Source organism: Lactuca virosa, chromosome 2 (genome assembly GCF_052849685.1).
Source record: "Lactuca virosa cultivar CGN04683 chromosome 2, Lactuca_virosa_CGN04683_v6, whole genome shotgun sequence".
NCBI classification, from domain to species: domain Eukaryota; kingdom Viridiplantae; phylum Streptophyta; class Magnoliopsida; order Asterales; family Asteraceae; genus Lactuca; species Lactuca virosa.
The window spans coordinates 222,976,833-223,048,921 of NC_136427.1; the positions used below are offsets into that span (position 1 = coordinate 222,976,833).

The 72,089-nt window shown below is 36.9% G+C and overlaps 1 pseudogene; it reads right to left on the reverse strand.

The window, feature by feature from the left end:
- Positions 1 to 25,117: 25,117 nt before the first annotated feature.
- LOC145158242 (1-aminocyclopropane-1-carboxylate synthase 3-like) lies at positions 25,118 to 26,159 on the reverse strand (annotated as a pseudogene).
- Between the last annotated feature and the right edge of the window lie 45,930 nt (positions 26,160 to 72,089).

Genomic DNA, 72,089 nt, shown 5'->3' on the forward strand with positions numbered 1-72,089 from the left:
TTTCAACAATTCATGACTCCTCTTCTTAGTCATAAGAATGCACTAAGATGACCTTTAGAGGACTAATTGTGATATGATTTCTAAATCATTAAGATGATCACAAACATGATACTAAAGTACTCTCCCATCTTTTCAGATTTGAGAAACTTTTATCTTTCTGCCTAATTTGATTCTTCCCATTCGTTCTGCCATACATTGAGACTTTTCCAATGTTTCAGAATTATACTTAAACTTGTAAGTATAACCATATTTGCTAAACTTTAGTAAATCAAATAGTCTTAACGAGCTTTGTGGTGGACATGACCAGTGCACAAGAATGTGTACTCGATCCCTTTAGTCCTTCACTTGACTCACACATCCATGTGAACAAGTAATTAGTCTTGATTTTCCAATGCTTGAAAGTTCTCATTCATCATACTATTCAACTTGCATGATTCCAAGTTTCGGTCCAATTGAAACTTGGGTGATGAGGAACTTTCATGATTTGGTAAATTTAGACACTACCACAAATGAAAGAATCAAATCTATTTTCCAATATTGCTGTCAGTGGAATCATATAAGCAACAATTTTCCACAAATGTCATTGTAAGGATACTTCAAATAAATAAAATTAAACAATTTTCTTTTATTTTAAAACTTTGCGGAAAAACTTATCCTTACAATCCACATGGAAAATTGTTGTTATCTATTCCTTAGCAATATATCATAACTTCTTAAGCAACTGCTCAAAATTCTGATGCGATCGAAATCCACCTTCGCGATCAGAATCAGCATATACTTCCTTTAAGATTTCTCTCTATTCTTTGATTCTTAAAACATCAACATGTGACCCAGTCACATCATGTAATGAGGATCTCAGAATAGAACTTAACAGAGTTAGATAATGGGCTATACCTGATGTAGAGTCAAACTTATTGACTTTAACATCCTTAGGTAAATTTGGCAGCTTTGCAATCAACGCCCCTTCCTTTGGCAAAATAAACATATGGACCCTTTGGTAATGGGACTATCTCAGACTTAGCCTTTCTCTTTACCATTTGGTCAACCGGGTTGACTATGGCCAATCCATTTCCATTGGGAAGAGAATGCTTTTTCTGGATTTTCAGTGTCACCATTGGCACTATCCATAAAGTTTTTGGGAAGTTGATCTTCTAATCAAATTTGCTTTACTATCGTTCCAAATCATTGCTGATTCAGCAGCACCAAGCAAATAGATATGATCATTAAGGTTCATGTCATAGTCTGTTTCATAGTAGTCCCAAAGGAACTCACTATGCGACTTAGAAAGTGATTGAACATCCAACTTTCTCAAGACTTTGACACCCAACTCTCCCGGCTTGTCAATATGTGACTTCATCTCTAAGATGTGATCACACATAGACCTTGCTTGCCATTAGGGCTTGAGTGACCTTGAACTTGTGGGTTAGGGAGAATAATTGGAAGAGGTGGAGGAAGAGAAGTATGACTTCCATGAGCCAAACTCGGGAAGTCATATTCATTAGGAAAGCTTGGTTTGGGAAGATCATTGTTGTCTAAACCAGACATCAACAATGGGAGAAATTCACATAAAGTTGATTTAAGTCCTTAATATAACACCAAATATGATATATTAAGGCTAGGACCTAACAAACTATTTTATAACTTGGAAGAGGGATGCCGTAATCCAAGCTATAAAATATTTGAAGGTAGGTGAATGACGATTCTCCAATTTCCACCAAGATAAACGAAATGTATTATTAGGTTTTAATTGGTTTTGAAACTCCTAGATTCTTTTGAGATTCATTGAACTTTTCAATGGCATGTTTCAATCTCAAGTGTGCCCTTCAGGTTTTGTGACTGGGATGTCGAGGATCACAAAACAAGGTGTGAAGTAACCATGCAAATATACTTGGTACCCTTAATATTTACCCCTCAATCGATGTGCCGGTTAACCACACACGCTCCAACGATACTATGATAAACATTAAGTTACCCTTTGCCTACCTTGTTAAGTCCAGGTTAGTGTGCCGGTTAACCACACACGCTCCACTAAGAGCTTAAACAAAGTGCAAAGTGTAATTTCATGGATTAGCACCTTATTCACATTTTCCTAAGTAACTAAGATTGGGATTTTATAAGTGTTTAGTTACTTAGTATTTATCATTATACTTATAATGAAGGGAGAATTATAGTCCTTGTCCTACCTGTTCGGCTAACGACCCTCCACCAGTCAAGGAAGCGGTGGGTGAGAGTGGACACCCATTAAACTGCCATTTTATAGGCAGTAACCTTATACCCCCTTTATAGACCGGTTTCGTGAATGAGGCCTACTAATGGTAAGACGACTTGCTCTTATACATATAATATATTAAACTTTTAATCTTATAATAGTATAAGGGTGTATTTTAGACATTTAAAATACTTGGTGGTTTAATCTATTAATTAAACTATACTCTTAATTTAATTAAATTTAAACCATGTCATTATGGAATTATTAATTCTCTTTTAATTAAACACTTTAATTATCTATTAATAAAGTCCATAAGAGTTAATTGAATTATTCAATAAAAACATCATAATTCCAATTATTAAATTCAAAATTAAAACCATTTAATTAATTGTTTAAGTTATGAACCCAAGAGTTTTAGAATTCAATTCTTTTTTTTTATCATAAAAAACTTTTTCCAAATTCCAAAACTTGAGGGCAAGTTTTGTAACTCTTGAAAACTTTTGGATTCCATAACTTATGGAATTAAATACTTGTTTTATGATGAAACTTTTCATGTTCCATAACTTAAGAACAAGTTATGGAATTCTTTAAAACATTAAGACCAAGTTTTGTAACTCCATAAAAAACTTTGAATCAATTTTTTTTAAAAACCTTTTCATATCCATAACTTATGGAGGTTTTAAAAAACTCTTTAGATCAAACTTTTAAAACTAATAAAATAATCATATCATTTTATCTTTTACTAAATTTGACCTAATTCAACTCATATAGCAAATGATTCAAATTTTACAAATAATTAGTTTTTCACAAAAACAAGTAGTAATCTTAAAATTTGACAAACGTCATGTTTTTTTTCCTTTTTTTTCAACTTGAAAATAAAACATTTGCATCAATATAACAGAAAACAACCCATGGCTCTGATACCACTGTTGGGTTTTGAGCATTCTAACACTCCTATGGTGTACATGCAACCCTATAAACCTTGGATCTATGTTTTCTCTATTATACATGCAAATATTAACTATTCCAAGGTTTCATCCTAACTAGCATATTATGAAGCACCTATACTACAAAGTTCTAGTTAGATGACATACCTTTTGATGTAGCTTGATGTCTTCAAGCTTTAAGAGCTTAGCCCCAATAGTGTGGAAGCCTCAAATGGAATCACAAATCACCAAAACACCTTGGAAGAACTTGAGAGAATATGTATGCACACTAAAATCGGCCCACTCTTATTTTCACACACTTGTTCCAATTTTGTGAGCCAAGGACCCCTTTATATATTATGGAGGATTAGGGTTACATCCATGTAAACCCTAATACCCATGACCTTTCATTTACATAGGATCCATGGGTTAAAAGCTCCATGGACCATCCATGAAAGCTTAGCCCAACCTAAATGAACTTGGCCCATTCCATATATATAAGAGTCCATATTTAATTAGTTCTTTTTGATCACTTAATTAATTCTAAATTAATTCTTGATCAATACTAATTAAATAATATGATTCCATATTAATATATTAGAACTTATAATATATTAATATAAATCATAAATATACTATTCTCAAAAGACTATCCATATAAATTGTGTCGGTGAAGTGCAACCCAAATGGACCATGCCGGGTCGGGTCAAGTACATACCAAATATAGTTATGGACTTAGACATTAATCCAACAAATGATGCAAGAGAATAGGGACGAACCTACCATACATGTTGAGCCGACCGAGCCAATTCCCGAACAATCTGAGGAAGGGAACTACAGCCGCCAAGTGAGTCAAGTGGGGACTCAAGGTGAGCAAAGGGATGGCCCGGAGAGGAGAAACAACAAGGATGGGCGGATGTACAAGAATTTATTGGGTGCGAAACCACCAAGTCTCTCAGGAAGCCCAAAGCCTGTTGAGATTATGGATTGGATCTCCGAGATGGAGATGGTGTTTGAGAGCTGCGACTGCAGCGAGAAGCAGAAGACCGTCTTCGCTGTGAGACAATTGAAAACTGGAGTCTTGAGCTGGTGGAAGCTATTGGCGGATACAATGCCGCGAGGAGAAGCTCTGAAAATGTCATGGGATGAGTTCTTGGAACAAATGAAGGTGCAGTATTGTTCAGAGATAGATCTAATTGATCTGAACAATGAGTTCCAAAACTTGAAGAAGGGAAGAATGAGCATCGACGACTATGCTGCTGCATTCACAGAATAGATGAAGTTGTTTCCATACCTAGTGCCAACCGAACTCTCTGAAATTGAGAAGTTCGCAAATGGACTGCCAGCCGACTTTGGCCCGACAGTCAAGATGGCAACCACTCTGAAATCAGCTGTTCGAGCAGCTAAGAATGTGGAGACCCAACAAAAGGAAAGGGGTCTGGAGAGGGCCGAGGTTGGTGAGAAAAGGAAAGTCGATGGATCTTCAAGGTCCAACAAGAAAAGTGAATTCTCGAAGTCCGGTTTGAAGGGAGGAGGAGCCGAAGCAAAGTGGTGTGACAAGTGCAAGAAGAAGCACTCCGGAAAATGCGACGAAGAAGTCACCTGCTTTAAGTGTGGAAAGACCGGGCACTATGCCAATGAATGCACCCTCACCAAGAAAGTCTGTTATGGGTGTGGCGAGGAAGGGCACATTTCGAGGGACTGTCCGAAGAAGAAGGAGGCAGGAAGACCCAACATTCCACCGAAGCCGAAGGCAAGAGCCTTCCAGATGACGCTCGAGGCTGCAAAGGAGGCAGCAGACGTCGCTGCAGGTACCTTTCTTGTAAATGGATTGCCTGCCAATATACTGTTTGATTCCGGAGCAAACTATTCCTTTGTATCGCATAGATTTGGAGGAAAATTAGCATTGCTTGTAGAAACACTTGATAATTCCCTAATTGTGGAAGTTGCCAGTGGCAAATTCGTACCTGTTAGTAATCGTATTAAGAACATCGTCATCGACCTAAACGAAAACGAATTCCACGAGGAGTTGTTACCCATAGAATTGAACGGTTTCGACATCGTTCTGGGAATGGATTGGCTTAGCGCCAACGATGCTGAGATTCAATGCCAAAAGAAGATAGTAAGGGTAAACCCATCCGGAAAGGAGTCATTTATGGTGTACGGGGACAAACGCCGAGTAAATTCTGGAATCATCTCCTTGATGAAGGCCAGAAAATGTTTGTCCAAGGGATGTGCATCATACCTGGCATTCGTGATCGATGCAAAGAAGGAGAAAAAGGAGGTGCAGAATATACCGATCGTGTGTCATTATCCGGAGGTCTTTCCTGAAGATCTTCCCGGATTACCGCCTGATAGACAAGTGGAGTTCAGAATAGACTTGATACCAGGCACAACACCGATAGCGAAAGCACCATACCGATTAGCACCGACAGAGATGAAGGAGCTCATGACGCAACTTCAGGAGTTGTTGGACAACGGTTTTATCAGACCTAGTTCATCACCTTGGGGAGCTCCGGTGCTATTCGTGAAGAAGAAAGACGGAAGCATGAGAATGTGTACAGACTACCGAGAGCTGAACAAGGCAACAGTAAAGAACAAGTATCCATTGCCAAGGATTGATGACCTATTCGATCAGCTGCAAGGCTCGAGCTATTTCTCAAAGATCAATCTTAGGTCAGGATATCATCAGCTGAAGGTGAGAGAGCAGGATATTGAGAAGACTGCGTTCAGAACAAGATATGGACACTACGAGTTCTTGGTTATGTCGTTTGGACTAACCAATGCTCCAACATCATTCATGGATTTGATGAACAAGGTTTGTAAACCATTCCTCGATAAATCCGTGATAGTGCTCATCGACAACATTCTCATCTACTCGAAAAGCCAGGAGGAGCATGGCCAGCATCTACGAGAAGTGTTGGAAGTCTTGAAGAAGGAGAAGCTCTATGCAAAGTTCTCCAAGTGTGATTTTTGGATCCGAGAAGTCCAATTCTTGGGTCATGTGGTTAACCAAGAAGGGATAATGGTCGACCCAACAAAAATCGAAGCTATAATGAAATGGGAACGTCCAAAGAGTCCCACAGAGATTCGAAGCTTTCTTGGATTAGCTGGATATTACCGACGATTTATCCAAGGCTTTTCTTCGATAGCTGCTCCATTGACAGCTTTGACCCACAAAGGAGCTACTTATACATGGAGTGAAAAGCACGAAGAAGCGTTCGAGAAGCTAAATAAGAAGTTATGTGAAACACCGATTCTTTCTCTACCCGATGGAGTTGAAGACTTCGCGGTCTATAGTGACGCATATGGAGTTGGGTTGGGTTGCGTTCTGACCCAAAGAGAAAAGGTGATAGCATACGCATCTCGACAATTGAAGGAGCACGAAAAGAACTACCCAACTCATGATTTGGAGTTGGCAGCAGTAGTATTTGCCTTGAAAATATGGCGGCATTACCTCTATGGCACGAAGTGCAAGCTTTTCACTGATCATAAGAGTCTCCAGTATCTCTTTAATCAGAAGGAATTGAACATGAGGCAACGACGCTGGCTGGAATTACTCAAGGACTACGACTATGAGATACTTTACCACCCCGGTAAAGCAAATGTTGTTGTTGATGCTCTCAGTCGGAAAGTCAATCTTGAAAGAAAAAGGCCAAGAGCGTTGAGAATTGAAGTTGTCTCGACAATTGTGGAAAGTATCAAGAAAGCTCAAGAATAAGCTTCAGAAAAGAATGACCGAAAGGAAGAACGTTTGGGAAAGACGTTGGTATTCGGTACAAACCGTCAAGGACTGAAGGTATTCCAAGATCGGATTTGGGTACCTAAGATAGGAGGAATACGAGATCTTCTGATGGAAGAAGCTCACAAGACCATGTACTCGATTCATCCTGGTAGCACTAAAATGTATAGGGACCTAAAACCCTACTACTGGTGGCCGACGATGAAGCTCGATGTTGCGAAGTATGTGGCCGAGTGTGTAACATGTGTGAGAGTTAAGGCACAACATCAGAAACCATACGGGAATTTAGAACCTTTACCTGTACCCATGGGTAAATGGGAAGATATCACCATGGATTTTGTGACTAAACTTCCCAGGACGAAGAACGGACACGACATGATTTGGGTGGTCGTGGATCGTTTCACAAAGAGTGCACACTTCATGGCTGCCAACGAAAGGTGGTCTATGGATAAGCTCGCAAATGCTTACGTGAAGGAAATTGTAAGACTTCACGGTGTTCCTCTTACGATTGTATCGGATCGTGATAGTCGTTTCACGTCAAGGTTCTGGAGAAGTCTACAAGAGGAATTGGGTACGAAGTTGTGTTTGAGTACAGCTTACCATCCACAGACTGATGGTCAGAGCGAAAGAACGATTCAGACACTGGAAGATATGCTGAGAGCATGTACCCTCGAGTTCCAAGGGAACTGGGACGAGCACTTACCTCTGGTAGAATTTTCCTACAACAATAGTTTCCACTCGAGCATCAAGATGGCGCCCTACCAAGCTTTGTACGGACAGAAGTGTTGTACGCCGTCTTGTTGGCTTGAGGCCGGAGAGCAGCAGTTTATGGGCCCCGAGATAGTCCATGAGATTGCTGAGAAGTTGAAAGTGATTAGGGAAAGGATGTTAGCAGCTCAGGATCGTCAGAAGAGCTATGCTGACAAGAAAAGACGACCGATGACCTTCGAAGTTGGGGATTCGGTTTTGCTTAAAGTCTCACCGTGGAAGGGACTTATAAGATTCGGGAAACGGGGAAAGCTGAGTCCAAGGTTTATTGGACCGTTCAAAGTTCTTCAGAAGATTGGGAACCAAGCTTACAAACTGGAATTGCCCGAAGAAATCGAAGGTATTCATAACACTTTCCATGTGTGTTATTTGAGGAAATTCACAGGAGAAGTTCTCGACATAATTCCAATCTCAGAGTTAAGAATGGATGAGAACAAGAAGCTGATCGAAGAGCCTGAGGCAATTGTTGATCGTAAGACTAAGAAGTTACGATGCAAGATGGTCGACTTAGTGCTAGTCCGATGGAAACATTCGAATGGGCCGAATCTCACTTGGGAAACAGAAAGTGACATGATGAGTCGCTACCCACATCTGTTTGTTGATGCATGATTCCGGGACGGAATCATCCTAAGGGGGAAAGAATTGCAACGCCCGGGTTTCGGGGCTAAGCATTTTTAGACGATGTAATAGTCTAGGTCAACTATTGTAACTCTTTTTGATGTAATAAAGATGAAATATTTGAGTATTATGTGAATTATGTGAATTTATATGCTTATTATTTATTTATAAATGTATAATAAATAAGGAATAAAAATAAGCGTCAAAATTAAAGTGTGAGATAAACCCGATATCTTTATATAAAGTTATAGTGGTCGAAACAAGGATTTCGGAGATATAGAGAACGCCGAAATCCGAGTTATAACGAAGAAGTTATGACATGTCGAAGTTTCACGACAAAACCGGCACGACGCTGTGTGACGTAAATAGTGAATTTACGATATATGACTTTTTGGCCTTAGTAATCTAAACCAAAGTTGTAGTATACGTTAAACCGATAGCGTGCATAAAAAGAACGCCCAAATCTGACTTCGTATGAGGAAGTTATGAATTTTCTAAGATTTGGCTTAGCAGTGCACAGCCCGAAACTCGAATTTTAGATCGAGCTGTTTTTGGCCTACGCGACCTAAATGAGAATTGAAGATCTCATTAATAGGAACTCAACGGTAAAAAGACAGACGAAAACGGAGTCCGTATGTAGAAGTTATGAATTTTACGCGGACATTTAACAGTATAATCTCCTCGTACTGTTAAATTTAAGACCGGTCGAGAATTAGCCGACGGAGTCAAAATGAAAGTTGTAGATCTTATTTTTACCTACGCGTGGATATAAAAAAAGGTCAAAAACGGAGCTCGTATATGAAAGTTACGGATTTTAGAAGTCGGAAGTGTGTTGTGCGAAAATGGGTGACGTGGCACAATCTTGGCCATTGCTTTCTCCCCAAGTCTTGCCACAAGATGGTGACATGTGGCACCAAGTTTCAGCCATATTTCACCCTATAAATAGAGCCTCTCCCACCCTCATTTTCTTCACACCTTTCCCATTCTTTCTTTCTCTCACTAGTTTCTCTCTCTAACCCCCAAACCCCCCGAAAAGCCTAGGGAACCTCCCTAGCACGAGGTGAAAGCCCCGGAGTGCTCGACGGCTCCGACAATAAGAGGTTTTCGGCTCAGGAACGCTGCTCCAAGCAAAGCCCGGTTTTTTTTTTATAAAACCCGCTGTAAGTGAGCTACGCCTACACTATTTTTAATATATCGTTTATTTAAAGTAACGTTATTAGGAACTTATAATAAGTACATGAGCTATTATTATGGGTTATATAAGTATTTTTTTACGCTTATATAATAGTAATAATAGTTAGACTATTAATTAGCCGCGGTAAATATTAGACTAAAATCTAGTGGTAATAATACTAGGTTTCGTCGAAGGAAAATAGAATCGTTAAAAGCGAAGCGCTGCCCGAGTTTGGAGTCATCACTTTAACAGGTGAGTGCATAGTTACTTTCATCTTACACATAGATATGAAGCATTTTATATAAATTACGTGCTATGTGTGCATATTATCTGAATACTTGATGTCTATGTTGGATGAATGATTTTATACATGTTTTTCATGAGTTAAACTGTATATTTATTTTATATCTACACAAATGTTGGGGTAAAACATGGGTAGATGTAATAAGACGATGTGTGATAAAATGATGAGAGACCTCAATGTTGTTGGTGATCCAGTCATCTAGCGGAGTATAGATGACGACCACAGACTCTTCTAGACAGTCCAGTGGAACGCTAGCAGGCTCGCAACCTGTAGGTGTTTGTGAACGATGTGTTCACCGGTGTACTCCATCCCCCTCATGGTTGCCTTTAGGACATTTATTGCTGAGGAACCCCCTTAGCAGTAATGTCCATCCCGATGATGATCCTTAGGCTAGGTCCCTTAAGATAGGTGTTTAGGTACGTAAAGTGAGGATAACGGGAACGGGTAATCGGGTTATTATTGATTGATGAAATTAATAAACTTATTTATTGTGGGTTGAAAACCCTATGTGCTCACCGGGCTCCCAAGCCTGACCCACTCACATGTATTACAGGTAGTGGCGCTCGAGCATAGATGTGATGTTTTGGATGAGGGATTACGGATATAGGCCTGTAGATATGAAATAATGTAGTAAGGCTTATATTGTACTGTTTATGCTTTTGATCTGTATCGAACATGACATCCCGAGTCTTTTAATGAAATACATTTCCTTGGAAATGCTTTTGATAAATCTTTATCATATTTTGTTTTGGGACAAATTCCGCAACACTTTTATTTAAAAATGTTACTCTGATTTTCAAATAAGCATAAACAAAAAATCGGTCTTTTCTGGCCGTGAAAATGGGGATGTCACAGGCAGTCACCTGAAATGTGTGGCTCTTCACCGCAGGAGCTTCCACCTTGATCGGGCGGCCATCAGTAATCCTCATCGGGGCGGGCGCAGGCGCCACCACTGCCCCTCCTCCTCTAACCAACCTCGGACAATCGACCTTTTTATGACCGGCCTGGTTGCATTGGAAACAAATCAAGCCCTTCTTGGGGTAATCCCGGCTCATTTGATCCGGCTGGCCACATGCATACCATGTTGAGCCTGCTGCTCGGCAGGCTCCACTATGCGGCTTACCGCACTTGACACAATGGACACGGTCCTGCTGGCCCCTGTTGGGAGGATCGGAGGTCTTAGGCTTCTTGGCCTGACCCACTACTGCCTGAACCTGCTCCGGCTTCCGCTTCGTGCGAAGCTCTATCTCAATTTCCTGTTCCCGAGCCTTCTCCAACATCTTATTCAGGGTCTTACACCCCGAAAAGCTCACAAACTCCCGGATATCATCCCTCAGCATGGAATTATACCTAGTCTTCTTCATCTCCTCATCCGCAACGTACTGCGGGACCAAAAGTGCCCTCTACCGAAACTTGGCGGTGATCTCCGCCACAGTCTTGGTAGTCTGCTGTAAGTCCTGAAACTCTCTAACCAAACGTTGCACCTCGATGGGTGGTGCAAACTCCTGATCAAACCTCCTCACAAACTCCTCCCATGTCATCTCAGCCACACCTGCTGATCCCACCTCGCGGGTAACCTCCTCCCACCAGTATCGTGCTCGATCCCTCAACATACAAGATGCGAACCCCACCTTTGCCGCCTCGAGGCAAAAGCTCGTGTACTGGGCATTCTCCATGTCTGTCACCCAACTTCAACTAGTGATGGGATCCCTGATCCCAAAGAACTCAGGCGCTCCACACCTTAAACTCCCTGAACGAGGGAGCTCGGGCCCTAATATGGTCTGCAACAATCTTGGCTCGGAAGGACCTGAGCCGCTCCTCCATGATCTCCATGATGCCCTCCTTGACGGTACCAAAAATCACCGGGGTAGCGTCAAGGATGTCACGGGTAACCTCGATTGCGATAAGGTCGCGCAACCGCTCATCAATGGGCTCTACACCAGAGCATGAACCCGATCCTGATCCTGAACCTGAACCTCGTGTGATCATCACCATCCTCAAATGAAAATATCACAATTAACAGAGATAAGGAATTCGAGAGGGATTCCTCCTCATCGGAATCCTAAGAACTATCAGATCTGATATTGATTCGGGTACATGTCTTGTGCTTTCAGTAGTACGGGCCCAATACTACCTTCCACACCTACGTGTACCTTCCCCACGGCCATACCTGATATCCCTAAACCATCCAATCACAAATCATGACTCATAGACACATCACTAACTCATATCCTATTATTGTTCTAGATTCTCAACCCTCAACAAACCAGAAACTCAGATTAATCATAGCAGGTCGCTCTATGCATGCAAGTTATACACAAAGAGAATCACATAAACTGCCAAATAAAGCTTTTACCCTAAACCACAACCAAACAAGGAACATGAATAAGGTAGATTCCCTCATTCTAGGGTTGTGCAATCCTAAGCATGAACAACTTTGAAAGCATACACTTAGAAAATAATCCATGAAACATAAATTTCCATATATACTATAGCATGGTTAAAACATTAGGAACACTTACTTGAGCTCGGCCGATTACGCGCATTGAATTCTCCCATTTTTCTTACAAAATCGTTTTCAGGAAATTTAACTTTTGGTTTCTTTTTGAAAAACAATTTTTACCATTTCCTCGGTTTGAGTTATGACATACTCAAGAGTGTGACCGAATCCCTCAAACCAAGGCTCTAATACCAACTTGTTGTTGGATTAGGTGTCTAAGCCCATAACTATTTTGGTATGTACTTGACCCGATTATGAGCATGATCCTTTTGGGTTGCCTTCACCATAACAACTGACAGGATGAATTAAGGAGAAAGAGGATTAATTATGATTTATTAATATATTATATGAATAATATATTAAAAGAGAAATCATATTGTTTAATTAATATTAGTCAATAATTAATTAAGAATTAATTTTGTGGCTAAAAGAGATTAATTAAATAAAGGGGACTGATATTGCAATTATATGATAGTTGCAAATTGGGCTATGGATTCCTAATGAAAAGGGCATTGGACGAAATCTATGGGAAACCCATATGGGTTTCGTCCAAGGGCTTTCTAGAGGGACTCCATGGGTTGCTTAAGGCCTAAGCAGAGAATTAGGGTTTCACCTAAAACCCTAGCAGCCCACACAAGTATATAAAGACCCCTAAGGCTCCTAAAAATGTGGCTAAGCTTTCTCTAGAAGATCTTGGACGTTTTTGGTGCTCCTCCTTCCTCTCCTAAGTCATATTGTTGCTAGTGGTGTTTGTGACTCCATTAGAGGTGCAACATTTGAGGCACTAAGCTTTCAGAAGTCAAGATCAAGAAGGATTGTGATTGTTATTGCTACATAACAATCAAGGTAAAGTTTCTAACCCTAATCTGATGTCAATTTCGATAATAGCATGTTAGATCTAGGGTTTATGCTTTGGTATTTAATGTTGTTGTGTTCATAGTAGAAAACCTAGATCAAAGCAATTAGGGTTGCGTGTACACCATAGGAATGATGTAATGCTCATAACTCATTAGTGGTATCAGAGCCTAGGTGGTTTTTCTAGTGAATAGATACCAAAGTGAACCACCAAAGATCTTGAAAATCGAAATTTTTTGCTTCTATCTGGCTGACTCGCCGAGTCCATGAATGGACTCGACGAGTAGATCCTACTCGACGAGTTCCATTGTGGACTTGACGAGTCCAAGGCTCTGGTGCCGAGATTTACGATTTTTCTGCCAGATTTTGTTGAGGATAATTGCCAAAACTCGTTTTTCTTGCCAAAATCCTATTTTTTAAGTTTGGAATGGTTATCCTCATCAAAACTGATAGATTTGGTTAAATATGGATAATATAAGATTATTATTAGTCAAATATTTGACCTGGTAAGTTTGAAAAGTTTCAATTTACATCCCTTTGGTTTTATAGTTAAAATTTGAACTTAAAAGTTATAGTTTTGAAATTTAAATAGTTAAACCCTAATATTTTGAAATGTTTCAAAATTGTCCTCAAGTTTTGGAATTTAAAATTTAATTAAAAAAGTTTAATTTTGAAATATTAAATTCTAAGACCCTAGTATTTTGAAAAGTTCAAATTACACCCTTATGGTTTTATTAATTTAATTAAGAGTTTAATTAAAAGAGATAATTAATAAATCCATAATTATATGGTTTAAGTTAATCAAATTAAAAGTCTAATTTATTAATATATTAAACCACTTAGTATTTTTAAAAGTGTAAAATACACCCTTATACTATATAGAATTAAAAGTTTAATATTATATATATGTATGAGTAAAAGGTCAGTCTTACCGTTAGTAGACCTCATTCACGAAGCTGGTCTATAAGGGGTGTTTAAGGAAGCGGCCTGTAAAATGACCGTCATTGGGTATCCACTCGTACCCACCGCACTCTTGACTAGTGGAGGGTCGTTAGCCGAATGGGTAGGATAGGACACAACCTTCCATTATAAGTATAATGAAGTACGAAGTAACTAAACACTTTTATAAATTCCCAAAATCTTAGTTACTTTAGAAAAAAAATGTGGAGTTGGTGCTAACCCATGAAATTACACTTTGCACCTTGCCGAGATGTTAGTGGAGCGTGTGTGGTTAACCGGCACACTAATTTTGGACTGGCAAGGATGGAAAAGGGTGACTCGATGTTTGTCATAGATCAATGGAGCGTGTGTGGTTAACCGGCACATTGATTAGGTGATAGTGACATTGAGGGTACCAAGTATACTTGCATGGTTATCCACACCTTGTTTGTGATCCTCGGCATCCCAGTCGCAAACATGAAGAGCACAATCGAGATTTAAACATGCCATTGAAAAGTTCAATGAATCTCAAAAGATCTAGGAGTTTCAATTCATTTAAAACCTAATTTTCAATTTTCGTTTTTCATGGTGGAAATTCGTAAATCGTCATTTACCTACCTTCAAATGTTCTGCAATTTGGATTACGGCATCCCTCTTCCAAATTGTAGAATATTGTGTTGGATCCTAGCCTCAATATTTCATTTGGGGTGCTATATTGAGGATTTTATCAACTAACTTGAATTTCTCCCGTTTTGTAGATGTCAAAATCTAACAACTATGGTCTTCCTGAATCCTTTGGAAAAGGTTTTCCACATGAAGATGATGTTCCACGATTGGATTGTGGAAATGGAAATCATGCTTCACTTCCTCCGCCTCCTCCAATAATTCTCCCTGACCCACGTGTTCGAAGACTTGAAAAGTTCAAGGTCACTCAAGCCCTATTGACAAACAAACACGAAGATGGAAAGTCTGTATGTGCTCATGTCTTGGATATGAAGTTGCATATTGACAGATTGGGAATTTTGGGTATCGAAGTCTCTAGGAAGATGGCTGTTGACTTGGTTCTTCAATCACTTTCCGAATCATATAGTGAGTTCGTTAGAGAGTACTATATGATGGACCACGACGTGACCCTCATTGATTTGACTTATTTGCTTATTGCTGCTGAATCAGAAATGATTTGGCGCACTGGTCAAGCAAATTTGTCTGGTAAATCAATATCCCAACTTTTTATGGACAATGGCAACATTGGAAGTCCAGAAAAGTTTTTTATACGCATGAGAAAGGCCAAGTCTGAGATAGTCCCTTGTGCCATTCCCGAAGAGCCTGTGTGTTTCTACTGCCAAGAGAAGAGGCATTGGTTACGAAGATGCCCTGACTACCTACGAGATCTAAGAGATGGGAGAGTCAAGATGTATGACTCTGCTTCAGGTAAAAATCCACTATCTAACTCTATTAAGTTTTCTATTTTAGATTCTTAATACATGATGTGATAAGATTACATTTTGATGTTTTGTAAGATCGAAGAAAAGAAAGGAAGCTTAAAGGAAGAAGTAAGTTGAGTCTGATCGCGAAGAAATGGATTCTGATTGCATGATTCGATGATCGGATTTTTGAGTTGCTGCTTAGAGTTATGATAGATTGCTTAGGAATATGTAATAACATAGTTTTCATTTGAATTTGCGTTGTAAGGACAAGTTTTCCGCACCGTTATAAATAAATGAAATTTTGAGTTTTGTCTTATTTATATCTCCTTGCAATGTCATTTGTGAAAATTGATGCTTGTGTGTTTCTATTGTAAGCAATATTAAGTGGATATGATTCTTAGTTATGTTATTTGTGGTAGTGTCGAAAATTTACCAAATAAAAAATGATTCTCATCACCCAAGTTTCAATTGGACAAAAACTTGGAATCATGCAACTGGTATTGTATGATGAATGAGAACCTTCACATTTGGGAAATTGAGACTAATTCCTTGTTCACATATAGATGTGAGTCAGGTGAAGGACTAGGGGATCTAGTACACATAGTTGTGCACTAGTCAAGTCCACCACAAAGAACAATAAGATTATTCGTCATGATTTACTAAAAGTCTAGTAAATGTGGTTATGCTTACAAGATTAAGTGTAATTCTGAATCATTGAAAAGCTTCAATGTATGGCAGAACGAATAAGAAGAATCAATCAGGCAGAAAGATAAAAGTTTCTCCAATCTGAAAAGATGGGAGAGTACTTTAGTATCATGTTTTATGATCGTTTCATTGTTTATGAAACCATATCACAATTGATCCTCTAAGGAAACCTTAGTGCACTAGTATGGCTAAGAAGAGGAATCAGAAGTTGTTGAAATGGTTAAATCAAAAGGTGAATCATACTTCGTTCCAAAAATCAAGTCTTAGAGTCATACTCCAAGATTGTGACTTGAGTGACACATCTTAAGAAGTTTTTAACACACTCATCAAATGTGGAGTAGAAAAATGTTTTTCTTACTCTTGCACGTTTGAAATTGGTAAATTGTGATGTCTTGGATAAGACAAAGACCAACTAAGACCAATTGTGTGTAGTGTTTGTCTTGATAAGAATCCGTACTAACTCTTGAATATTTTTTTGTCAAGAAATGTTTCTAGACAAAAGAGTCTTATATGTCAAGAGGTCAGTGGGAGTCTAAATGATCTTGAAAAGTTTCAAGAACTAATCAAGAGTAAACCTATTGTTATACACTAGCACACGACTTGAGGTTTGTAACCTATCGTGTTGACACATTCTTGTTTTTGTGCCATTCCAGTAAAGTTACTTATGCATATGAGTTCTACGAGTTCTCAATAGACTGCATAAGGCAAAGCACCTTGATCAATGGAAAGTACATTGATATGTAGGGGTGAGTTATTCAATAACTTGGAAGCAATGGTGGGACCCTTGAGGGCAAGAAATTAAGAATGAACAAGTTCTGTCCATAAGAGTTTGGATTTGTCACAAACATTATCTTATGAATATGGTTACGACAAATTCACATGGATAAGAGCACATACACCATAAAATCTAAGTGGCATAAGGTTTCTCTCCGTTTCATGAAAATGATTGTGAGGAAACGCTTTCACTAAGAAGAGATTTTAAGGAGATAGCAATTTTGATAGTTGCATTCTCAAATTCGATTATGATTACGACATCCCTCTTCATAGTTCGAATTGTGAGATTTGTCAATTAGTTTGAACAATTAAGACTTATTGTTGTAAGTTCTGAAATTGTTTAGACACATATATGAGATATCTAAGGAAAGGTGTATGAGTTTGAGAAGCTTAGATAAAGGCTTATCATAGCATCTCGTATAAGAAATATGAACTTTCGTTAAGGAAATCAATAAGTATTGATTTCTAGAAGTCCAACTGTTTTCTGAGTACATGTCAAAGCTAGTGGGAGCATAAGTGTTATGCTAGTAAAGTAATAATTATCATGTTAGTGGGAGCATGATTATTATGTTGCAAGTTAGCAATATTAATTATAGAAAACAAAGGTTTCACTTTGCAAAGTTGCAGGGGTTGAAAGGTTGTTTTGCTATAATTAAGGGAGAGAATATTATACTTCATTTCAAATCTAAAAGTTTAGATCGAGAAATGTTAATCAAATTTAGTCAAAAGATATATATGGATGTTATGTTGAAAATATTTAACATATGGGAATCCTATATATGGCAATATTATAGCAAGAAACTGGTAAAGTATCACGTTTTTCATGAATCGTATCCCATACGCTTCTGGTATAGGATCGATTGCATATGCTGTAATATTCGACCGTTCTGATTTTCCAAATGCCTAGGGCATTAAGAGGGAAAAAGGACCAGAACCAAATATGACTGAAATTAATTAAACAACTGTCAAGAACAATCTGAGGTTCGCCGAGGATTGGTCACTTGTGGGCAGTTGGAAGTAGAGTATTGGATGGAACATATCGACATTATTATGAATAGATATGATTCTATTTAGAATGAGTTGTCATGTGGAAAATATGGAAATGTTTCCATAAATGGGAGTTGGATATCAAGAATCTATGTTTAGATTATAAACTTTTATGCAAGAAGGATGTTCAAAGGAATGTACTTTGAATGTGAGACTTCATATCTATGGAATTGACTTGTAACAATCTCCAATAGAGTACTTTGTAATATCATTAACAAAGTCTTGGTGGCTTTGGTGATGTGACATTACGAAAGGATCGTTGCATAAAATGTTAGAATCTAACATATTCTAATAGTGGCAAGAATTTGGTATTCTTACACTTATGACAAGGATTAGGAGTTGTAAAATGAGCATCATTGGAAGTGTGATTCAATTGATCTATTTCACAAAGTAAGGACCATAGGTAAACATAGTGTGCATGCTTAGAGCATGGGACAACTATTGTTATAATTCAAGTAGTAAGTTGATTATCTGAAACATTATACAATGAATAATGAGTAATCAATATGGTGACTAAATAAATGTGTTTTATTTATACTCAAAATTTTGGGGCCATATAGGATTAGTATTATTCTTGTGTTTCACTTTGCATGTTTTGACTTACCAAATAATGAGATTATTCAAACTATCCACAGTCGATAAATACTTTGGAAGTAGGTATTGAAGCTAGACTGTCGTGAATTGGTTTGTAGACTGTCTGAAGTGTATTAGACATAGCAAAAGTTTGCTACAACGTTCATGAGTGCTTATGAATTAAGATTTGAGCATTGGATTAAACCCACGCTCACTTGAATCGCTTCATGGATTTTATCACGAGTGATTGGTGAGACGATAATATCTTATATTCTTGAAACGGAGACATGTGAGTTGTAATTTACAAGTCGGTTGCACATTGGTAATATGTAAACGCACCAGTAACTTGGTGTTATAAAACATATTGGTGTGTGTGATTTGATGAGTAGGTACAAGCGAACATTTGAGTCGGAGTTTATCCGTTCCTTTTACCCAATGTGGGATAAAAGCGATATATGTGGGCCCCCTCGATGATTTAGTGATGACACCTTAAGCGCTTGGCCAAGCCTGGACTAAGTTGATGTGTTCAATTGAAGTCTGTTGTCAGTCGTCATAAATCGGAAATCGGGAAACAACACATGAACAGAGAATATGATTAAAATCCATGTCTCAGTTCATACGATATCTAGAATGGAGGAATATATGATCCATTATCTAAAGGACGCGTTACTGATAAGATCAGAGTTGACAGCGGCTTTTGAAAGCTACGATTGCTGATTAGGTCGTACTTACAAAATAGTTATTAGACTTATCCAAGTGGGAGACTGTTGGATTAGGTGTCTAAGCCCATAACTATTTTGGTATGTACTTGGCCCGATTATAAGCATGGTCCTTTTGGGTTGCCTTCACCATAGCAACTGACAGGATGAATTAATGAGAAAGAAGATTAATTATGATTTATTAATATATTATATGAATAATATATTAAAAGAGAAATCATATTGTTTAATTAATATTAGTCAATAATTAATTAAGAATTAATTTTGTGGCTAAAAGAGATTAATTAAATAAAGGGGACTAATATTGCAATTATATGATAGTTGCAAATTGGGCTATGGATTCCTAATGGAAAGGGCATTGGACGAAATCTATGGGAAGCCCATATGTGTTTCGTCCAAGGGCTTTCTAGAGGGACTCCATGGGTTGCTTAAGGCCTAAGCAGAGAATTAGGGTTTCACCTAAAACCCTAGCAGCCCACACAAGTATATAAAGACCCCTAGGGCTCCCAAAAACGTGGCTAAACTTTCTCTAGAAGATCTTGGACGTTTTTGGTGCTCCTCCTTCGTCTCCTAAGTCATATTGTTGCTAGTGGTGTTTGTGACTCCATTAGAGGTGCAACATTTGAGGCACTAAGCTTTCAGAAGTCAAGATCAAGAAGGATTGTGATTGTTATTGCTACATAACAATCAAGGTAAAGTTTCTAACCCTAATCTGATGTCAATTTCGATAATAGCATGTTAGATCTAGGGTTTATGCTTTGGTATTTAATGTTGTTGTGTTCATAGTAGAAAACCTAGATCAAAGCAATTAGGGTTGCATGTACACCATAGGAATGATGTAATGCTCATAACCCATCACTTGTAACAGCCCAAATTTTTACAGATAATTTTAACTTTTAATTTCATAAATATCAACCACAATGTGTCCAAAAATCCCATTACATAGCCATAGTGTTTTAAAATTCAGAGTTGGAAACTAAATGTGAAAACACAGGAGAATGCACGTCGCGCCATAAAGTCGGGCCCTTGGCCTTATCGCTAGAAGTACCTGAAACATTCAATAGAGCTGTAAGCACAAGCTTAGTGAGATTCCCAAAACACATCAATCATATAATCACATAATACCATGCACATATATATACATATAAGTTTGCCATGGACTCCCTCCATGGTCTTCATTCGAATGTCATGGGCTACCCCCATGATCTTATATCCCCGAGCCATGGGCTCCTCCCATGGTCGTCACATAAATCCACATACATATCAAATAGCCACAATCACATACTCCATCACTAATCATCTCATACATATCAATTAATGGATCGGCCTTGGTGCCTTCGACCCATGAGTGTGGTGAGAAGACTCACTGCAATCTACTGAACACAAAAGCTACTCGCCTAACAATCTAAAACCACACGTTGAATAATAATACAATTAACCCTAATTTAGGATTATACACAACCTGATCAAAGAGTCTAAACACTTAAGCCTAAGTCCTTCCATAATGACCCAAAAGTCTCCCCTTTGCTAATGGGCCTAAGGCCCATGATAAAGACCATTAATGGGCCACATGGACCAATAAGGCCCAACCAAAACAACTATGGTCCAAAACAGAATATTAGCCCAACACTCTAAGTGGGACCAGACCCAAAACTGAATAAGACCCAAACCTAACTGAGTGCGTACGCCCTGCGTACCACTCTAGTACACTTAGCGTACTGAGCCCTTTGGCTGTACGTGCAACGTACATAAAATTACGCCCATCGTACAACCAGATTAAGCACCACGACCATTAAGTGCTTAATACTTGGAATTTCAACGTCCAGTTTCAGATCTGAACTTATTAAGACGTTCTAAGGCATAAAGTTGGAAACTTTATGCCCTTGAATTCCATAAGGGACTCCAAAACTTCATTCTTCACATTGGGAGATAAGTGGAATAGATTCAACGATGGTTAGTATGGGCGGTCTGTCAGGGAGTCAGACCAGCTCGAGTCTTCAGATTTCAGTTTGAGTAGATGTGGTTGCAAGGGATTATTTTTCAGGTTGAGAAAGGGTTCATTCATCTTCAGGTTGTAGAGCTCTGCGAGGGTTGGTTTCGAGTGCCTTGGGAAGGTTGGGGTATGCTCGGGGTTGTGGCCGGGTTGCTCAAGTTGTTGGGCGTGCCGAAAATAGTATAGAAAGATTTCGAGGACGAAATCTAATTTAAGAGGGGGAGAGTTGTAACGCCCTGTTTCGAATCGTTTCCCATTTTGGAGTAGTGATCAGGGATTGGGTATTAGCGGGTTTGGTACCCTTGAAGAATTGAGATTTAGACTCATTTGGGGGTGGATACTGTAATTTGGATGATTCGGGTATTCGATTTGTGTTTTGGAGTCAAAGGGTATATCGGTAAAATGTCAGATCGAGCTTTTATGGAAATTGGAGGTTTGTTCGGGAAATGGTAAGGAAGGTATGGGTTGATTAAAGTGAAGGGCTTCTCGTTACCTTTTCATGGATATAAGGATCGTCAGAATCGGATTTATAACGAAGAAGTTCTGGCCTTCGGAGTGCTTAAGGGTTTAAGAGGAAACCCTAGTACGCGGGGCGTACTGATGCGAAGGGTATTACGCAGGGCGTAATGTTGTGTACACTTAGCGTACTGCGAGGGTCAGATCAGGGTTGCATGACCTCGTACGCTGGGCATGCGAGGCGGACGCGGGGCGTACGAGGGGAAAGGAAAAACCATAATATTGGAAGTTGTACCCTATTTAAATGTATTAAGTGTTTTTGGCTTGCCTCTTTACCAGCCTCCAAGTCCCCAAAACCCTAGAAATCGTCTCTAAGCCTCCATGGTTGTGATTTTGAGGCCATAGTGTGCATTTTTGTGGTTTTGGGTCATTTCCAAGAAGATGGAGTCTGGTGCAAGGTTGTGGATCGAGGAAGAGCTTGTGGATCTTGATTATGTGCTTCATTTCCAGCTTGTTTAAGGTAAAAAGCTTTGATCTTGTTCATTGTTGGCTTAGATCTATGTTGTATGAGGTTCGGTCCCTTTTTGGCCCCAAGAATGAGATCTTGTGGTTTGGTACCACTTCAAGAGCTATGAGTTTCCACTATTGGTGTTTCTGAGGTTCTAGGTGCATAAAGTTGCCTCCTTTAGGGTTTGGAATCCCCCATGCATGAGATGGTGTCCATTTGGTAGAAGTTTAAAGATTTATCTTGAAGATTGGTTTTTTTGGGGTATGCAAAGTCACCAAGTCAGTGACTTTATGGTTTTAGACACTTATGTGGACTCAGATCTGTGGTTTGGACTTCTGGACATAAGCATTAAGAGCTTAATGTCGAAATTGGCTTAATGGATGAGTACGCTCAGTGTACAAGCCAAATTTCATGTACGCTTAGCGTACAGCTGAGTACACCTCGCGTACTTAGTCAGGAGGGTTTTGGCTTTTGGGCTTCGTGTTGGGCTTCCTTTTTGGGCTTGGGTGTTTAAGTTCTTAATGGGCCATCTGAGTACAAGTGTTTTGGACTAGGAAAATTGGTTGGGCTTTAGGGTAAGGCCAATGTAAGGGGTTTGGGCCCAATTTGGAAAATTGGGCCATAATTGGGCCTTGGTTGATTATTTGGCTTTTGGGCCTTAAGAGTGTGAGTTGGGCCTTAGTTTTGGACCAAGCTAGGTTAGGGTAAAATGGTTTTTTACCCTAAGTATGGATTTATGGTTATGGATTGGAACCCAATTGTTAATTGGGTGTTGTTTTGATGTTGACAGTTCGGGGATCTGCCAGCCAGCAGCCAGGGATCGTCTGTATGATTCGACAATACGAGGTGAGTCTCCTCACTGGGTTTAGCGGGTTGAAGGCATCAATGTCGGCCCATGGTTTGTATGTTAGAATGCTAGATGTCTTTGTAACTCTTGTGTGCGTTGTAGGATGGTATGCTTACCGGGCAAGGCCTGATGTCAGGCGGGGCCTAAGGAGGATAGTGTATGCTGGTTATGAGTATCTGTTTTATGCTTACCAGGCGAGGCCCGATGCCGAACGGGGCTCGATGAATGTATGGTATGATATAGTCTTTGTGATTATTACATGTGTTAGTAAGGTTATATGTTTATATGATTATAGGGTTATATGATCATGTGTGTATTGGGCGGGGCTCAATGTCAGGCGGGGCCTGGTAATTGACAGATCTGTAATCCGAGTAGGGCTCGATGCCGGGAGGGGGGGGGGGAGGTCGGGCGGGGCCTGAGGCCGAGTGGGACTCGATACCGGGCAAGGCCCAATGGAAGGCGGTTTTCAATGGAAGATCTCGAGATGATTGTAGAGCACACACCACATGTTTCTGTATTCTGTGATTTATTATGATTCGATGATGTTTTGCTAACTCTTGATTACCTTGGTTTTATGGAAATGTTATGTATTAACGATTTATTAATCTAAAAACGAAAATTATATGTCATTATTTTTGTGACGTTACATGTCAACTTCTTAATTCTCAACCTTAACAACTTTCCAATTTCCCCTATGATGCTTACTTGTCCACATCCTTATTTGGCCCAACCTGCATGCCAACATACGGATGTATTAAAATATTTTATAAAACGTACAATAAAGACTTATTCATTAGACATACAATTCGAGTAGACTTCGTGTCCTCCCCGATAAGTTTATTATCAACACGTTTAATACAATCTCCACAAAGCGGACTAATAAAATCCTCACTATCATCAAATATATGGTCATAAATTTCCACCGCCCAAAATATAGATGCATCTTAGACCTTCAACTGAATCAAACCTTTGAAGCATAATATATCACAATCAATGTAGATTGTATCAGTGGTGTATACACATATATGAGTCCAAAAGGTTTTTAGACCTTCAACCTTGTCAAAATGCTCAAGCTATATTATGTATTTCTTCCTTTAGGCATCGAGCTTAATGGATGAAGAGAGAGAGAGAGAGAGAGAGAGAGAAAAAAAGGGGATTTAGTGTTGGATGGATGTGATTATGGTTTTGATAATTGTTTCTTATTTTCTTAATGACCATAATCTCATCCTTAAATATATTTATTATTGTATAAGACTCCCTGAAGCCTTTATGGTTCATCTAATAATACAAATCCACCAACTAAATATGAAATTAAATTAAACTCTTTTACTTAATATTAAATAGACAAAATTGCAAAAATGGTCCTTGTGGTATGCATTTTCTTGGGGTTTTAGTCCAAACCTCGACTTTTTTGGATTCATGGTCCTTTTGGCCTAGTTGTACGTAAAATTGGTCCCCCGACTTAACTGCCGTTAAGTTGTTGCTGTTAACCCCATCATGTGCATCTCACATGAGGGTATATTTGTCTTTTCACATCTAAGGGACCATTTTTGCACCTAAATATATATATATATATATATATATATATATATATATATATATATATATATATATATATATTTAAAAAAAAGTAATACCTTTTTATTTATTTTAATAATGAAAAAATAAAAGAGGTCTCTCTCTCTCTCAATAGTAAACCCCATGTAGCACATTGTCATTGAGTCAACCCCCTCAATGTTTTACGATCTCCATATTGAAGCAACCATGTGTCTTTTGATAACATCCCCACTCATTTATTGCTTAATGTACTTCAATTTTTTTTCCTTAATTATGTTGACTTTTTTTGAGTTCATACAGCTGACCCATCTTTGATTTCATCCCCCCACCCACACAACACCTTCAAATTGGGGCAACTGTTCCTTCAAAGATCTTGCAAACCCCATTCCTCAAAAACTCAAATTCCGGTTTGAATCCAAATGGATTATCATCAGTCAATCAAGACTCAACAAAAGTCTGCCTACCAATCTGATCCATCAACCTCTGGTTTCTAATCTTAGCCAATGCATCACTCTGCATCGTAGCAGGTTCTGCTTTAGAACCTCCATGATCTTGCAAACCCCACTCCACACATCGGTTTTCATAAGGTCCCTGTTCTTTAGGACCTCCATGATGCTAACGAATCCAGGAGAGCAGAAAACAGTGCCGAAGTAAATTTCGTCGCTAATGAGATGGATGTTCTTGGAGGAGACAACGTCAACGAGAAGGTTGACTTCATGCAAGCTCAATGATGTCCCTAATGGGTTTGATGGGTTTGTGACTAAAACACCCTTCACTTTCAGGTTCTGCTTTTGTGCTTGTTCGTATGCCTCTATGAGGGCCGATTCGGTGATTCTGAAACCATTTGAGCTCGAGCAGTGGATAGGTACTATCTCAGCTCCAGTTCTCCACTTGAGATCTCTATCAAACCTATAATATAATAAGATAAATTTGATCAGTTTAACTTCCTTACGTCGAAATATGGCGGATTGATGAGGTAGTTTAGTGACCATGAACTCACCCTGGATAATATGGGGTGGGAAGGAGGAAAGCCCCGCCGAGATTAGCTAGGCAAAACATTAAAGTTTCATTGGGGGAGGTTGCTCCGGCGGTGAGTACAAGGTTGTTTGGATCAAATGTTACTTTATTTGCTCTGATCTCTGACATGAAGTCCGCTAATGACTGCAAAATAAGAAACACGTAACTGTTAATAATATAACAAAAAAGGAAAGAGGTAGTTATTCAATCATGAAAATAATGAGCTTACGTTTTTGAAAGCAGGAAGGCCATGATAATCTTGGAAGAGGGCAAGCTCCTTGAAGAGTGAATGATTATCGTTTTTGAATTCGGCTGAATCAGGATTGTTCTTCAGCCATGATTCCAGAAGGTCCAAGGAGAGTTGATTCTCGGTGAGACCCATCTGCATGATATCGTTGGGATTTTTAAGTTGGTGGTATGGATTTTTCTCGTACTCCTCGAATCCAAGGAAGTAGGATAAATCTTGGCCATGGGAGTTGACGTGGCTTTTGCAGACAACATCTTGATGAGAAATAGAGAGAGAGAGAGAGAGAGAGAGAGAGAGAGAGAAAAAGAGACCTCTTTTATTTTTTTATTATTAAAATAAATAAAAAGGTATTACTTTAAAAAAAAAGAATATATTTTTTTAGGTGCAAAAATGGTCCTTAGAAGTGAAATGACAAATATACCCTCATGTGAGATGCACATGAGGGGGTTAACAGCAACAACTTAATGGCAGTTAAGTCGGGGGACCAATTTTGCGTACAAACTAGGCCAAAAGGACCATGAATCCAAAAAAGTCGAGGTTTGGACTGAAACCCCAAAAAAATACATACCACAAGGACCATTTTTGCAATTTTGTCTATTAAATAAAGTCTTTACTCATGTATTATGAGTTACAATAGGTATCACTTTGTTCTAGTTTATCTCAATGTCAATGTTTTTTATGGATTGTTATTTCAAAAACAACATAGAAGTTTGGTTGAAGATCTACTAGTTATCTATAAGACAATGATCCATACACAACACTTTTTAGTCATATACAACAATTTATGTTTTATACAGTTATACAGTTATACAATACAATCTTATAAAACATAAATTGTTGTATATGTCTGAAAAATATCATGTACAAATGACTACCCTTATTTATAAGGCATGTCATGTCAACAAGAATGTCTAATCAATTGCATACAAATTATGAGGTAAAGTTGAAAATAAACATCTACAAGGTAAATAGTAAAAACTTTATAAACTTACGGTTTTTATTGCGAGTTAACTTTAAGAAAAAATGAAACAGCTAAACAAATTAAAATTATAATGTTAGAAAAAAAAATATGGATAAAAAAACCCTCAAAATTGAAAAAACTTAACAATTTTATTGACAATATCCATATACAAACATATTAGAGTACATCATACTATTATCTACTTTAAAAAAAATAACTAATTTATCTTATTTTTTTTTTATAAAATTTTAAAAAGTCCTCACATCTAATATATTATTACTTAAGTCCATGTAATATTTATAATTTTTTTACAATATCATTAAATAAAATCAATATATCACATTATATAAAATTAAAATAAATATTAATAAATCTATAGTCAAAAAATAATAAATGTTTGAAGGTTAAATATAATTTAAAAAGGGTAAAATTGAACTTTATCAAATAAAATGGGTAAATCGTAAATAATAATAATGAAAAAAACATGTACTAGAATAAAAATCGGTGATATAATTTACCCAAACAATTATTATCTTCAATGTTAAAATCTATTTATGGTTAATGTGTAATAATTAGGCTCTCCATAAAGCTCTTCAATATTGAAGATGATTATAGTTTTTTTTTTTTTTTTTTTTATAAATTTGAACAGCAAGATATTATAGTATTTAGGTTTTCCATATATTTGAAAAAGGGTTTAAATAAAGCAAAGCTGATTGAAAGGATATCACATGACTTTAAAAAAAATAAGTTGGTTTAAGAAGCATGAAAAGAAAGGGTGGGGAAATTATGGATTTCTCATGGGATTAAAAGACATGACAAAATAATGTTTTGTTACGAATATCCAACACACTTATATCCAAGGCCCTAGTGTTTGAGTTATTTAATATTTCACATTAAAGTTTTGTACTATAATAGGTAAAAGTTATAGAATATAAATAATTGCATTATCCCCTCCCCTTTTATATATATATATATATATATATATATATATATATATATATATATATATATATATATATATATATATATATATATATATATATATACATCAAATTATTAAGTAAGACAATGAATGAGGATGAACAATTTTCACTCCTTTAATAATTTCATTTATCTATTGAATTACTTGATGATGTATGAATTGGATGTTATGTAGTATAAATACACATCAAATATAAAGAGAAAATCACATCATATTGAATATAATTTTCCAAGTGTTCAAGAATCCTCTCAAATCTTCTTCTTTTATTTTATAACTAGGCGATATTCCGCGCGTTGCATAGTTATAATTATAATATTGATAAATATATGTTATTAAAATAAATATATACTTGTTAGTAAGTTTAAATTAATAATTCTTAAACTAATTTATTATAAAATATTCTAAGTGTTTTAAATAAATGATAAACATTATAAAAAATGAGTGTACAAAATTACTTTCGTAATGAATTTATGAACATCAAATAATATATTTCATGTTATTCTATTTAAAATCGCATCATCTCAATAACCGCTACCTTTGAAAATAAAAATAAACTCAATTTAGATAAACATATTTTATTTTAATAAATTTTAAAACTATTTTTTGATACATGTTTTATATTTAAAATTTTATTTAAACTTTTAATATTTTTAATTTATTTTAGACTATCTATTTTATGGAAAATATTATTATTATAACAAATAAATTTTAACTTTTTTTTGTTAATATGATATTTTGATTTAGATCATCCATTTAAACTTTTTAAGTATTAAAAAAAAGTTTTGAATATATTATAAAAAATATGTTTTGAATTTAACATTATATTTAGATTAACAAACTAAGTATATATTATATTGAGAATAAAGAATTAATATTGAAATTGCAATAATATTGCATTTAATGTATTAATTTAAAAAGAAGTTGAAAAGTTGAGATTTCAAATGAATATGGTTAAAGAAAAAATGTCAGCCTAAAAATTCACAAAATCTGATGAAGTAAGCAACACACTATATAGTGAAACATAGGTCGAATGTTGCACACGACCCTCATCCAAAAACATACGAAGTTGAGAACTAACAGCCCTTTTCTGGTATATTCTCGAACAACATCAAGAATGAATGAACATGTTTGAAGGTTTATAACAATAAGATCACCATCAAATTGATAAAATCAAAGGCTACCCTTATAGAGGTGTATACCCAAAGAAAAGCAACAACTATAACATCAATTTCAATTTTGTACCATGGACTGAATGCTCTTCCAATTATGTGGTCTTTCCATTGAATAAACCTATAGGCTAACGAACATTTATGTGTTTAAAAAACTCTTGAGTGTATGATTAATTATTGTGAAGTTGAAGAGGTGTGGAGTTTCAAATGCATGAGGTGCTAGGAAAAAGAGGTGTGTGAGTTTCAAATGTATGAGGTGCTAGGAAAAATACCTCATTTATAAGTATAGTATGATGTTTTAGTTTTGTTTTGTTAGTTTTAGTTTTAATTACATCGAATTTATAACATAGTATTAACACGAAAACTCTATTCGAGTGGAAATCACATCTATCATACTCAAGGTATATATTACTTAATAAAAAAAGTATTTATTATAAAAAACCATTTAAAACTAATAATGAATTATGAAAATTTATTCGTTATTAACGACTAATGATATTTATTTATTTTTTGCCAAACCATTATTTATGTATTTTAACTTTTATTTATGCATTTACATTATGCAACTAATTTTTATTTATGTACACTAACATTTAAATTATGAAACTAATCTTTATGTATACTGACGGTTGTTTATACATACCCATGTTCATTTATTTATATTTTAGATATTCTTCATAATTTTATTTAAACATTTACTAATATTTATTTATGTTTCTAATTAGTAAAATTATACCAAGTAAAATTATGTACTAATTAAAAGTCTTATTAAATGATTTATAAAATACATATACATATATGTAATATATATACACAATGGTTATATATATGCAACGGTTATAAACGGTAAAAACAACGACTATTTTTTCTACTATAAATAACATCACTATCATATGTCTTTCTACCACAAAAAGGAGTAAATTTTCTCACTTTTCAAGGTTATCAAGATCAAAATGATTCATCAAATTGTGATTCTCGCAACTATAATGACTATGACACTTAACTTCCTATTTTTTTAATTTCACACCAGATGTATTTTGTCCTGATTTATTTTATCATTTATTAGTCTTGTATGGGATAATTCTTCTCCCGCTTATGCTTTGTGCAATACATATTGAAATAAATAGATTTTAATTTTTATCTTGTTATTTTGTTTAAATTTATAGTTACAATATGTCCAACATTGCAAATCTCAAGGTTTGCAGCACTTGAAGTTAGGGGCTGTTTGCCAGGATCTAAATTTTTAAGATCTGAATTTTTAAGAGGTCTGAATTTCTAAGAGGGTCTGAATTTTTAAGATCTGAATTTTAACATGCTGTTTGGTTGGAATATCAGAATTGTTGTGCTGAATGGTAAAAATGACCATTTTACCCTTATGTACTATTTTTTGTTGAATTCAACATTTCTGATTTATAAAATAACTGAACCCACATAATAGCAACCAACTTTACCAATGATTCTCAATAATAGCAACCAACATTTTCTTGCACAAAAAAGAAGCACCAAGATTGCTCCATATGTTACAACAACTTTATCCGCAAACATAAGAAGTTAAACAGGAAAAAATGAAAATAAACAAAGATTGCATTTGCATTTGGACTTTTCAAATAAAACATTCAATCTTAACAAGTGCATTTGCTTGTCAAATAAAACATTCAATCTCAATAATCGCATTTGCATTTGCAATTGTGTTTCAAAAGGTACCATTCTGCAACTTCATTCTCTAATCTCCATAAAAGGTGGTTTTCTTCTTTCGTTTATGTATTAGCCTCCACCATAGGTGCTGCAATTGCAATTTTGTAAAGGAAGATCAATTGGGGATCTTTGTGCCATTACCAGTCGTTGTTGTTTCTCCGTGAAGATGAGCTTCATGTTGGGTGAATAACACTACCCCAACCGATAGAAGAAGATTCAGGACCTTTCACCTACAAAGCCATCCACCTTGTATAAGAACTTCATACAACCTTATTAACAACAAAAATAAATAGGCTTCATATAAACTTCATAAAAATTACAGTTTGAACTAAATATTGAAGATGTAAAAATCTGCCATGAGTTTTAATTTTTTCAAAATCAAATCATGTATTGTCAAAGAAAGTGAAGATAGTTTGAACAAAATATTGGTTTTGACAGAAAATCCAAGGATTCATCCTACTGATTGAAAATTGAACTGAAGCAAAAATCATCAGATTAGAACTAAGCAGCTATATGAAAATCAAGCAGAATATACCTGATATGATTTAGAGATTGGGAAATAAAAGTGAAGCCCCGTTTCACAATGGGAAGACGATGGGAAAAATCCACAATTTCGCCGTTGTTGCTGGAGAAGAATGACCGGGGATGGGGAGATGCATGATTTGGACGGAGCCGACACTAGCGGACGAAGGCGTCGATGACACTGGAGGACAGAGGCGGCGATAACGCTACAGACGTCAACGACGATGACTGAAAGATGGAATCTGTTTAAAGAGGAGTCGTAGTTGAAGGGACGTCGATGTTAGGGAAAAGGGGCAAGAGAGGAATAATTTTATTTGGAGATGGAGGCATACGGAGGTTGCCGATCGGAGATGGAGTGGGAGGGAGAAGGGCGTGCGACAGTGTTGTATACGATGAGTGCATCGGAAGTCCGATGATGTTCAGTTGATAACAGAAGGATGGGTCAACGTTCGTTAATGAAAGGGAAGAGGGAAAGGAGTGATGTACGGGGGCAAATGAGGAATGTGCGTTCCTTTTTTAATTCAGATACGTCCCAAGATCTAAAAAATTAAGAGGCATTTTACAAATTAAGAGCTATAAATTCAGATGTTATCAAACAATATAGATCTTAAAAATTAAGAGATTGCCTCTTAATTTTCCAATTAAGAGGCTACCAAACAAGGCCTTAGTGGGAAAAACTATGTGTCATGTATGATAGATGTAAAAATGCATCTTGAGTCCATGGGAATCTCAAATACTATATACGAATTAATAATTGCTTCGCACAAAACAAGGCGAAAGCACAAGTTTTCCTTCGTAAGCATATTGATGAAATTTTGAGATTTGAATACATTGATATTACTGATCCAATTATTCTCTGGAATCTCTTGAAAGAAATATTTGATCATCAAAGGAAGTTATACTTCCAAATGCTATAGATGAATTGAGAACATTGAGGCTTCAAGACTTTAAGAAAGTAAACGAATACAACTCAACTTTGTTCAAAATATGTTCACAACTCAATTATTGTGGAGAAGAAGTTACTGATGAAGATATGTTGGAGGAAACTTACTCCACGTTTCATGCAAAAAACATTACCTTGATACAACAATATCGGTTGAAAAAGTTCACAAAATGTAACATTCTAAAATCACGATAAAAATTTTCATTTTTAAAATCAAGAGAAATGATTGTTTTCAAACAAAACTCATATCAAACCAAGTATCAAATACAAATATCCCAAGATCAGTATATCACAAATTTCCAAAACATGTCATCGAATGATGTGTACGGTTACGCTTTCGCATTGTCACGATCGTCTGAAGTACCTGAAATAATAAACTAAAACTGTAAGCCAAAGCTTAGTGAGTTCCCCCAAAGTACCACCACACAAACATATAACAACATGCATATTGGGTCCATAACTAACAGATTGGATTACCCGTGAGTCCACAGCATGAGTATGGATTACCTTCCGGCCCACAACTCATGCCTGGCTTACTCCCAAGCCCACATCATAAGTCTGGCTTGCCTTTAGGCCCACAACCATATGTTTGGCTTTCTCCCAAGTTTATTGGATTCCGTACAAAGCAACATTGCCTCAACCCAGCCATACTATGTCGACATATACATAACATATAACATATATCCAACAAACAGATAATCATATAACTAGTCAACAGATTAATAGTCAAATCTATCAATCACTACCGCATAATAACATCCTATATACTAGGATACATAACCTAGTGGATCAACATTGGTGCCTTCGACCCACAAGTACAGTGAGGAAAACTCCCCTCACAGTCTGATGAAATAGTTGAACAATACGTTGCTCTGAATGCCAACTCTACTGGTAACCTTTCAACAATCAGTGACCAAATATCAGACTACAACTCAAAATACCCAAAATACCCCTAGGTCGAACTTGGTTAAAATAATGGTCAAAGTCAAAGGTCAAAAAGTCAACCGAGTTGAGTCAGGCTGAGTACACCCAGCGTACTCAGCACATACGCTTGGCATACACACAATACAAATACGGGGGCTTAAGAGAGTACGCACATCGTACTCCAATATCATCCTTTCCTTCTAATAAGAGTTTAATCTAATAAGTCCTTTCGTCCAAATCCCATATCTAGTCCCAGATAGTATTCTAAATCATAAAGTTTTCAACTTTATGACCTTACATGGCTATTAAGTGCCCGAACCTTAAAACCATATCTTCTTAACCCATTAAAACATCATAACCTTTGCATGGAAGGACTAGAAGGGCCAATATCACATTTTTTATCACTCTAGACATTCTAAAATGTCCAAAAGGACAACTCCTTTGGTCTAGAGTAGCTAATACTCAAATGGACCAAGATTATGGGGCTAAAAAGCACAAAACTCCACATCTAGCAAGATCTAATGAAATAACCAACAAGTTCAAAGCTTTATACCTCTAAATGAAGCTTAAAGGCAAGATGCTTCTAGATCCAAAGAGGTCTCGAGCTTCTAAGGTGAATCCACTTCCTTCTTCCTCCTTGAAGAACACCAACAACACACTCTAAGGCTCAAAATGTTCCCAAAGGTGGATTAGGGTTTGCAAGATACGAAATGGGGTTGGAAGCTGATGAGAGAAGGAGTCTTGGGGAGTTAATGATGCTTAAATAGGTTCTAAACCTTAAAAATTAGGGTTTAGACTTCGACCACGTACATCGAGCATACAAAAAGTACGGCCAGCGTACTAGGCAAAAAGGCGTCTTCTTCATTAATCCACCATGGGACCAATTTTTCAATAACTTTCATGCATAAGGGTCAAAAATTTAATTTACCTGGTTTATGAATGTTACAATTCTCCCCCCTGAATTAGACTTCGTCCTCGAAGTCTGCTGCCACAAATAACTCGGGGTAGTGCTCTTTCATCTCCGCCCCTGGTTACCAAAGTCCATTTGCAACCCTTCCGATGTTGTCATTGGACATTGACCAAAGATCCCACCTTGTTACGCAAGGCCTTCATTTTCCTATCCAATATCGTCACTGGTCTCTCAACATAATTCAGGCGATCATCAACCTGAATACCATCCAAAGGAACAATCGCTAAATCATCAGCCATACACTTCCGAAGCTAAGAATCATGAAAGGTGTTGTGAATTTGACTGAGCTTCTCAGACACGTCCAATCGATAGGCTACCTTGCCAAACCTGACAATCACTCGAAATGACCCAATATATCGGGGACCCAACTTGCCCCTCTTCCTGAAGCGTATTACACCCTTCCAGGGTGATACCTTTAGTAAAACCATGTCGCCAACCTGAAATTCCAACTTGGATTGATGCCTATCGCCATAACTCTTCTGCCGACTCTATAATGTTTGTAGTCTCTGCCTGATCTGCTGAATAAGCTTTATCGTCTGAAGAACTACCACTGTCTTCCCCATGATCGACCTCTCTCTAACAGACTGGGGTACGACATTTCCTCCCATAGAGAAGCTCAAAAGGCGGCTCACCGATACTGGAGTAATGAATGTTGTTGTAAGAAAACTCAGCTAGGGTAAGGTAGGAGTCACAACTCCCACCAAAATCGACCACACAGGCTCGCAACATATCCTCGAGCGTCTGAATGGTCCTCTCGATTTGGCCATCAGTATGTGGATGATAAGCAGTGCTAAAATTCAACCTCATACCCAGTTCCTCATGGAACCTTTGCCAAAACCAATAAGTAAACTGAACATCTCAACCGGAAACAATGGAGACTGGAACATTGTACCGAACGACAATCTCACGCACATAAACATCGGCCAATTACTCGGCCGAGGTGCTCTCTTGAATATCAAAGAAGTGGGTACTCTTGGTCAAACAGTCCACTATCACCCAAATCGCATCAAACCCCTTAGCCGTCCGAGGTAACTTGGTGATGAAATCCATGGTGATCTGCTCCCATTTATACCTGGGAACCTCCAAATGCTGAAGCTTTCCATGCGGCCTCTGGTGCTCGGCCTTGACCATACGTCAGGTCAAGCACCTCTCAACATATCAGGCTATCTCCCTCTTCATGCACAACCACCAGTAACTAAGTGGAAAATCCTGATACATCTTGGTGGCTCCAGGGTGTATCGCAAATCTAGACTTGTGTGCCTCCTCCAACACAGTCTGCCTGATCCCACCAAAATCTGGTACCCAAACCCGATCCCACCGGGTCAAAAATTCACGGTTGTCGATAGAAAACCTGTCAATATCGCCCCTAATTCGCTCCTGCTTCCAATTCTCTTTCTTGACTCCCTCATCCTGAGCCTCCCTAATCAAATCCAGCAATGGAGAATCAATCAAAATCTTCATACATAGGCTCCCAGTAGAGGAACTATCCGACTTGCGGCTCAAAGAATCAACGACCATATTCGCTTTCCTTGGGTGGTACAAAATCTCGCAATCATAATCATTGACTACGTCAAGACAACTACTGCTCCTAACTCAAAATCATGTGTCAGATACCAAACTTCATGTTCAGATTCGGCTGATCCATGAGATATCTCAAACTCTTGTGATCCGTGTAGAAGGTACACCAGACCCCATACAGATAATACCGCCAAATCTTAAGAGCGAACACTACTGCTCCAAACTCAAAATCATGTATCAAATACCAAACCTCATGCAGCTTCAAATGCCTTGAAGCATACACAATAATCCTTCCTCGCTGCATAAAAAATGCCCCTAGACCAGTGATGGAAGCATATAAACAACAAAATCCTTAACACCCTCAGGAAGGGTCAACACTGGGGCCTCACATAACTTCTGCCTCAGAGTCTCGAATGCAACCTACTGATCATGCCCCCAACGGAAATCCACGCCCTTCCTTGTCAGACGAGTGAGGGGTACAACAACCTTGGAGAAATCCTGAATGAATCTCTCATAATAGTATAATACCCTGCAAATCCCAGAAAACTCCTGATCTATTAAGGAGACTTCAAAACTTCCCATTGCATAACAGCCTCAATATTGGTCAGGTAAACCAAAATCCCGTTTTGGTTAACGAGGTGTCCTAAGAATAGGACCTCCCGTAACCAAAACTCACACTTCGAGAACTTGGCATACAGCCGTTCCTGCCTTAGAAGTCCCAGTTGCTCTTGTAGATGCTCCTCATGCTGCTCCCTGGTCTTGGAATAGACTAGGATATCATCAAAAAATATAATGACTAATCGATCGAGCATCGGTCTGCACACTCGATTCATCAAATCCATTAAATGTTGCAGGTGCATTGGTGAGCCCAAACGACATCACCACGAATTCGTAATGACCATAACGGGTCTGAAACGTTGTCTTCTCCACTTCCTCATCTCTAACCCTCATCTGATGATACCCTGGCTTGAAATCACTATTGGAGAACCAATATGCACCATGCAGATGATCGAAGAGATCACCAATCCGTGGAAGTGGGTAACGGTTCTTCACCGTCAACTTGTTCAACTCCCGATAATCAATACACATGTGATGAGACCCATACTTCTTCTTCACAAACAAGATCGGTTATCCCCATGGAGAACTGCTAGACTTGATAAATTGTGTGCCAAACAGCTCCTGAAGCTGAGAGGACAAATCATGCATCACTGGTGGTGCCAATCGATACGACGCCTTAGCAATCAGGGCCGCACTAGGGACCAAATCGATCCTGAACTCAACCTGCCTCTCAGGAGGCACACCGGGCAACTCCTCCAGAAACATATCAGGGAATTATCTGACCACAGGAACATCCGAAACTGAAACCTCCTTCTGAACCTGGGTATTAACCACATACGCATGGTAACCCATACACCCATGTTGTAGATGTTGTCGAGCACTGGCAGTAGAACAAAATGTTGATCCACTCCTGGTACCCTCTCCATAAATAATCAGTTCTCCCCCACTTGGGGTTCGAACTGCCACCCACTGACCCTCACAGTCGATCATCACACCAAACCTGCTCAACCCTTCCATCCCTACTATCACGCACACATCTCCTACGGGGATAGGGATCAGATCAATCAGATAAGGCACCCCGAAAATCTCCAAAACACAACCCTGATAAATGCTTGATGTAGAAACCCCATGTTTGTTGGCGATAGAAACCCGAAACAGACACTCCAACTCTCTTAGAGTCATATCAAAACTCCTATTGAAAGACCGAGACACAAAAGACTGACTCACACCCGAGTCAAAAAGCACAAGAGCATGCAAGGAGTTCACTAAGAAGGTACCTAGCAGAATCATAAATATAAGCATACCATAAAATAATTGATAGATTAATAAATGAAAACATACCAGTAACGATGTCTGGAGACGCCCTGGCCTCCTCCGCAGTGAGCTGGAAAGCAAGACCTCGAGCCCACATGGGCTCCTACCTACCCTTGCGTCCATATGTGATCCTCAAAGTGGCCGGTGCTGGAGCCTACACCAGCCTTGCAGCGAGCAAGGGACAGTTGGCCTTCATATGGCCAGCCTGATCACAGTGATATCAATTCCTTGTGCTCGGTACTAGGGCATGCTGATGTCAATCCTTCGCATAATGCCCCGCCTTGCCACAATTGTGGCTCCCAGAAGAAGAAGATCGACAAACACCCTCATGAACTTTGCCGCACTTGCCACCAGTGCGGCCCCTTTGACATCCTAATTGTGAATCAACGGGCTTGAACCGCTTCGTTGCAGGCTAGGACTCAACCAGAGCCTAACGTTGCTCGCTCGTCTGGGTATCTATCTTAATCTCTCACCTCTTCGCGGCATCCTGAAGCTTAGCGAGGGTACCGTAACAATGGGTAGACACAAACTGCCGAATACCTGTCTTGAGCATGCTCAAGTACTGAATCATCTTAGCATGCCCTGAAGAAAAAAACTCAGGGTAGAAAAGAGCTCTTTCCATGAACGTCTTGGTGATCTCCGTCACCGTCTCAATCGTATATCTCATATCCAGGTACTCCTGAGCCAATATCTCCCTCTCTACCAGGTGAACATATCTCGTACAAAACATCTCCGAGAACTGCTCCCAAGTAACAACAACCCTCTGCTTAGGAGTATACAAACTGGTCACAAATCTCCACCAGTCCTTCGCCCCTAACTGGAGAAGTTTCTGGGTGCAATTGACCTTCTGGTCATCTGGGTAAAAACATGTAAAGAAGCAACCCTACACATAAAACAACCACATTATTTCCATAATCGGGTCCTTGACCCCATAAAACTCTGGGGGCTTCTTGTTGTCGAAGTCTCGATACTGGAATGCTCTCTCCCCTCGAATCCTTGCAGCAATAAAAACCGCGATAGCTACAGCAGCAACAGCCTCAATGAGGGCAGCATAACGATCATCGAATAACTCAATCATGGCGGTCTTGATAGACCCACACAACTTGAAAATAGAATCCCTGACAGTAGTAGCCACCTCGGTGGCGATCAACTCACGAAATTAATCATCAGTCAACCCTGACATATCTTGGCCACCCTCTCCAGATCCATAACCAGATCCTCTCGTGAACACCATACTGAAAATGAACCAATAAAGGTATCAGAAAATGCCACCATTCATACTATACAATCATCACAGGGAGGCTAAACCCTCAGGGTTTGTGACTTCCTTGTTACGTGTATGGGTCCTATGCTTTTAGTAGTACGAGCCCATACTACCTTCCACAACTACTTGTATTTGTCTTAATGGATCATCACAAACTACCCGAAAACAACCATTAGGGTATAGATGGATCTTCGTACGAAAAAAGAAACGAGAAAGACGAAATTGTAAGATACAAGGTTAGGCTTGTGGCTCAAGGTTTCTCTCGAAGACCTGTAATTGATTATAAGGAAACTTATTCAACGGTAACGGATGCAACCGCTTTTAGATATTTAATCAGCTTGGTAGTCTCTAAAAATTTAGAGATGCGTCTTATGGATGTTGTTACAACTTACTGTATGGATCATTTGATAATGATATCTATATGAAAATCCCTTAAGGGTTTAAAATGTCCGAAGCATTAAGTGCAAAACCCAAAGAAATGTATTCTATAAAATAGCAAAGATCTTGTATGGGTTAAATCAATCTAGACACATGTGGTATAATCATTTAATAGATTATTTGATAAGTAAAAGTTATAAAAATAAAACTATTTTTCCATGCGTATTTATTAAGAAAACGACATCTGAGTATGTGATTACAGCGGTCTATGTTTATGATCTAAACATCATTGGAATGAATACAGAACTCCTTGAAATGATTGAGCTTTTAAAGAAAGAATCTGAAATGAAAGATCTTAGAAAAACCAAATATTGTCTTGGTTTGCAGATTGAGCATATGCCTAACGAAATATGTGCATCAATCAAATTAGACAGAAAGAGTCTAGAAATGTTTCAATATGGCCAATGCCAATCCTTTAAGCATTCCAATGGTTGTTAGATCATTCAACATTGACAAAGATCGATTTCGTCCCCGCAAAGAAAATGAAGAAGTTCTTGGTCCATAAGTACCATATCTAAATGTAATTGGGGCTCTTATGTATCTTACCAATTATACTAGACTCTGCATTTCTTTTGCTATAAACTTGGCAGCAAGGTTCAGTTCATCCCCAACAAAAAGACATTGAAAGGGGATTAAGAATATTTTCGATACCTTCGAGGAACTACTGATTTAGGGTTATTTTATCCTAATGATTCAAAACAGGGTTTGATTGGTTATATAGATGCAGACTATTTATCTGATCCTCATAAAGCTAGATCTCAAATTGGATACATATTCATGAACGGAGGCACCGTAATTTCCTAGCGCTCTTATAAGCAAACACTTGTCGCCACATCCTCAAATCATGCTGAAGTAATTGCACTAAATGAAGCTAGTAGAGAATGCACATGGTTAAGATCTATGAGAGAACTCTTTTTGTCTTCATGTGGACTAGATAAAGATAAAGGTCCAACTTTAATTTATGAATATAACTCGGCATGTGTCACTCAAATGAAAGAAGGATAAATCAAGAGCGACATGACAAAACATATACCTCCAAAGTTTTTGGAGTACATTCAAGAGCTTATAAAGATCAAAAGGTTGAGATAGAATATGTTCAATCCAAAAAAATGTAGCAGACCTCTTCATGAAAGCACTTCCTACTCTAATCTTCAGAAAACATGTACATAGCATAGGAATGCGACATGTGCATACGTTACGTAACAAATGTCTAAATATGGGGGAGTAAACTATCTAAGCGGGAATGCTATAAAAATTACATCAAATTATTGAGTTAGACAATTGGATGAACAATTTTCACCCCTTGAATAATTTCATTTACCTATTGAATTACTATTTTGATGATGTATGAATAGGATGTTATGTAGTATAAATACTCATCAAATGTAAAGAGAAAATCACACTATCTTGAATACAATCTTCTAAGTGTTCAAGAATCCTTTCAAATTTCCTTTTATTTTATAATGTTTTAGTTTAATTTTGTTAGTTTTAGTTTTAATTTCATCGAATTTATAACATTTATATAGGCTTTGGCTCTTGTAAGAAACAAAAATTTCGTGAGAAATCATAAGAACTAAATCAAATGCATGTCTTTTGACGAACCAAATACATGAATAATTAAATCATACAAAATGAAATGATTCACACAAAATCTTCCGAAAAAAGATTCGTAGATTTATTTTTTTAGATTATTCACTAAAATCAACCCAAAAAAGAATCATCGCTTAAGTCACTAAAATGAATCAACAAGGCATTTTTCCGTCCAACTTTTTCTAACTCGTGTGTATTATCTAATTATTCATTTACTTGTTTCGTCAAAAAAATGCAAATGATTCATTTCTTACGTTTCTCACGAAAGTTTGTTTCTCATATAATCATATATATATATATATATATATATATATATATATATATATATATATATATATATATATATTTTGGGTGAGGACTCATTTTATAGTGAGGACACCTTAAAAAATCGAAAAAAAATACAAATCATAAAATCAAGCATAAATCTATGTTTGGGAGAAAAAAAATTTGATCATTAAAATTGAATCATGGATCATAATGATGCAAAATTAAAAATTAAAATTGAATCATTGATCAATTTTAATGATGCAATTTTTTTTTTCTCTCGGACATAGATCTATGCTCGATTTTATTATTTGTATTTTTTTAGATTTTTTTTTTCAATTTTTTTAAGATGTCCTCATAAGTCTTCACTTTAAAATGAGTCCTCATAGGAACCGGACTATATATATATATATATATATATATATATATATATATATATATATATATATATATATATATATATATAGAGAGAGAGAGAGAGAGAGAGAGATAGGTAGGTTCAAATGTTTCTCACATCTATTGTGTGCTAGAATGCATCAATAAGAATTTAGTATTAATTATATGTATATTAAATGCTATCCATACTTATAATTCATTTTTATGGAAAGTAATTAAATTCTTTATTAATGTCAACAATAATATTATTTCAGAATGAATTCATATCTAGAAGAATGAGAGTGTCTTCCCACAGAATGAGAGTGTATTCTAGTAGAATACACTCTCGTTCTTCATATTTTATGCAACTTTATTGTATTTTAAGTGAGTGAGTCATGAAACAAAATACGAACTCATATATAAAAACCTAGATGCGAATTTATTCTGAAAGAATGTTATTGCTGACATTAATAATCGATTTAATTAGTTTCCATAAAAAGAGAATTATAATTATGGATATCATTTAATATACTTATAATTATGAAAATCATTTAATATCTATATTTATTTAATTAAATAATTATTTAATTTACTAAATTCCTATTGGTGCATTCTAGCACACAATAAATGTAAGAAACAAAATAACCTAGCCCAATATATATATATATATATATATATATATATATATATATATATATATATATATATATATATATATATATACATATATATGGTTAGGTTCATGTGAGACGGCCTAATTTTGTGAGACCGTGAGACGCGATCCTAGCCACTCATTTTGTAGATAAAAAAACATTTTTAAAATGCAAAATAATTGAAAATTTTCCAAAAAAAAAAAATTTCAAATATTATTTTCGTCATTTATATTTTCCAAAAAAAATTAAAAAAAATAAAAAAACAAATACCTTTTTTTTCATATTCTAGTAGAATATTATAATATTTTACATATCTGACAAATGTAGTAGAATATTATAACATTCTAAAAATCACATTAAAATATTTACAGTGTAATATTCTATTAGAATATTTCATGTATTTTTCAAAAAAAAAAACGGTAATTTTTTTTAGGTAATTAAAGTGACGAAAATAATAATTAAATTTTTTTTTTTGGATTTTTCTTTTTATTTTGCATTTTAAAATTATTTTTAGATCTGGTCTCACGGTCTCACAAAATTAGCATGGTCTCAAATGAACCTGGATATATATATATATATATATATATATATATATATATATATATATATATATATATATATATAATCCTAATAAAAACCTCTCCTAGAATCCACTTGTCCAACTCTTAGACTACAAATCTGCCACGTGGCAATACAAGAAGCAATAAACAAAAAACTTTCCCGCCCATATACACATTCCTTCAATTCGTCAATCCATATCCAAAACAATTTTAAAATTGAAAATTCCATATTCCGTATTGAAGATTGAAGATATTGAAGATTGAAGATCCTGTATCCCTTAAAATCAGGAGCCGAAGTTGATGCTGGTCAATTATCTTCTAATCTTCCGATTCAAATATACCTTAAATCCCTGAAAACCAGGTTCAAAATAAATGCATATGCATATATCAGTTCCTATAATCGATTTTACTTCCACAGAGTATTATATTTCAAACAATCTTTGACGACATTCTCTCTGAGCTCTGATGACTTCCATGGAACAGGAAAAACTAAAAACAATCGATCATAATAATAAAAGGTTTGTACTTCATTTCGATTGCAACTCATTTATATCGTTTATTTAGTTATCATTAATTTACATATCTGTATTCCCTGTCTTTCTGTATGAATAATTTATAGTCAAGAAAGTAATGTTTATGTTCCTGTCTCATCATTTGAATTTTTCTTAAAAACAAGCGAATGGTTACTAGACGCATCGTTTTTGGATTGGTCTTGTGATTCACTTTCTTTTTCTATTTCTTTTTGTTTACTAGAATTGATTTCTTCATTATAAGTTTGATCGTATTGAATGATCAAATCTTCCTTATGGTTCTTAACTGAATATCTACTAATTCATCTTAAAATTTGAAGTATTGGATGTTGATGAGTCGTGGTGGCTTTATGATCAACGAATTGTTGAGTGGATTTTACATTTGGATGTTATTTGACGTAAAAAGAAACTATTTCAAATGCATACAAACTGTTTGTGTAAATGTCTATGTGAAGTTTTTGTATCTGTTCTTCTCCTTTCTCACTTGTGGCTGGTTTTTTTTTTTTTTTCTTTTTTTTGCCTTTTAAGGTTGTTCTTGAGTGATGTTTCATTATATTTAGTTAATAAGTATGTTCTTGGACCTAGGTTGTATGAGGTTCCTAATTTTCATCCCAAAACACTAGGTAGATTTTTCAAAACAAAGGCCTAAATCTGCATCTATACTCCATATTAAATAACAAGAAACTCTTAAAAAAATAGTGGCAAATCTTTCAAGTTCTTCAACTACCCATGTCTAAACTAATAATAAAAACTTTACAGGCTTATTTTTCAGAATCTTTCAAACTCAATATTCTATTATGTTGGGAAGGAAGATTCTATTTTACAAAGCTATTTACGAATGGGCTGATTTTAATAGTTTAGTTGTTGGCTTTCAACTGTTGATATTGATATTGGTTGATAGGTCCAGTTACTAATGATGTTATTTGAGTTGAATTTTGAATAAGGGAACCAGGTAAGTTTTGCATCTTAAGATTTTGTATGTTTGCTGGTTGTTGAGGGTTGTGCTGCTCTTGGGAAGTTGCTAGAGCAACATGACTGTGTTGCATATAATCTTCCTGTCATTATCAATTTTAATTTTTCTCAGGTGAACTTTTAATAGTAATTTGGTTTTATAATTAATCAATGTTTGCTTTATTTTCCTTTTTTGTTCCAGCTTTATTTTAATTTGTGCAACCTAATCGAAAACTTCACTAAAGATAGTTCCTAAGGTGTAAGTTGTTAGACATGAATACTAATTTCATTATTTCCTTTTTTAACATTCAATCATTGACTCTTTTTCTCAAAATGTTAGATCCTCTCTTACCTCACATAGCCCATGTTTAGGAACAATACATATTTTATATATTTTATTAAGAATAAAGATATCTGAAAAGCATTTATTTATATTCATTCATGAATCATGAATTGATGGAATATATTATTTCCCTTACCATTTTTTCTTTTTATTTTTTTTAAAACAATTTTACTCTATTTAAGATGTTGCTAAAAATGTTTTGGCACGTGTTGGATATGGTTAACAACCCACATTATTTGTACCATGTGACTGTTATTCATGCAATTTCCAAATTTGCCCTTATTATGGGCTCAAAAATCATTTCTTCTAATTTGCTCCATATTGTTTATACGATCTCTAAAGACAGGTAGGTCAATTCATTTCTTTAAATATATTTTTTTTTTGTCATTCTTAGTTATTTTTCATTTATTGTGTTTTTTTAGAATGCCTAATATCAAAGTCAATGTAGCTTAGGTGTTTGCAATTCCTAATTCTCATTGTTGACCACTGTGTAAGTTTCTTTTTACCCAGATTTGGTCCTATACTTCAAGGGAAAAATAGTCATACTTAAAAACAAAACTAATACTTTGAATTGTTAGATTGCAACAAAAAGTGATAGGGACCATTTTTCTCATTTTTGATATGTTTGTTTTATAGGTTTTGGATAGTACCATTCAGCCGTTTTTGGTGGATTTGTCTGAGGATCCGGATGTTGATGTTTGTTATTTTGCAAACCAAGCAATTTAGACATTAAATTATGACATGATGTCAAGCTAAAGAAAATAAGCTCACACTCACACTTGAATTTGATGGAATTTTAGGGTTGCACTAATCGTATGTTCATTTGTTTTGATTTGTTTGTGTGGTTTCTCATTGATTAATCAACTACATTATGATGAAACGTATGTTTGATTTTTTTAAAAAAATTAATTTGTTATACTTATTGTTTATAAATAGTTTGTTGAACACATGTGGGTAAGTCTACTCGTCCTTAAACATGTTCTTTATGTGTATTGTACTTATGTGAAAAACACACTCGACAAAATTCTACATCATAAAGAAAATATAAGATGAATACTTCCTAAGGATATAAATTAAAGTATTATGTTTATTTTATTTATCACATTAATTCAGGATGACTTACAATCGGCAATACGTTCGGATTTTTTTTGACATTCAATATTTTTATCTATATAATAATTTTAAACAAACCAACCGTGGTTTCCACTGGTTATAAGCTAGTATATATATATATATATATATATATATATATATATATATATATATATATATATATATATATATATCGGAAGCACGTGAGAGAGATATACATGATGGGGGTTTAGTAGATAGGAGCGTCTTCACGTGTCATTGAGAGGGACACCACACACCTTACGCTCCTCATTTGTCTTTTCATATTTCTTTTGTCTATTTAAATAATTTTACAATTGATGGCTACTATAAAGTCTCATTTGTTTTCATGTATTTGACCCAATTTTATTATGTTTTCAAATCAACTTTTTTATATATGACTTTTAAAATATATGAAAAACCATTCTTAGTCGACTACAGATTGAGAAATATACTATAATGCAATCAATGATAACAATTTTGACTCGTTCAATTGTAAATGCGTAAATTTTTTACAAATGGTGGAAATTTAGGAAAATTACCGAGACACTAGTAACAAATTACACTGAGACAAAAGCTAACTTACTATTTTGCAAAACGCCCACCTAATTAGGTTTTAGTATGACGTACGGAAGAAAGACTCGGAAACAATTTAGTTAAATAATTTCATTTTCTTTTGATTTATCGCTTCAAATATCATATCGTTTCAAAATTTCCAGATAATTCAGAATGTCATATAATAATTACATATGGCGTCGATGAAGAAGGCTGCAATAATGGTGGTACCAAACCTAAGCGAAACTAGAACTTCAACGAATGCACGACGAACAAACAAATATAAATTATTGACACAAGTAGGTAAATTTCTTCGGTATTAAACTTAACAACACATCTCCTCTAATAAATGAAGATTCTTTTGGCAAATGTCAAAATCTCGTTCAATTTGCCAAATGTCATTTTTTTGTTATTTTGAATTAATTTTTTCCTTATGTCATTTTATGAGTTTTCTTATTTTATTAAATTTCACGTAATATTTTAATGTAATAATTATAATAAATGTAGTAATAAATGGATATCAATTTCATTAATGGACTTACCTTCTAATTTCAAAATTCTCAAATTAAAACTCATTAATTTCTTTTGTTTATTTATTTAAATTGTTTGTTTAAATTTAAAATATAAAAAAAAATCAATTTTAATAATTTATTATTTTTCTTATTTTCTTATAAATTTAAAGTTCTCAAATATTTAGACTTTTATATCTAACTTTTTTTTTTAAATTAATCCATGTAATACATGAGTTTCACAACTAGTGTACAATATATAAAGAAACGGGGGAAGGGTATTTTAGGAAGCTAAAACTATTTAATGAAGCAATTTAAAGAATCTTTTATATTAGAGACATTTCTTCGATCATAATATGGTAATTGAGAGACTCATGCCCACACTCCCCCTCAAGTTGGTGTGTAGATGTCTCTAATACCTTATTTGTAAATAAAATTTTTATTGGAGACTGTTTTTGTGAGAATGTCGTCAAACCGATCCTTTAATTTAACGAAAGGAAATCGAATGGCTTTCTCTTCCAAATTATGTTTAAAGAAATGTCGGTCTATCTCCGCATGTTTGGTACGACCGTGTTGAACCGAGTTGTGAGCTATGTCGATGGAAGTTCTGTTATCACAAAATAAATTCATTTATGAGTTTGGAGGGAAACCAATCTCCGTTAGGAGCCTTTTAAGCCAGAGAAGTTCACAGAGCCCTTTTGTCATACCCCGGAACTCAGCTTCAGCACTACACAACGCTACCAGTTTATGTTTCTTACTTCTCCACGTAACCAAATCCCCCCCCCCCCCACCAATGTAAAGTAGCTTGTGGTCGACCTATGTCCAAGATATTTGTTCCCTGATCAGAATCAGTGTGTCCTTCAATATTGAGATGACCATTTTTTTGAAAACATAACTCCTTTCCCTGGTGATGACTTCAAATATTGGAAGGTTCTAATTCCTGCACCCATATGATCTTCACTTGGGTTTTACATGAATTGGCTTACCATACTTACAACATAAGCGATATATGACCGAGTGTGAGATAATTAGATGAGCTTTCCTACTAATCTTTGATATCTCCCTTTGTCGATTAGCACTTGATCCGGATATTCTACAAGTCCATGGTTTTGTAGAATTGGTGTGTTCGTGAGCTTACAATCTAGTAATCGCACCTCCTCCAACAAGCCTAGAATATATTTCCTCTGAGAGAGAAATATGCCTTTGTTTGATCTTGCTACGTCGATTCCAAGACAATACTTAAGTCCTCCCAGATTCTTCATTTCAAATTTAGTCGATAATTTCTCTCGAAGCCTCGAGATTTCTTCAGCGTCATCTCCAGTGATTATCATGTCGTCTACGTAGACTATCAATGTTGCCATATTGTTTTTTCGCCTTTTTTTAGAAAGAATGTATGGTCAACATTATTTTGGTGATAGCCATACTTCCTCATTGTTGAACCGATCAAACCAAGCTTGCAGAGACTGTTTTAACCTATATAATGTCTTCTACAACTTACAAACTGTTGGATTAGTGTCTAAGCCCATAACTATATTTGGTATGTACTTGACCCGGTTGTGCATGGTCCTTTTGGGTTGCCTTCACCAAAGCAACTTGACAGGATGATTTATATATATAGAGAGAAGTTATTATGGTTTATTAATATATTATATGAATAATATATTAAAAGAGAAATCATATTATTTAGTTAATATTAGTCATGAATTAATTATGAATTAATTTCGTGGCTAAAAGAGATTAATTAAATAAAGGGGACTGGAACTGTCAATTGTGTGATAGTTAGTTATTTGGCTGAGAATCCTTATGGATTAGTGCATGGACGAAATTAAGATGGAGTCCATCTTGAATTCGTCCAATGAGGCCTTATTCCAGAAGGTTCCTTGGACTGCTTAAGGCCTAAGCTGTCCATTAGGGTTTTGACTGAAACCCTAGCAGCACAAGTATAAATAGAACCCTTAGGGCATCAGATTTCGGCCACTAAAAACCCTAGAGAGTTCATAGCCGAAATTGTGCCTCCTTCCCTCTCTCCAATATCATCATCTTGCTTGTGGTGTTTGTAAGCCATTAGAGGTGTGACATTTGTGACACTAAGCTCCAAGAGTTGAAGATTCAAGCCATTCAAGAAAGGTAATCATCTAGATCTGATCTATTAAGTTAATTTTGAAATATGTATGCTAGATCTAGGGTTCATGAGTCTTGGATGAATTGCATGTTCAATAGAGAAACCTAGATCCAAGCTTTAGGGTTTTGCATGTGCACATAGGATGTTATTTTGCTCAAAACCCATCAGTGGTATCAGAGCCTTGCTTGGTTTCTATTGTATTTGATGCATTGCATGATTGTTTGTTGCTTGAATTCGATTTTTTGGCCTTCTGTCTGACAAACTCGTCGAGCCCCAAAGAGGACTCGCCGAGTAGGATGAACTCGACGAGTCCATTAAGGGACTCGGCGAGTCGAGCAGTCCGACAGAGGAGATTTCAGGATTTTATGCCTATTTTGCTGTGAGATAATTACCAAAACGTTTTTAATTGATAAAATACGAATTTTATTGATATTATGTAATTATCCTTGCCAAAATAAAAGATAATGTCAAATTAATTGAATAATTATTTCCTTATATGATAAATGTTAATTATTTGAATTATTTGGTCAATTATCTTGCATGAATTTGGATTAGGTCAAAATTAGATAATCACCAAAATTAATTGTTTAATTATTTATTTGAGTTTTGATCTAGATGGTTTTGAAATGTTTCAAAACTTGCCCTCAAGTTTTGGAATTTAAAATTTTGGATTAAAAGTTTAATTTTGAAATAATTAAATTCCAAACCCTAGAATTTTACAAGTTTAAAATTCACCCTATACTATTATAATATTATAAGAATAATTATTATATATGTATAACATAAATGCTAGTCTTACTGTTAGTAGGCCTCATTCACGAAGCCGATGTATAAGGGGGGTATAAGGTTATGGCCTATAAAATGGCCGTTTAATGGGTGTCCACTCTCCCCACCGCTTCCTTGATTGGTGGAGGGTCGTTAGCCGAACGGGTAGGATAGGGCAAACCCTTCCTCGTTAAAAGTATAATGACTTATAAAGTAACTAAATGTTTTTACAAAATTCCCAATCTTAGTTACATTAGGCAAAATGTGAATTTGATGTTATTCCATGAAATTACACTTTGTACCCTTGCTAAGACGTTAGTGGAGCGTGTGTGGTTAACCGACACACTAATTTGGCTCTAAGCAAAGGTGGCAAAGGGTGACTCGATGTTTGTCATAGATCGATGGAGCGTTGTGGTTAACCGACACATCGATTAGGTGACTGTAACATTGGGGGCACCATGTATATTTGCATGGTTATTCACACCCTGTTTGTGATCCTCGGTATCCCAGTCACAAACTTGAGGGGCATATCGAGATTTAAACATGCCATTGAAAAGTTCAATGAATCCCAAAAGATCTAGGAGTTTTCAATATATTTAAACTTAATTCTCTTTTGTTTTTCATGGTGGAAATTAGTGAATCGTCATTCACTTACCTTCAAATTATTTGCAATTTAAATTACGACATCCCGCTTTTAAGTTGTAAATAATTTTGTTGGATCCTAGCCCTAATTTCTAATTTGGGTGTTTAATTGGGGATTCTTATCTAATCAAACTTTGTCTCTTTTCTTTTCAAATGTCTAACTCGAACAACAACAACGCTTCAGGATCAACCTCTTCAGGCTCATTCTCACTCATGAATTTGTGTGGGAGGGTGATCTTCGATGGGACCAATTTCAATGATTGGATCAGCAACATTCGAATGGTTACCCGCTACGAGGACAAAGAATATGTCCTCGACAAGGAGCTGAAGGAGGTGAATTTCAACACTGCTACTCCAGAGGAGATCGCTACCTTTGAGGCCCATGAGCGTGATGCCACGAAAGTCCATTGCATCATGCTAGCGACCATGACTACTAAACTCCAAAAGTCCTACGAGGACTACTATCCCAATGAGATGCACCAGGATTTACTGGACAGGTACCACCAGAGTGCCAGGCAGGAAAGATATGAGATCATCACTTCGATGATCACAACAAAGATGAGAGACAGAGAGTCTGTCACTGCTCATTTGCAGAAAATGCAGAGATATGTCGACCGCCTGCTGAAGTTAAATGTTAACTTCGATGAAGACCTGGCAATTGACATCATTCTTCATTCACTGCCACCCTGCTTCAACCAGTTTCGCATGACCTACCACATGAACAAATAGGAGGTCAGCTTGAGCAAGCTTTAGGGCTTGTTGAGGACTGCTGAGAGCAAGCTCAAGGACAAATCCGTTGCACCAACTCCCACTCCTACTGCTGCCCCAGTCTTGGATATTGGGCAAGGAAAGGGTAAGAAGAGGAAGGCTCCTTCAAAGAGCCACCATAAGGGAAAGTCTCAAAATGGCACCTCTTCTAGTCGAACCAAAGCTGGTACCACTGCACCCTCCTCCAACCCTAAGGATGCAGAGTGCTATCACTGCCACGACAAAGGGCACTGGAAACGAAGCTGCCCAAAGTATCTGCAGGACATCAAGGATGGAAAGATAAAACCATCCTACGCAGGTATTTATACTATTCAATCTAATGACTCATCGCATGCTATTTCTTGGGTTCTTGATACATGATGTGGTTTTCACATTTGTTCTGATTTACAGGGCCTAAGAAGAAATAGGGATGTGGATCATGGGAAGATAAATCTGATCATGGGAAACAGAAGATCGTTGCCTGTCACCAAGATTGGAGTTTACTCTTTAGTGCTTAGTAATGGGTTAGGACTAGAGTTGAATAATTGTTGCTATTTGCCAGAAATGGCTAGAAACATCATTTCTTTTCATGGTTTGTATAGACAAGGATTTAGATATTCATTTGATAATGAAAAGGGTTCTATTAATGCTTATCTTAATGGTGTTTTCTATTTTGAAGCATTGCCTTGTAATGGAATATATGAAACTGTGATGATTGTAGACAATTTAGGAAATGATGTATTACATATCGATTCTTCCAATGATATGGATAAAGCATGCTTGTGGCATTGTCGTATTGGACATGTCAACAAGAAACGCATAGCCCAACTCCAAAAGGATGGAGTGTTGGAGTCATTCAACCTTAGGGACGATGACGTGTGCGAGTCTTGTTTAATTGGGAAGATGACCAAGTCACCCTTCACTGGTTTTGTGAAAGGGGTGAGGGTTCATTGGATCTCATACATATAGATGTATGTGGACCCTTTAGATCCACCACAAGGGATGCAAGCCGCTTCTACGTGACTTTTACCGATGATTATAGCAGATATGGCTATATCTACTTAATCAGGCATAAGTCAGAAACCTTTGAAAAGTTAAAAGAGTTCAAATAAGAAGTGGAGAATCAGTTGAGCAGGAAAATCAAGATGCTTCGATCTGATCGAGGTGGAGAGTACCTTAGTCTTGAATTCCACGACTACCTCAAGGAATGCATAATCGTTTCGCAATGCCACCTAGGACACCGCAGTTGAATGTTGTGGCTGATAGGCGTAATCGAACCTTGCTAGACATGGTTCGTTCCATGATGAGTTGTGCTTCGCTACCTATATCATTCTGGGGGTATGCCTTAGAGACTGCCGCCCATATCCTTAACTTAGTCCCTACAAAGAAGGTTGCCAAAACTCCTCACGAGATGTGGACAGGGAAAGCTCCCTCATTGGCACATATCAAGGTTTGGGGTTGCGAGGCTTTCGTAAGACGAGAGACTCACGACAAGCTTGAACCTCGTAGTGAGCGATGTATTTTCATCGGCTACCCGCAGAAGTCCTTTGGATATCTCTTCTATAGACCGAGTGGCAATGTTGTCTTCGTTGCGAGGATAGGGGTTTTCCGAGAGCGAGAACTCAAAAGCCAAGGAGACAGTGGGAGGCAAATCGATCTTGAAGAGCTTCAAGAATCGAACGATGAAGGAACCTCTAACATTGGCGCTCAACCTGAGGAGGAAACTCCTGTTGAACTGATTGACGAGTCCTTACCTCTTAGACGTTCTAGTAGATTTGGTGTTCCACCTGTGTTATATGGCTTTCATATAACAAGTGAACATGATACGTTTATTAGTGACAGTACGCTAATAAATTTGGATGAACCTAACTGTTGGATAAGGTGTCTAAGTCCATAACAATATTTGAGATGTACTTGGCCCGACCCGGCATGGTCCATTTGGGTTGCACTTCACCCGAACTATTTGTATGGATAACATTATGAGAAGAGTATATTTGCGGCTTATTAATATATTATAAGTTATAATATATTAATATGAAATTGTATTATTTAATTAGTATTGGTCTTAAATTAATTATGAATTAATTTAGTGATCAAATGGTGACTAATTAAACATGGGCTATTATATTTATATAGTGTGAGCTAACACTTATTATGGTAATGGGCTAAGCTTATATGGGAGTCCATGGATGATCCATGGAGCTCTTAACCCATGGATCCTTGGAAAGGAAAAGACATGGGTTATTAGGGTTTACCCTAATCATATGCACTATATAAACAAGCTTGTGATGCATGAAATGACACCCTAGTGTGTGTGAAGAAAGGTGGCCGATTTCTAGAGCATAGATATACTCTCTCATAAGTTTTCTAAGTTTGTGGTGATTTGTGATTTCCATTTGAGGCATTCACATTATTGGTGCTTGGCTCTCAAACTCCTAAGGAATCAATTGACAATCAAAGGTATGTAATTCATCTAGTTCTTTTATGTTTAAAAGTTCCCCATGCCATGCTAGATAAGTTATAAACCTTGGAAAACAAATTTTGCATGTATTTTAGACAAACATAGATCCAAGGTTTATTAGGGTTGCATGTACACTTAGGAAGTGTTAGAATGCTCAAAACCCAACAGTGGTATCAGAGCCTAGGCTTGTTTGTTGATACTTGATGCAAAATTGTGTTAAAAATCGAAATTGTTTGCTGTCTGAACAGTGGAGTCGCCGAGTCCATGGGGGGACTCGACGAGTCCAAGTGAAAATCCATCCTACTCGTCGAGTAGGTTCGTGCACTCGACGAGTAGAATGAACTGACAGCAGATTTTCGACTTTTGTTGCTGGAAATGGACTAGAAACATTACCCTAAACTGTTTTGGTGTTTTAAAACCTGTTTTAGATGGTGTAATGTTTATGCTAATCCATTTACAATGGCTTATATCAAAATTCCATGATTTTATGTGCTCATATAATTCTTGAAATCTTGATGATCATGTTCATGTTCTTATGAGTTTAGAAAAATGATAGGAATTATTTGCTGAATTGTTTATCATTAATTCTTGATCATTTATGTGTTTTAATGGAGTCCATAATTTGTCCTCAAGTTATGGATATCCAAATGTCACTTTCTTTTAAACACACATTTAAACACATAAGTTACATAAAAATAAAGAGTCTTCATTTTTATGAACCATTAACTCATAAGTTATGAAATGAAAAGTTTTGAAAAGTTTCAAAACTTGCCCTCAAGTTTTGGAATTTGTAAAGTTACACACACTTTAATATACTTTAATTCCAACCCTTAGAGTTTTAAAAGTTAAAATTCAACCCTTATACTATTTATAACATTAATGGTTAATTATTATATATATGTATAAGATCAAGTCGTTTTACCGTTAGTAGGCCTCATTCACGAAGCCGGTCTATAAGGGGGGTATAAGGTTGTTGCCTATAAAATGGCAACTTAATGGGTGTCCATTCTCACCCACCGCTTCCTTGATTGGTGGAGGGTCGTTAGCCGAACGGGTAGGACAATGACTTTAAATTCTCATTAAAAGTATAATGAATATTATAAAGTAACTAAACCTTTTATAAATTCCCAATCTTAGTTACTTTAGGAAAATGTGAATATGGTGCTAACCCATGAAACTCACACTTTGTACCTTACCAAGTCGTTGGTGGAGCGTGTGTGGTTAACCGACACACTAACTTGGACTAGTAAGGATCACGAAGGGTGACTTAATGTTTATCATAGATCGGTGGAGCGTGTGTGGTTAACCGGCACATCGATTAGGTGATAATATTAAGGGTACCAAGTGAGTTTGCATGGTTATTCACACCTTGTTTTGTGATCCTCGGCATCCCAGTCACAAAACCTGAAGGGCACAATCGAGATTGAAACATGCCATTGAAAGTTCAATGAATCTCAAAAGATCTAGGAGTTTCAAATCCAATTAAAACTTAATAATTTATTTCGTTTTTCATGGTGGAAATTGGTGAATCGTCATTCACCTACCTTCAAATATTTTATAGCTTGGATTACGACATCCCTCTTCCAAGTTATAAAATATTGTGTTGGGTCCTAGCCTTAATATTTCATATTGGGTGTTTTATTAAGGACTTAAAATCAACTAACTTGAATATCTCCCATTGTAGATGTCTGGTTTAGACAACTGTGATCTTCCCAAATCTCATGGAAATCACACTTCTCTACCTCCACCTCCTCCATTTATTCTCCCTGACCCACAAGCTCGAAGACTTGAAAAATTCAAGGTCACTCAAGCCCTACTAGCAATGAAACATAAAGATGGAAGACCTGTGTGCACTCATGTCTTAGGAATGAAGTCACACATTGACAGGCTGAGAATGTTGGGTGCTGTTATTTCAAGGAAGTTCGCTGTTGACTGGGTTCTTCAGTCACTTCCTGAGTCGTATAGTGAGTTTATTAAAGACTACCATATGACAGATCCTGACATAACCCTAATAGATCTTTCTTATTTGCTTGTTGCTGCTGAGTCAGCAATGATTTGGCGCAATGGTCAAGCAAATATTGATGGAAGGTCTAATTCTCAAACTTTCATGGACATGGACAATGGTAACATTGGAAGTCCAGAAAAGCTTTCTCTTCCCAATGGAAAGGGATCGGCCTTGGTCAACCCGGTTGACCAAAAGGTGAAGGGAAGGGCTAAGTCTGTGATTGTCTCGTGTACCATTCCCAAAGAGTCTATATGTTTTTATTGTCATGAGAAGGGACATTGGAAGCGAAGCTGCCCTGAATACCTGAAATATTTGAAAGAAAGTAGAGACAAAATGTTTGACTCGGCTTCAGGTAAGTCCAATATCTAACTTTGTTAAAGTTCCTAATTGTTGATTCTTATTACATGATGTGACTAGATTTCATCTTGATGTTTAGCAGGATCGAGCAAAAGGAAGGTTAAAAGAAGAGTGTGCTGAATCTGATCACGAAGATGGATTTCTATCGCATGGTTCGAGGATCGGATTCTTGAGCTACTACTTAGAAGTTATGATAGATTGCTAGGAAATATGTAATAGCATAGTTTCCATTTAAAGTTGCATTGTAAGGAAAAGTTTTTCCGCATTTTATGAATAAATAAAATTTTGTTTTACTTTATTTTATCTCCTTGCAATGGCATTTATGGAAAATTGATGTTTGTATGTTTCTAGCAATAATGGAAATATGAGTTTGATTCTCTCATTTGTGGTTATGTCTGAATTTACCAAATGAGGAAAGGTTCTCATCACCCAAGCTTCAATTGGACAGAAACTTGGAATCATACAAGCTGTATTGTATGATGAATGAGAATTTTCATCTTTGTAAAATTGAGACTAATTCATTGATCACATGCATATGTGAGTCAATTGAAGGACTAAGGAATTAGATACACTAGGTGGGTGCTGGTCAAGGTCCACCACAAAGATCGATAAGACTATTCGTTATGATTTACTAAAGTTTAAGTAAATATGGTTGTACCTACAAGTTGTAGTACAATTCTGAAACATTGGAAAAGTTTCAATGTATGGCAGAACGAATGAGAAGAATCAAATTGGGCAGAAAGATAAAAGGTTTCTCAAATCTGAAAAGATGGGAGAGTACTTTAGTATCTTGTTTTATGATCATCTTAATGATTAAGAAACCATGTCACAATTCATCCTCTAAGGACATCTTAGTGCATTTTATGGCTAAGAAGAGGATTCATGAATTGTTGGAATGATTAAAATCAAAAAGATGAATCATACTTCGTTCCAAAACAACTCTTAGAGTCATACTCCAAGATTGTAACATTGAGTGACATAAAGTAAGGTTTAAAACACTTATCAAATGTAGTGTAAAATGTTTTCTACTCCTGTACATTTGAAATGGGTAAGTTGTGATGTCTTGGATAAGACAAAGACCAACTAAGACCAATTGTGTGAAGTGTTTATCTTGATAAGAATCCGCACTATCCCTTGAACATTTATAAAGGAATGGTCCTTGACTAGGGAAACTTATATGTCAAGAGGACAGTGGGAGTCTTAAAGATCCTGAAAGGATTTCAAGATTTAATCAAGAGTAAAACCTGAGTTTTATCACTAGCACACGACTTAAGGTTTGCAACCTATTAAGTTTACATGATTCTTGTTTCTATGTCTGTTCCTATTAAGTTGACTATGCATATGAGTTCTGTTAGTTCTAAACTGTGTGCATAACAGCTTGGAAGCATTGGTGGGCCTTGTGCTACCAGGTGACAAGAAATTAAGATTGAACAAGTTCAATCCATGTAAGGCTGAATTTGTCACTAACCTTGTCTTGTGATTATGGTTTTGACAAATTCACATGGATAGAAACTCATACACTATAAAATCTAAGTGTCATAAGGTTTCTCTCCGATTCATGAAAATGATGGTGAGGAAACGCTTTCACTAAGTAGATTTTAAGTAGATAGCAATTGTGATGTTTGCATTCTCAAAGTCGTTAGTGGAGCGTGTGTGGTTAACCGGCACATTAACATGGACTTGTGAGAAATGGCAAACAGGTCTAAACATTATGATTACGACATTCCTATTCATAATTGTTTAGACACACATGTGAGCTATCTAAGGAAAGATGTATGAGTCTGAGAAGCTTAGATAAAGTTTTGTCGAAGCATCTCGTGTCAGAAGTCTGAACTTTGGTGATGAAAGTCAATAAAGTATTGATTTCTAGAAGTCGATTTCAGAGTACATGTCAAAGCTAGTGGGAGCATAACTGTTGTGCTAAATAATTATTATGCTAGTGGGAGCATAATCAATTATGATGAGTATTGTTAATTATAGAAAATAAGAGTTTCACTTGGAAAAGGTTGTTTTGCTATAATTAAGGGAGAGAAGATTATACTTCATTTCAATCCTAAAAGTTTAGATTGAGATTTCAATAATCTTTAGTCAAGGATATATATACGAATTTTATGTTGGAATGGTTCAACATAAGGAAATTCTATATATATTGCGTTCTCAAATTCGATTATGATTACGACATCCCTCTTCATAGTCGATTTTTGAAAACATGGAAAATAAAAAAAATATTGTAGCAAAAGACTGATCTAGTATCAGGTCTTTATGTGAGACATCGTGAATCGTGTCCCATATGCTTCGGGTATAGGATCGGTCACATGTGCTATAATATTCATCCTTTCTAAATTTTCCAAATGCTCAGAGCATTAAGAAGGGAAACGTCTAGAATTGGATAAGACTAAAATGATTAAGCAATTGTCGAGGACAATCTAAGGTTCACCAAAGATTGGTTGCTCAGGGACAGTTGGAAGTATAGTGTTAAATTTTGGAAGGACCATATGGATATATTCTGAAAAGAGGTAGCTCTTGTTCAGATATGATAATCAAAATGGGAATATGGAAATTTTCCATATTGGGAGTTGGATATTGAGAATCTATGAGAAAGTTAGAAACTTTTATGTAAGAAGGATGTTCAAAGCAATGTACTTTGAATATGAGACTTCGTTTCCATAGAAGTGATCTCCTTTGGAATACTCTGTAATGATTGTTGACAAGTTCTATGACTTTTGTGCATAGTCATTGCAAGAGGATCAATGCATATAAGTTTGGAATCTAACAGATTACAGTAAATGACAAGAATTTGGTATTCTTTCATTTACGGTAAGGATTTGGGACTGTGAAATGAGCATCATTGGAATCATGTTCAATCGATCTACTTCACAAAGTAAAGATCATAGACAAACATAGTGTGCATACTTGGTGTATGGCATGACTATTGTTTAGAAAACATAGTGTACATGCTTGGAGCATGGGACAACTATTGTTTTAATTCAAGTGTTAAGTTGATAAATCGAAACAGAATAATGTGGAATCAATATGGTGATGAATAAAAGGTATTTTATTTATATTCATAAGGGCTGAGACCATATTGGATTCAATTATTCTTGTGTTTCACTTTGCATGTTTTCACTTCCATAATAACTAGGTTATTCTTTCCGAATAATTAAGTTATTCAAACCATCCACAGTCGGTCATATATTGGAAGTAGATATGAATCAAGACTGTCATGAGTTGGTTGTAGAGGTCTAAGATGTTGGACATGGCTACAACACTCATGAGTGCTCATAAGTTATGAGTATTGGATTCAACCCACGCTCACTTGCATCACTTCATGGAATTCATCTCGAGTGATCGTGAGACGGTAATATCATATAAGTCTTCAAACCAAGAGATATGAGTTGTTACCTATGAGTTGGTTGTACCTTGATTGCACGAAAACACATTAGTAACTTGATGTTATAAAACGTGCCTTTGTGTATAATTCAACAAGTAGTAGAAACAAGTATATGAGTCGAAGTTTATCTGTTCCTTCTAGTCCTTGGAGGATTAGAAGCGATATCTGGGCCCCTCGATGATTTTGTTTTGACCTATGTACCAGGCCCGATCAGAACTAAATTGATGTGTTCGATTAAGTTCTTTGTCAAACAAATCGGAAATCGGGAAACAAACTGCTGGACAATAAGTAAGACATTGTTCCATGTATTTGTCCGGCTGATATCATGAGAGCAGAGGATTATATGATCACTTATCTAAAATGGCGCTTCATAGTTCAACAGAGTTTTCGAGAGCTACGATTGCCGGTTGGTTCCTGAAGTCATATCTGCAAATATGTTATTAGACTCATCCAAGTGGGAGACTGTTGGATAAGGTGTCTAAGTCCATAACAATATTTGAGATGTACTTGACCCGACCCGGCATGGTCCATTTGGGTTGCACTTCACCCGAACTATTTATATGGATAACATTATGAGAAGAGTATATTTGCGGCTTATTAATATATTATAAGTTATAATATATTAATATGAAATTGTATTATTTAATTAGTATTGGTCTTAAATTAATTATGAATTAATTTAGTGATCAAATGGTGACTAATTAAACATGGGCTATTATATTTATATAGTGTGGGCTAACACTCATTATGGTAATGGGCTAAGCTTATATGGGAGTCCATGGATGATCCATGGAGCTCTTAACCCATGGATCCTTGGAAAGGAAAAGACATGGGTTATTAGGGTTTACCCTAATCATATGCACTATATAAACAAGCTTGTGATGCATGAAATGACACCCTAGTGTGTGTGAAGAAAGGTGGCCGATTTCTATAGCACATATATACTCTCTCATAAGTTTTCCAAGTTTGTGGTGATTTGTGATTTCCATTTGAGGCATTCACATTATTGGTGATTGGCTCTCAAACTTCTAAGGAATCAATTGACAATAAAAGGTATGTAATTCATCTAGTTATTTTATGTTTAAAAGTTCCCCATGCCATGCTAGATAAGTTATAAACCTTGGAAAACAAAATTTGCATGTATTTTAGACAAACATAGATCCAAGGTTTATTAGGGTTGCATGTACACTTAGGAAGTGTTAGAATGCTCAAAACCCAACACTAACAACTACAAGGAAGCCATGGCAGGCCCGGAGTCTGCGAAATGGAAAGAGGCTATGGACAGCGAGATTCAATCCATGTATGACAACCAAGTTTGGAATTTGGTTGACAATGTGCCAGGTCGTAAGACGGTCGGGTGCAAATGGATCTTCAAGAAGAAGACTGACATGGATGGGAAGGTACACACTTATAACGCACGATTGGTTGCGAAGGGCTTTACTCAAACTCCAGGAGTTGACTATGATGAGACCTTCTCACTAGTTCTGAAGATAAAGTCTATTAGGGTGATGCTAGCCATTGCTACATTTCATGACTATGAAATATGGCAAATGGACGTCAAAACCACCTTCCTTAATGGGAAGTTGGCTGAGGATGTTTACATGAATCAGCCAGAGGGTTTTGTCGATGCGAAGCATCCTAATAGAGTGTGTAAGCTTGAGAAATCCATTTATGGATTGAAACAAGCGTCTCGCAAATGGTATCTTTGTTTCGACGAGAAAGTCAAAAAGTTTGGCTTCCTGCGAAGCGAGGATGAATCATGTGTATATGTCAAAGCCTGTAGGAGTATAGTTAGCTTCCTCGTATTGTATGTCGATGACATACTACTCATCGGAAATGACATCCCAACCCTGCAGGAAGTTAAGTCCAGGCTTGGGAAGTGCTTCGCTATGAAGGACCTCGGAGAGGCTGCTTATATTCTGGGAATAAGGATAGTGAGAAACAGAAGTAAGAGACTAATAGGACTTAGTCATAATACTTACTTGGACAAGGTACTAAAGCGTTTTAGTATGGAGAATTCCAAGAAAAGGGAGTTACCAATCCAAAGTAATGCCAAGTTGAGTAAGACTCAAAGTCCGAGTACCGAAGTCGAGATAGCAGAGATGAGCCGAGTACCTTACACTTCCGCAGTTGGCTCGATCATGTATGCTATGACTTGTAGTCGCCCTGATGTGGCCTTCGCTTTGAGCATGGTCAACAGATATCAAGGGAACCCTGGCAAAGCACATTGAACCGCAGTCAAGAATATTCTTAAGTACCTTCGGAGGACCAAGAAATGGTTTCTAGTCCTCGGTGGGAGTGATGAGTTAAGGGTGAAAGGGTATAGTGACGGCAGTTTTCAGACCGAACGAGACAACTACTGGTCTCAGTCAGGTTGGGTCTTTACCCTAAGTGGAGGAGCAGTGACTTGGAAAAGTTTCAAGCAGGAGACCGTAGCTGATTCAACGTGCGAATCAGAGTACATAGCGGCGATCGAAGCATCAAAGGAGGTGATATGGTTGAAGAACTTCATTGGAGACCTTGGAGTTGTATCAGCCACAAAGGAGCCTATAGAGATATTCTGCGATGATGAAGGAGTGGTTGCCTTGACCAAGGAACTGAGGGATCATGGCAGATCCCGACATATCGACAGGAAATATCACTTTATTAGACATCGGGTAGAAGAGGGACTCCTCGTGGTGAAGAGGGTATCGTCAGAAGATAACTTAGCAGATCCCCCTTACGAAGGGACTGAGTAGGGTTAAGCACTTGCAGCACGTTAAGAGCATTTGGCTGAAGGACGATATTAGTTTAGATTAGATAGCTTCAAAACGTGTAATAGATAAATTGTAATTAACATTTGATGATTAAATAAAGGCGTATTATTTATAAGTAAAATTACTGTCTTGTGTTAATCATTTACCTATTGTTTCATTTTGCATGTTTTGACTTCCTGAATAATAAGATTATTCGAACACTCCACAGTCGCTCATACTTTGGAAGTAGGTATGAAAGAAGACTGTCATGAATTGGCTTGTAGATTGTCTAAAGAGTATTAGACATAGCAAAAGTTTGCTACAACATTCATGAGTGCTTATGAACTAAAATTTGAGCATTGGATTAAACTCGCGCTTGCTCGTATCACTTCATGGAATTTATCACGAGTGACCGCAAGACGATAATATCATATAGTCTTAAAACCTAGATATATGGTTTATTGTTTGCAAGTTGGTTGTGCATTGATAATGCGTAAACGCATCAGTAACTTGATGTTATAAATGCATTATTGTGTACGATTTGATGAGTGAATAGTGAATGCATATAAGTCGAAGTTTATCTGTTCCTTTTGTCCTAAGAGGGTAAAAGCGATATCTGGGCCCCTCGATGATTTGGTTTGACTTATGTGTCGGGCCCGGTCAGGACTGAATTGATGTGTTCAATTAAGTTCCATGTCAAATGAATCAAAGATCGAGAAACAAACTACTGGACAATGAGTATGACTATGTTCCATGTATTTGTCCGCACAATATCTAGAACGGAGGATTATATGATCCCTTATCTAAAGGACAGGTTACTGATAAGATCAGAGTTCAACAACGTCTTTGAGATCTACGATTGCTAATCGGATCCTGAAGTCATACTTGCATTTATAGTTACTAGACTTATCCAAGTGGGAGACTGTTGGATTAGTGTCTAAGCCCGTAACTATATTTGGTATGTACTTGACCCGGTTGTGCATGGTCCTTTTGGGTTGCCTTCACCAAAGCAAGTTGACAGGATGATTTATATATAGAGAGAAGTTATTATGGTTTATTAATATATTATATGAATAATATATTAAAAGAGAAATCATATTATTTAGTTAATATTAGTCATGAATTAATTATGAATTAATTTGGTGGCTAAAAGAGATTAATTAAATAAAGGGGACTGGAACTGTCAATTGTGTGATAGTTAGTTATTTGGCTGAGAATCCTTATGGATTAGGGCATGGACGAAATTAAGATGGAGTCCATCTTGAATTCGTCCAAGGAGGCCTTATTCCATAAGGTTCCTTGGACTGCTTAAGGCCTAAGTTGTCCATTAGGGTTTTGACTGAAACCCTAGCAGCACAAGTATAAATAGAACCCTTTGGGCATCAGATTTCGGCCACGGGAAACCCTAGAGAGTTCATAGCCAAAATTGTGCCTCCTTCCCTCTCTCCAATATCATCATCTTGCTTGTGGTGTTTGTAAGGCATTACAGGTGTGACATTTGTGACACTAAGCTCCAAGAGTTGAAGATTCAAGGCATTCAAGAAAGGTAATCATCTAGATCTGATCTATTAAGTTAATTTCGAAATATGTATGCTAGATCTAGGTGTGACATCCCCAATTTCACGGCCAGAAAAGACCGATTTGTTTATGCTTTGTTTTATAAATCAGAGTGATCGTTTAAAGAAAACGGTTGCGGAATTTGTTCCCAAAACAAGATATGATAATAACTTATCAAAACATTTCTCAAAGAGAATGTATTTTTATTTAATAATAAAACCTCGGGATGTCATGTTCCGATACAGACACATAAGCATAAACATATCATACATTCATTTACACTAATGATTTACATATCTTTTAATCTCTCAGTGAAATGGGTCTTCGCATCGATACCTGTGATACAAAGAAAACTGAGTGGGTCAGGCTTGGGAGCCTGGTGAGCATATAGGGTTTTCAACCCACAATATTATATCATATATATATATATATATATATATATATATATATATATATATATATATATATATATATATATATATATATATATATATATATATATATATATATATATATATTAGAACTCACAAACATATACAATTTCACTATATACAAGCAACTCTTATCCCACCCCATCGATCCTTACAACGAAACGATCCATACTCCCGGATCTGGTATATCTGATCCATACTCCCAGATCTAAATTAACCTCTTGATCTGATCCATACTCCCGGATCAATAATTGTGCCCAATCCATACTCTCGGAATAGAGACAATTTACTATACCTAAATCCTGATCTGATCCATACTCCCGGATCAATAATTGTGCCCAATCCATACTCCCGGAATAGAGACAATTAACTATTCCTAAATCCTGATCTGATCCATACTCCCGGATCAATAACTATGCCCAATCCATACTCCCGGAATAGAGACAATTAACTATACCTTAATCCGTAGCTACCAAAGTTCTTCTCTAACAGGTGATAGGTCCATAACTATCGATGTTTACTCATACCATCTTTCATCTCTCATCGTTCATCTACCCATGTTCTACCAAACATAATTCTTAGATACAAAATACATATACAGTTTAACTCATTTAAAAACTATATAAAACATCCATTCCACACCCATCTCAAATAAACAAACAATATATAACACATAGCACGTATTTCATAGCAAATACTTCATATTTATGTGTTAAAAGAAAGTAACTACACACTCACCCAAAACATATACTTAATACATTTAAACAATACTTGTATTAAAATCGTGTGTATGAAAGGGACTATACACTCACTTGTTTAGACGATACTCGGACAGCACTACGGCTCTAAGAGTAGTATTCTTCGGTGAAACCGGGATATCTTCACACACCAGGATTCTCGCGGGCAGAGCTTCGGCTCGGAAACTCTTTACTTCTCGGGATCTTCGGGCTTCGGGACTCGCTTCGGGTCTCGGGATGATACCGGGGCTTCGGGGGTACTTCTTTGCATGTAAATCGAGGTAGTATGGGTGAGAGAAGGGTGGATTAGCAACTTTGGCCGGCTGCCCCTTCAAATCTATTTATAGGGCAAATTTCTCATTTTCCACGTCGTGGGCACTGTTTCCACGTCGTGGGCTTGGTCGTCATTGCATGCGTCATCGCAAGTTGGGTTTGGCAGACTCCAGGAGGCGTCAGAAAACATGCCACGTCGTGGGCACTGTTTCCACGTCGTGGCCACTGACACAGCTTTGGGGTTCGCGCCCCGAACTTCAGAAATTCATAACTTTCGCATACGAACTCCGTTTTCGACGTTCTTTATATCGACGCGTAGGTGAGATTATGCTCTACAACTCTCGTTTAGACTCCATTGGCTAATTTTGACTTTATGTTTAATATATTATAAATATATTACTTTTATATTATTTTTAGTAGGCCGGGACAGGAAAACTCCATTAGAAATTCATAACTTCTTCATCCGACGTCCGTTTTCGTCTGTCTTTTTACCGTTGGACTACTATCGATGAGATCTTCAACTCTCATTTAGATTGCTAAGGCCAAATATCGCTCTAACGTAAATTCAGTATTTACGTCGCGCTGTGTCGTGCCGGTTCTGTCGCGAAACTTCGACAGGTCATAACTTCTTCGTTATAACTCGGATTTCGGCATTCTTTATATGCACGGAATCCTTGTAACATATACTACAACTTAGTTAAGATTAATCCTTCTAAATAATATTCCATCAAAAAGTCATTTTTGATGCTTATCGTCTCTAAATTGACTAGCCCGGATCTACGGGCGTTACAATTATCTCCCCCTTAGGATGATTACGTCCCGGAATCATCAACGAAAATAGGACTTGTATGATGATTCCATACGTTATCTTTTCATCCTAGGTAATAATCGTAACTTCTGTGTTTCTTCGAATGAGTATCTAACTCTTGGACTTCTTGACCGCAGGCGATGCTCAATCTTGCACCTGCCCTTCGTACTATGTTGGACTTTCAATCGTAACCTACGAGTTACAAAATAAATCCTTATTGGGGAATCCTTCTTCTTCTTAGGATAAGTACTTTCCTTTATCTATTGTAACAGATCGATGGGTCATGCTCTAATGATCTCTCATCGTATGATGCAACGCTTAGACTCTAGTCTCCTAGAGTCAAATTCCAGAATGGAATATACCTTCCTTCATATTCTAATGTGATATAATCACATTTTAGCATGTAGCATTTCTAGCTACTAATTTCTCTAACAACGAGCGCGATGCTATTGATCATATTGATTTCAATCTTCTGTCTTAAGTCAGATGTTACATCGAACTTGGTTATCTGAACCACGTAACAAATTCATCGTAGTCGGACTCAATTCAATATGACCACTAGGGTCGGAATAACAACCATCTTACTAGTCATTACCGAAACAATGGTAACGACATACTTGAATAGAAACGAACTCAATTACAAGCTTCTTGGTAACCTTGTGACTTTCCCTGATCCAAGCGTGAGTCCTATGCTTCCAGTAGTATAGATCTCTACTACTATTCACACCTACTCATACTCGTCCCAAGTATTGTCTCGCAGTCCCCAAGTCCTAAAATCACCAAACAATTTAACACATACTAATGTGTCCAATTAATCAAAAAAAATATTCCTAGACTCTACTAGGACTTCTTCCATACGCATCTTCACTCATCAATTCTACTTCAACTTGGTTGGTGATGGAAATTCCAGATTATGGGACAACTTCAAGAATTACACCAATCGTTCCATCATCCTGCCAATCAAAGGTGTACTTCAGACGTACCATACTCCTCTAAACGTTCCGTTATTTTATCAGACATAAACTAAAGGCAAGACACCACTCTTACGATATCTTCTGATAGGTGTCATTCACTATCATAAGCCTTTCATTTCCTCCATTTACTCAATTCTCTACGAGTCTTCACCATAACGTTTTGTACACCCAAGCAGACGTTCGGTGTACCGGGCGAGAATTTAAGATAAGAAAGCTTTATTTACGATAGACTTATAAATCTCCTTATCACTCTGAAACGTTTACATGCTAGTTCTAATATCGTATCAAACGCTTAGAATCCTAAACACATAAGGTCTCCAGATCCGGTCGGCAACAGACCATAGATCCGAACAAATAATAGCAGATATGGCAAACATATAACATTTAGCACATAAAAGCATTTTAGGCATCATTCCTAAAATATACTAGTGCTCGTGTCTTAAAATATGGTAGACACTCATCTCACAATCATCGCTTAGCATTCTAAGTTTAAGTCTAGAAATCCTACAAATTCCTAGTTCGCTTAAACTAATGCTCTGATACCAACTGTGGCATCCCTAATTTCACGGCCAGAAAAGACCGATTTGTTTATGCTTTGTTTTATAAATCAGAGTGATCGTTTCAAGAAAACGGTTGCGAAATTTGTTCCCAAAACAAGATATGATAATAACTTATCAAAACATTTCTCAAAGAGAATGTATTTTTATTTAATAATAAAACCTCGGGATGTCATGTTCCGATACAGACACATAAGCATAAACATATCATACATTCATTTACACTAATGATTTACATCTCTTTTAATCTCTCAGTGAAATGGGTCTTCGCATCGATACCTGTGATACAAAGAAAACCGAGTGGGTCAGGCTTGGGAGCCTGGTGAGCATATAGGGTTTTCAACCCACAATATTATATCATATATATATATATATATATATATATATATATATATATATATATATATATATATATATATATATATATATTAGAACTCACAAACATATACAATTTCACTATATACAAGCAACTCTTATCCCACCCCATCGATCCTTACAACGAAACGATCCATACTCTCTTATCACAATTTACCTCTCTACCAAATCCATACTCACGGATCTAAAACTAACCTCTCCTCCAAATCCATACTCCCGGATCTGGTATATCTGATCCATACTCCCGGATCTAAATTAACCTCTTGATCTGATCCATACTCCCGGATCAATAACTGTGCCCAATCCATACTCCCGGAATAGAGACAATTAACTATACCTAAATCCTGATCTGATCCATACTCCCGGATCAATAACTGTGCCCAATCCATACTCCCGGAATAGAGACAATTAACTATACCTAAATCCTAATCTGATCCATACTCCCGGATCAATAACTGTGCCCAATCCATACTCCCGGAATAGAGACAATTAACTATACCTTAATCCGTAGCTACCAAAGTTCTTCTCTAACAGGTGCTAGGTCCATAACTATCGATGTTTACTCATACCATCTTTCATCTCTCATCGTTCATCTACCCATGTTCTACCAAACATAATTCTTAGATACAAAATACATATACATTTTAACTCATTTAAAAACTATATAAAACATCCATTCCACACCCATCTCAAATAAACAAACAATATATAACACATAGCACGTATTTAATAGCAAATACTTCATATTTATGTGTTAGAAGAAAGTAACTACACACTCACCCAAAACATATACTTAATACATTCAAACAATACTTGTATTAAAATCATGTGTATGAAAGGGACTATACACTCACTTGTTTAGACGATACTCGGACAACACTACGGCTCTAAGAGTAGTATTCTTCGGTGAAACCGGGATATCTTCACACACCAGGATTCTCGCGGGCAGAGCTTCGGCTCGGAAACTCTTTACTTCTCGGGATCTTCGGGCTTCGGGACTCGCTTCGGGTCTCGGGATGATACCGGGGCTTCAGGGGTACTTCTTTTCACGTAAATTGAGGTAGTATGGGTGAGAGAAGGGTGGATTAGCAACTTTGGCCGGCTGCCCCTTCAAATCTATTTATAAGGCAAATTTCTCATTTTCCACGTCGTGGGCACTGTTTCCACGTCGTGGGCTTGGTCGTCATTGCATGCGTCATCGCAAGTTGGGTCTGGCAGACTCCAGGAGGCGTCAGAAAACATGCCACGTCGTGGGCACTGTTTCCACGTCGTGGCCACTGACACGGCTTTGGGGTTCGCGCTCCGAACTTCAGAAATTCATAACTTTCGCATACGAACTCCGTTTTCGACGTTCTTTATATAGACGCGTAGGTGAGATTATGCTCTACAACTCTCGTTTAGACTCCATTGGCTAATTTTGACTTTATGTTTAATATATTATAAATATATTACTTTTATATTATTTTTAGTAGGCCGGGACAGGAAAAACTCCATTAGAAATTCATAACTCCTTCATCCGACGTCCGTTTTCATCTATGTTTTTACCGTTGGACTACTATCGATGAGATCTTCAATTCTCATTTAGATTGCTAAGGCCAAATATCGCTCTAACGTAAATTCAGTATTTACGTCGCGCTGTGTCGTGTCGGTTCTGTCGCGAAACTTCGACAGGTCATAACTTCTTCGTTATAACTCGGATTTCGGCATTCTTTATATGCACGAAATCCTTGTAACATATACTACAACTTAGTTAAGATTAATCCTTCTAAATAATCTTCCATCAAAAAGTCATTTTTGATGCTTATCGTCTGTAAATTGACTAGCCCGGATCTACGGGCGTTACACTAGGGTTCATAAGTCTTGGATGAATTGCATGTTCAACAGAGAAACCTAGATCCAAGCTTTAGGGTTTTGCATGTGCACATAGGATGTTCTTTTGCTCAAAACCCATCACAAACAACTTTGTTTCCACTTGGTGTCATATATCTAGGAGGGACATCCATGTAAACTCCCTCTTTAAGGTTTCCATGTAGGAACGGGTTCTTCACAACGAGTTGATGCAATGGCCAATCCAAATTTGTTGTAAGAGATAGTAAGACTCTAACCATGTTCAACTTAGCTACTAGTGAAAATGTTTCGGGGTAAAACCTATAACGACTAGTCTTGCCTTATATCAATCAACTAATACACCAACTTAATAATTTTGGAGAATATTGTAACATCCATAAAAATTCAAGTCAATTTAAAACTTTTTCAACCATTCAAAAACCATTATTTATTACAAAGTGTTTTCAAAATAGTTTAGACATCAGAGTATCCTAGAAATTCAAATCATAAAATGTGAGGAAGTGTACGATCACGCCTTTTCCTTCCCGCGGTCATCTGAAGTACCTGAAACAAAATCAACAACTGTAAGCCCGAAGCTTAGTGAGTTCCCCCAAAATACCAACGTCATACAAACCATAACAATATCATACAAACAACATGCATACTAAGCCATCAGCCTGACTGGACCGCCTCGTAGGGCCATCAGCCTATCTGGACCGCTCTCTGAGCCATCGACACATCTAGACCGCCTCGTGGGGCCTACAGCCTATCCGGACCGCTCGCCGGGCCTTCGGCCTGACTAGTACGCCCTTACTGGGTCTGCAGTCTATCCGGGCTGCTCTGGGTATTTTGGCCTAGAACACATAGCAGGTCCGCCTCAACCTAACCCCCAATCAAACAATCAACACATAAATATCATATGCTAGCTAGCATGTGCAAATAGTCATACATATCTACCATATCACTTATCATATCATCGTCCCATATACCAGGATACCGATCTAACAGATCACTAACATAACATCATCCTATAACCAGGATACAAATCTAACAGATCACTAAGATAGCATAATCCTATAACCAGGATACATATCTAACAGATCACTACATAACATAATCCAATAACCAGGATACAAACCATAAAGGGCCGGCCTTGGTGCCTTAGACCCTGTTGATATAGTGAGAAGAACTCACCTCACAAATAGCGTTGGATGATAATGTCAAACTCCCAAACACGGCTCCACACTCAAACACCTACAATCATCATAGGACCAATTTCCATCAAGATCCAAATTAACAAAGTACCCTTAAAGTCAAACTTGGTCAACCTTGGTCAAAGTTAACAGTCAACAGTCAAGGTCAACAGTCCTTGTTGACCCAACTCGTCGAGTGCATCCAGAAACTCGTCGAGTTCCTTCAGAACTCAAAGCCCGAAAACTCGAGTCAACTCGCCGAGTTTCTAAACAACTCGTCGAGTTCATGCAGTGTCCAAAAGACGGGTAAACCCTGATCCACTCGTCGAGTTATATCACTAACTCACCGAGTTCATGAAGAATCCAGAAAGCGGGAAACCCCCATCCAACTCGTCGAGTTTACTATGCAACTCGTCGAGTTCCTTCAGTCCTTTTCTCATTCAGACGCTTTTAAGCGAAACCAAGGCTCCAAACTGTAGATCTAGCCTTCTAGGGTGTAGTTACCACGTAAAGTTGCTAACTTTACATGCATGCAAGGATTCAAGAAGCTAAAGCACTCAAAACTAGCCTTAGGAAAGGTTTATAGACATGGAGGAGGGCCAAAGCTTCATAAAGCTTGAGGCTTTATGTCCATAAGGGCCTAGAGGAGTCCAGATCTAAAGTTACAACTTCAGATCGTGTTCAAAACCAGAAATGCTTCAAGACTAAGCTAGAAATGGCCCTAAACTCTTTAATTGAGAGATCTAACAAGCGAATGATCAAGGTAATGACTTTTTACCTTCAAATGAAAGCCAAAACGATGTAGATGCTGGATCTACAAGCTCCTTCCCGTTCCAAGCTTCTCAACCTTTAAGTCTCTTCAACAAATGAACCAAACACACACTTTTAGCCTCATACACACACACACACAAAATAGGGTTAGCTTCGCTTAGGGTTTGCTTCTGGACATGAAAAGGTGGTAAGGAGTATGGAGGAAGGACTTAAGGTCCTTTAAATAGGGTGCAAATCCTAAAAATTAGGGTTTCCATGCACAACCTCTACCCGTCGAGTAGATTCCATAAACCACGCGGCCAGATCCGTCTCTACACGACGAGTTGGGGCAGCCAACTCGTCGAGTAGGTCTAAAACATGAATATATATATATATAAAGCTTTAAATTTTATGCCTGGGAGTCGGGATGTTACAGATACCCATTTGCACTCGCCTTTTTCCCTTTTTCTCGAAGACTCGATGTAACACCTGTAGATTCAGGACAGCTAATTAAGGCATAATAAGCATCAAAAATGGTTTTTTTATAGCAGATTATATAGGATAAATAATCTTAACCAAATTTATGGTATACGTAATAAGGATTTCGTACATATAAAGAACGTTGAAATCCGACTTCGTATGAAGAAGTTATGCTTCTTCGAAGTTTCGCGATTAATCCATCACGACTCTTCGTACCGTAAAAAGTGGATTTTAGATAAATTACTTTTTAGCCCAATTGATCTAAATTAAAGTCGTAGTATTCATTAAACCGAGAAAGT